This window comes from Coregonus lavaretus, assembly GCF_964263955.1.
Source record: "Coregonus lavaretus genome assembly, chromosome: 29".
NCBI classification, from domain to species: Eukaryota; Metazoa; Chordata; class Actinopteri; order Salmoniformes; family Salmonidae; genus Coregonus; species Coregonus lavaretus.
In genome coordinates this window covers 35,109,873-35,181,961 of record NC_140016.1, presented here as the reverse complement: position 1 = coordinate 35,181,961, position 72,089 = coordinate 35,109,873, and the positions used below count along the sequence as shown (strand labels likewise).

At 42.5% G+C, this 72,089-nt stretch overlaps 3 long non-coding RNA genes across 6 annotated transcripts; 1 reads left to right on the top strand and 2 right to left on the bottom strand.

The window, feature by feature from the left end:
• Positions 1-37,660: 37,660 nt before the first annotated feature.
• On the top strand, positions 37,661-39,277 carry LOC311105082. The gene is made up of 3 exons (XR_014610206.1): positions 37,661-38,387; positions 38,633-38,851; positions 38,946-39,277. It is a non-coding gene; the product is annotated as an uncharacterized lncRNA (long non-coding RNA).
• Positions 39,278-39,786: 509 nt separating this feature from the next.
• LOC311105084 lies at positions 39,787-42,941 on the bottom strand. Of its 4 annotated transcripts, XR_014610208.1 has the most exons (4): positions 42,912-42,941; positions 42,708-42,797; positions 41,605-41,741; positions 39,787-40,430 (listed from the first exon to the last, which is right to left on the bottom strand). It is a non-coding gene; the product is annotated as an uncharacterized lncRNA (long non-coding RNA). The 4 variants fall into 4 exon arrangements; XR_014610209.1 differs by lacking the exons at positions 42,708-42,797; positions 42,912-42,941 and adding an exon at positions 42,296-42,309 and having other exon boundaries at positions 41,605-42,149; XR_014610210.1 differs by lacking the exons at positions 42,708-42,797; positions 42,912-42,941 and having other exon boundaries at positions 39,787-40,142; positions 40,218-40,430; positions 41,605-42,281.
• A 1-nt stretch (position 42,942) lies between these two features.
• Positions 42,943-45,160, bottom strand: LOC311105083. The gene is made up of 6 exons (XR_014610207.1): positions 45,089-45,160; positions 44,668-44,974; positions 44,501-44,580; positions 44,174-44,226; positions 43,058-43,094; positions 42,943-42,979 (listed from the first exon to the last, which is right to left on the bottom strand). It is a non-coding gene; the product is annotated as an uncharacterized lncRNA (long non-coding RNA).
• Between the last annotated feature and the right edge of the window lie 26,929 nt (positions 45,161-72,089).

Genomic DNA, 72,089 nt, shown 5'->3' with positions numbered 1-72,089 from the left:
CATGAGCACCCTCCTTGACTCCGCGGTAGATGTGGACGTGGAAGGTCAGGTCTAACTTAAATATTGGCATGATGTGTATGTGAGGCGCTCAAGCATATTGTGACAGAAAGACATATGGCTGTGCGTGTCTGTTCAGGGTTGGAGTATAGTATTACCCTAGCTTAGAGGTTGCGGCCCAAATGGCACCCTTTTCACTATATAGTGCATTACTTTTGACCAAGGCCCATGGGGCTCTGGTCAAAATTCTGTGCACTACATAGGCAATTTGGATGCACCTTTTGGCTGGCTGTGGCTGTCACTAGGGTCCTACAGCTCAGGAGTGACCTGTTCCTTTGGTCCTCTGTACTTGTCATTCAGCCATTTAGTCTCCCCCCCACCATCCTCAACCATCCCCTACCTTCTCAAGGGACATCTAGGCCCCGACAGAGTGGCGTCTGTGATGGCGCTCTGATTTCTGTGAAGGCACTGGGAATCGATGGTAAGGAGCGAGTGCTACTGGCTCAGTCCTTTGTGATGATAATGTCATTGATAAATCATGTGTCAACTGGCAATGCTACACTGCTAAATTCTTCATCTGATTGTTGTGAATAATCAAATGTATCAGCAAAGTAAATAAAACCTAAAATATAAAAAGCTATTTAGAGAATAGCAAAAACAAGCAAAAATTACCCCAGCCGTTATCATATTGGTTGCTGTAGCTTCATTTACATCAGTCGATCTACAAACACAGTCTATTATCAAATAAAATCAAATGTTATTGGTTCCGTACACAAATGTCGCAGATGTTATCCCAGCTGCAGCGAAATGCTTATGTTTCTAGCTCCAACAGTGCAGTAATACTTAACAATACAAAACAATAAACACAAATCCCCAAAATATAAAGAAATATCAGAATGAGCATTGTCAGAGTCCGGAATAAATATACAGTATATGTATATGATTTGCCTTGTATCAACATTATGAACAGTATATGAATAGAAAAGGTGTGTACAGCAGTAGTTCTATAGGATGAGCCTTGACTAGAATACAGTATATACATATGAAGTGGGTAAAACAGTATGTAAACATTATTAAAGTGACCAGTGTTCAATGACTATGTACATATTAGCTATACAAGTAGCCTCTACACATTAACTCTCATTAACCCAGGATTAAAACTATAATTTAACACGTACAGAGAGATCTGTTACTAGACTAAGTGCATTAACAAAAGGTGTTGCTAATTTACTGCAATTATACACATTTTGCCATGATGTATGCCATGTTAATATGATATCTGAGAGTGACTAACAAAATGAAATGGGGGCCACCTGGAGCTCAGGGCCCCTGGGCACGTGCCCTGCATGCTCGGTCTGTAATTCAGCCATGATTACCACAAGTTTAGATAGCTGGCTAGACTAATTTACCAATCTATAACAATTGAACTGACATGGGCTAATTGAATGACTGTCAGTGAGTGACATAATAAAACTGCTGATTTACAACCAAATTTCAAAATTGTGTATTCTACTATTCTAACTCTCAATAGTAAGTTGAGACCCTGACGGCGTTCATAAAAAATAAAAAAACAGAACTATATAGCTACGGCCCTGCATTGGTGTTATTCTTTTAGCGTTGGTTATTATTGGAGGATTTGCAGTAACTTTGTTGCTTTAGATACATTACACTTGATACGTTCCCCAGCTAGAAAACCAAAAATTGTTGTTCAAACAGAAAGGGGAACTAACAATGAGTCACTGACAACGACCCAAACAAAACAGGTGGGGTTTTAGGAGGGGTTCTGAAAGACACTCATGGGGATGTCCACTAAAGGTTGTCTAGCAACAACAACTGGGACCTGAAATACACCCAACATGAGTGGCCACAAATTTGCCAAAGATCGGGCAAACAAAATAACAACCCAAACCAAACTTGAAGACAAGAACTAACCAAAAAGTTGAGCAAAATGAAAACAGGAACTCAAACTAGGGAAAGACAATTAAAAGGGGATAACCCTCCACATCTCTCAAGACAACTGGAGCACTGGGCCAGCCACTCTAAAATATCACCTACGCCTGCACAGGTGAAACTCCTTCCGACTAACAAGATGGACAAGCCAGCACATGTAACACATACTGACTAACAGAGGTGACACCAATCGGTGCGCCCAACACGCTAACGTGCTAAAAGTCCAACCTCAAAACAAATGGAAAAACGAAAACCTATAATGTCTCCCCCTTAACACAACAAATATATATTATATTTTTGTTGAACAAATTTGCTCACAACCAACAGAAAATAACTTCCATCTCACAAAATGTGTCGCTACTTACAGTACCAGTCAAAAGTTTGGACACACATACTCATTCAAGGCTTTGTCTTTATTTTTACTATTTTTTACATTGTAGAATAATAGTGAAGACATCAAAACTATGAAATAACACATATGGAATCATGTAGTAACCAAAAAAGTGTTAAACAAATCAAAATACGTTTTAAATTTGAGATTCTTCAAATAGCCAGCTTTGCACACTCTTGGCATTCTCTCAACTAGCTTCACCTGAAATAATTTTCCAACAGTCTTGAAGGAGTTCCCACATATGCTGAGCACTTGGCTGCTTTTCCTTCGTTCTGCCGTCCGACTCATCCCAAACCATCTCAATTGGGTTGAGGTCGGGGGATTGTGGAGGCCAGGTCATCTGATGCAGCACTCCATCTCCTTCTTGGTAAAATAGCCCATACACAGCCTGGAGGTGTGTTGGGTCATTGTCCTGTTGAAAAACAAATGATAGTCCCACTAAGCCCAAACTAGATGGGATGGCATATCTCTGCGGAATGCTGTGGTAGCCATGCTGGTTAAGTGTGCCTTGAATTGTAAATAAATCACAGACAGTGTCACCAGCAAAGCACCGCCACACCATAACACCTCCTCCTTCATGCTTTACGGTGGGAATTACACATGCGTAGCTCATCCGTTCACCCACAACGCGTCTCACAAAGACACGGCGGTTTGAACCAAAAATCTCAAACTTAGACTCCAGACCAAAGGAAACATTTCCACCGGTCTAATGTCAATCACTCGTGTTTCTTGGCGCAAGCAGGTCTCTTATTATTATTGGTGTCCTTTAGTAGTGGTTTCTTTGCAGCAATTAGACCATGAAGGCCTGATTCACACTGTCCCCTCTGAACAGTTGATGTTGAGATGTGTCTGTTACTTGAACTCTGTGAAGCAGTTATTTGGGCTGCTATTTTTTAGGCTGGTAACTTTAATGAACGTATCCTCTGCAGCAGAGGTAAGTCTGGATCTTCCATTGCTTTGGCGGTCTTCATGAGAGCCAGTTTCATCATAGGGCTTTTATTTATTTTTTTGCGACTGCACTTGAAGAAACGTTCAAAGTTCTTGAAATGTTCTGTATTGACTGACCTTCATGTCTTAAAGTAATGATGGACTGTTGTTTCTCTTTGCTTATTTGAGCTGTTCTTGCCAAAATATATACTCAGCCCTTTTTGGTAAAATACCATCTTCTGTATATCCCCCCTACCTTGTCACAACACAACTGATTGGCTCAAATTTCACAAATTAACTTAAGGTACACCTGTTAATTGAAATGCATTCGAAGTGACTACCTCATGAAGCTGGTTGAGAGAATGCCAAGAGTGTGCAAAGCTGTCATCAAGGCAAAGGGTGGCTATTTGAAGAATCTCAAATATATTTTGATTTGTTTAAAAAAGAATGGTTACTACATGATTCCATATGTGTTATTTCATAGTTTTGATGTCTTCACTATTATTCTACAATGTAAAAAATAGTAAAAATAATGAGTAGGTGTGTCCAAACTTTTGACGGGTAGTGTAAATGCGTCGCCTTCTCCAATATAAACATGGTGTATACTGGCTGTCAACAATTATATGCAGAACAACCAACTTTATTTTGTATATATACCCCCCCACCCCATATCTCTTTCCTTCTTTAGTTGCCTAAAACTCACACGTTTTGAGAAACTGGTTAAAATATCCCCCTGGAACGAGCGCAACGAAAACAATACTCATCTCCAACACGGCAAAACGTGCAGTCAAAACTTGTGAGCCAGGGCAACACACTGGCTAAACGCAAAACACAAAACATATTGACTGCCCACCCTTGAAAGAGAAATCATCAACCAAGTTCTTTTACCACGGACATGGTCATACGTCTTGATGACCCCAAGATGGCCTGCCATACTACCATCGTGAGCCAACCTCTTGTCGAAGCATTACTGGAACAACAATATGAGATGCACTGGGCCAATCGTCTTGCCCAGAAGTGGCACGAGAATGCCATTTCCTCATTAGAATACCATCTATCAAAGTAACCCCTATGAACTTCATCAAACTCCTCCTCTGGACGTATCCCAGCAAAAAGAGGGGAGAGGAAAACATCTTCACCCTGTTCAGCAATCAGCTGCATCCTAGACATTGAAGTGTCAACTGTAGGGACCCTCCTTTCCTTCAGTGGTTTTCAAAGGAGAGGTCAACTCAGGAGGTTCACCGAAATCAGGATCACCCATAAACGTCTCAGACAGCTCGACCATGGTGGGATCGTTGACATCCTCCTCAACACTCCCAGCGACTTTCTTAGAGATAACATGTGCAACGGCAAATGCTTGGAACACTCTAGGGTACTTTTCTGAAAACCCATCAGGTTCCTCTACTCTGGGTTCCTTACAAACGACAGGATTTGGCACGACCTTCCCGCCAGCCAAATCATTTCCCAAAATGAATGATACCCCCTTCACTGGTATGCTAGGCCTCACTCCAATGTCAAGGGAACCAGAAATAAGATCAGACTTGAGTTCCACATTATACAAAGGAACTTCCATGCAACCCATCTCCACGCCTTGTGCTAACACACTAACCAGTTGCTGAAGTGTCAGACAAAGGCACAACACCCTCCAAAATGAAGGACTGGGCTGCTCCAGCGTCTCGCAGTATCTTCACTGGCTGCTTAACAGCATCGCTACTCTGCAGAGACACAAACCCGTCTGAAACAAAGGGTTCAAACACATCTGATCCAAAATCTTGTTTAGGAGATACACCAGTCCCAACCAGAGACTTAATGGGCTGGAGTGCTTCCACAAAGCGAAATTGTGTTCTCTCATTTTCCTGTTTCAACTTAGGACACAGAGACAATGTGTCCTTGCTCACAGCAGTAATGACAAACTGGCAGATATGAAAAAAACAGTTTTCGGATCTTTATCTTTGGGCACTGTAGAAAATGACTGAAACCTCACAGTAGGAGGTGACTTCTCTGGATTGCTTTTTGCGTAGGGATAACTACTGGGTGCTTTGTTTATGAAGGTTGTTTTATGTGTCAACACAAACTCATCTCTAAGGACTGCAGCTTTCTCAAGAGTGAGATCCTTGTGCTCATAAATGTAGGAAGCAACCCTTTTGTCAAGGCAATTCTTGAACTGCTTGAGAAGTATGAATGTCTTTAAATCCTCAAGGTCTTTTGAGAACCACACCACCGATCGAAAAAACATGCTTGTTCCCTTGCAAATGCAACATGGCTTTGTGATTCTGTCTTTCGTAATTTACGGAACTGTTGTCTGAATGCTTCTGGGACCAACTCTTAAGCCCAAAGGATAGCAGCTTTAACAGTGTCATAATCTGAACTCTGGTCAAGAGATAAAGTGGCGTACACTTTGGAGGAGCGGTGATCAAATATCTTCCAGCCATTTTAGGGATGTGGCAATCTGCTCAAACTGAGTAAAATATACATCCATCTCCTTTTCGTTGAAAGGCGGCCCAAGCCGGCTGTTCCGACCAAAATCAAACTCTGTTGAGGGTACAGGATGGCCAGACTGGATTCAGAGTACTTCCAGATCTATCTCCCTTTGTCATGCTTCCAGCTCTATCTCTTTCAATGGAATGCACACGTTCTTCTTGTTCTAGTCTGGCTGCATTACATTTACATTTTCGTCATTTAGCAGAGCGACTTACAAATTGGTGCATTCACCTTATGATAGCCAGTGGGACATCCACTTTACACCAAAACATTTTTTGGGGTGTGGTAAGGGGGGGGGGGGGGGGATCAGAGCCTGAAGGTACGGAGGTGCCGTTCCCCTCACAGCTCCGTAGGCAAGTACAATGGTCTTGTAGCAGATGCGAGCTTCAACTGGAAGCCAGTGGAGTGTGCGGAGGAGTGGGGTGATGTGAGAGAACTTGGGAAGGTTGAACACCAGACGGGCTGCGGCGTTCTGGATGAGTTGTAGGGGTTTAATGGCACAGGTAGGGAGCCCAGCCAACAGCGAGTTGCAGTAATCCAGACTGGAGATGACAAGTGCCTGGATTACGACCTGTGCCGCTTCCTGTGTAAGGCAGGGTTGTACTCTCCAAATGTTGTAGAGCATGAACCTACAGGATTAGGTCACCACCTTGATGTTAGCGGAGAACGACAGGGTGTTGTCCAGGGTCACGCCAAGGCTCTTTGCACTCTGGGAGGAGGACACAACAGAGTTGTCAACCGTGATGGCGAGATCATGGAACGGGCAGTCCTTCCCCGGGAGGAAGAGCAGCTCTGTCTTGCCGAGGTTCAGCTTGAGGTGGTGATCCGACATCCACACTGATATGTCTGCCAGACATGCAGAGATGCGATTCGCCACCTGGTTATCAGAAGGGGGAAAGGAGAATATTAATTGTGTGTCGTCTGCGTAGCAATGATAGGAGAGGCCATGTGAGGAAATGACAGAGCCAAGTGACTTGGTGTATAGCGATAATAGGAGAGGGCCTAGAACTGAGCCCTGGGGGACACCAGTGGTGAGAGCACGTGGTGCGGAGACAGATTCTCGCCACGCCACCTGGTAGGAGCGACCTGTCAGGTAGGACGCATTCCAAGAATGAGCCGCGCCGGAGATGCCCAACTCGGAGAGGGTGGAGAGGAGGATCTGATGGTTCACAGTATCAAAGGCAGCAGATGAGCAGAGGAGAGAGATGTAGCTTTAGCAGTGCGGAGAGCCTCCGTGACACAGAGAAGAGCAGTCTCCGTTGAATGACCAGTCTTGAAACCTGACTGGTTTGGATCAAGAAGGTCATTCTGAGAGAGATAGCAAGAGAGTTGGCTAAAGACGGTACGCTCAACAGTTTTGGAGAGAAAAGAAAGAAGGGATACTGGTCTGTAGTTGTTGACAACGGAGGGATCGAGTGTAGGTTATTTGAGAAGGGGTGCAACTCTCGCTCTCTTGAAGATGGAAGGGACATGGCCAGTGGTCAAGGATGAGTTGATGAGCGAGGTGAGGTAAGGGAGAAGGTCTCCGGAAATGGTCTGGAGAAGAGAGGAGCGGATAGGGTCAAGCGGGCAGGTTGTTGGGCGGCCAGCCGTCACAAGTCGCAAGGTTTCATCTGGAGAGAGAGGGGAGAAAGAAGTCAAAGCATAGGGTAGGGCAGTGTGAGCAGGACCAGAGGTGTCATTTGACTTAAAAAACGAGGATCGGATGTCGTCAACCTTCTTTTCAAAATGGTTGACGAAGTCATCCACAGAGAGGGAGGAGGATTCAGCAGGGAGGAGAAGGTGGCAAAGAGCTTCCTAGGGTTAGAGGCAGATGCTTGGAATTTAGAGTGGTAGAAAGTGGCTTTAGAAGCAGAAACAGAGGAAGAAAATTTAGAGAGGAGGGAGTGAAAAGATGCCAGGTCCGCAGGGAGTCTAGTTTTCCTCCATTTCTGCTCGGCTGCCCGTAGCCCTGTTCTGTGAGCTCGCAATGAGTCGTCAAGCCACGGAGCAGGAGGGGAGGACCGAGCCGGCCGGGAGGATAGGGGACATAGAGAGTCAAAGGATGCAGAAAGGGAGGAGAGGAGGGTTGAGGAGGCAGAATCAGGAGATCGGAGGGAGAAGGATTGAGCAGAGGGAAGAGATGATAGGATGGAGCGGGAGAGAGAGAGCGAAGTTTGCGACGGCACATTACCATCTGTGTAGGGGCAGAGTGAGTAGTGTTGGAGGAGAGCGAGAGAGAAAAGGATACAAAGTAGTGGTTGGAGACTTGGAGGGGAGTTGCAGTGAGATTAGAAGAAGAACAGCATCTAGTAAAGATGAGGTCAAGCGTATTGTCTGCCTTGTGAGTAGGGGGGGACGGTGAGAGGGTGAGGTCAAAAGAGGAAAGGAGTGGAAAGAAGGAGGCAGAGAGAAATGAGTCAAAAGTTAGACGTAGGGAGGTTAAAGTCACCCAGAACTGTGAGGGGTGAGCCATCCTCAGGAAAGGAACTTATCAAGGCGTCAAGCTCATTGATGAACTCTCCAAGGGAACCTGGAGGGCGATAAATGATAAGGATGTTGAGCTTGAATGGGCTAGTGACTGTGACAGCATGGAATTCAAATGAGGAGATAAACAGATGGGTCAGGGGAGAAAGAGAGAATGTCCACTTGGGAGAGATGAGGATTCCTGTGCCACCACCCCGCTGACCAGATGCTCTCGGGGTATGCGAGAACACATGGTTAGACGAGGAGAGAGCAGTAGGAGTAGCAGTGTTTTCAGTGGTAATCCATGTTTCCGTCAGCGCCAAGAAGTCGAGGGACTGGAGGGTAGCATAGGCTGAAATTAACCTGCCTTGTTGGCCGCAGAACGGCAGTTACAGAGGTTGCCGGAGACCTGGAACTCCACGTGGGTCGTGCGTGCAGGGACCACCAGGTTAGAGTGGCAGCAGCCATGCGGTGTGAGGCGTTTGTATAGCCTGTGCGGAGAGGAGAGAACAGGGATAGACAGATGCATAGTTGACAGGCTACAGAAAATGGCTACAATAATGCAAAGGAGATCCGAATGAAATGAACTTAACATCTGGGAAAGCGAGAGAGCGGGGCCTCCCTCACTTACGTTTCACTGAAACACTCAAATATAACTCTCCCAACTTCCACTTTAGAAATTATAATTGCTGTAAACTACAGCGGCTGCATGTTCTCTTTCCTTGTTCTCAAGCTCTAATTTTTGTTGCTCCAACTTTGCCTTTAGTTCTAACTCCCTTAGTTGCATGTCTACGTGATGTACTCTACCACCCATAGGACCCTATTCATCAACCTCCCTCTCTGGAAGGGTTTCCTCTTCCACCAAAGCAGTACCGATCAACTCTTTGACTACTGCTTTTGGATAGCCAGATGCCACTTTGATGTCATAACGCTTTGCAATAATGAGCAGTCGCCTTTGTACATTTATCTAATATTTCCCAAGTAGGGTTTTCCACAAATGCTTTCAAATTAAAGTCCACGGTTTTTGTTTTATAAGGCCTTTGTGTTAATGAAACTTTCAAAATCTTATATGAACCAATCTTATAACCCCTCAGGTTGGATTTCAGTGACAGAAACACTACCACAAAAGTGTATTCTGAACACTCAAATATCTGGGTACAGCAGAGCTTCATAGTAGGTGATTAGAGAGACTAGCATACTCATGGGAAACGAAATCCTGGATGAGCCCCCATTTTGTTACGTTCCCCAGCAAGGAAACCAAAAATTATCACTCAAACAGAAAGGGGAATTAACATTGAGTCACTGAACACCAAAACGAAACAGGTGGGGTTTTAGGAAGGGTTCTGAGAGACACTCATGGGAGTGTCCACTGAAAGTTGTCTAGCAACCACAACTGGGACCTAAAAGACACCCACCATGAAGGCACACTAAATTTGCCCAAGAACAGGCAAACAAAATAAAAACCTACACCAAACTTAAAAACCAGAAGTAAACCAAAAGTGGAGCAAAAACAAGGAAATTAAGATAAAGTATTGTTAATCTAGAAATCAAAATATGACATGCCAATTAAAGGTGTTAACCCTCCACATGTCTCAAGACAACTGGAGCACTGGGCCAGCCACTCTTAAATATAACTTGGGCCAGCACAGGTGAAACCCCTTTCGACTAACGAGACGGAAAAGCCAGCACAGGTGTAACACATACTGACTAACGAGGTGACGCCAATTGGTGCGCCCTGCATGCTTCTGTGCTATACGTGCTAAAAGTCCAACCTCAAAACATAAATGGAAAAAACAAAACCTGTAACACACTGTATAGCATTACACTGTTGTGATATACAGTTGAAGTTGGAAGTTTACATACACCTTAGCCAAATACATTTAAACTCAGTTGAACTATTACTGACATTTAATCCTAGTAAAAATTCCTGGTCTTAGGTCCGTTAGGATCACCACTTTATTGTCAGAATAATAGTAGAGAGAATGATTTATTTCAGCTGCTATTTCTTTCATCACATTCCCAGTGGGTCAGAAGTTTACATACACTCAATTAGTATTTGGTAGCGTTGCCTTTAAATTGTTTAACTTGGGTCAAATGTTTTAGGTTGCCTTCCACAAGCTTCCCACAATAAGTTGGGTGAATTTTGGCCCATTCCTCCTGACAAAGCTGGTGTAACTGAGTCAGGTTTGTAGGCCTCCTTGCTTGCACACACTTTTTCAGTTCTGCCCACATATTTTCTATAGGATTGAGGTCAGGGCTTTGTGATGGCCACTCCAATACCTTGACTTTGTTGTCCTTAAGCCATTTTGCCACAACTTTGGAAGTATGCTTGGGGTCATTGTCCATTTGGAAGACCCATTTGCGAACAAGCTTTAACTTCCTGACTAATGTCTTGAGAAGTTGCTTCAATATATCCACAATTTTCCTTCATCATGATGCCATCTATTTTGTGAAGTGCACCAGTCCCTCCTGCAGCAAAGCACCCCCACAGCATGATGCTGCCACCCCCGAGCTTCACGGTTGGGATGGTGTTCTTCGGCTTGCAAGCAGCCCCCTTTTTCCTCCAAACATAACAATGGTCATTATGGCCAAACTGTTATATTTTTGTTTCATCAGACCAGAGGACATTGCTCCAAAATGTACGATCTTTGTCCCCATGTCCAGTTGCAAACCGTAGTCTGGCTTTTTTATGGCGTTTTACTGTAGATATAGATAATTCTGTACCTGTTTCCTCCAGCATCTTCACAAGGTCCTTTGCTGTTGTTCTGGGATTGATTTGCACTTTTCACACCAAAGTACATTCATCTCTAGGAGACAGAATGACGGCTGCGTGGTCCCATGGTGTTTATACTTGCGCACTATTGTTTGTACAGATGAACGTGGTACCTTCAGCCGTTTGGAAATTGCTCCCAAGGATGAACCAGAGGAGGTCTTGGCTGATTTCTTTTGATTTTCCCATGATGTCAAGCAAAGAGGCACTGAGTTTGAAGGTAGGCCTTGAAATACATCCACAGGTACACCTCCAATTGACTCAAATGATGTCAATTAGCCTATCAGAAGCTTCTAAAGCCATGACATTATTTCCTGGAATTTTCCAAGCTGTTTAAAGGCACAGTCAACTTAGTGTATGTAAACTTCTGACCTACTGGAATTGTGATACAGTGAATTATAAGTGAAATAATCTGTCTGTAAACAATTGTTGGGAGAATTACTTGTGTCATGCACAAAGTAGATGTCCTAACCGACTTGCCAAAACTATAGTTTGTTAACAAGAAATTTGTGGAGTGGTTGAAAAACTAGTTTTAATGACTCCAACCTAAGTGTATGTAAACTTCCGACTTTAGATATTATAACATCCCAACGCTTGCTTATATGGATAAATACAATGTCTGTATTTATCCTTAGGGCACTTCCTAGTGAAGACAATTGTGTATCTAAATGTGTTTCTTAAATAAACTACAGATAACTGCCAAAATAATGGAAACACTTCAGTAAATGAGGGATACAAAGCATATTGAAAGCAGGTGCATCCACACAGGTGTGGTTCCTGCGTTAATTAAGCAATTAACATCCCACCAGGCTTTGGGTCATGTATAAAAATGCTGGACAGGCCATTATTTTGGCTACAATGGCGATGCCCCCATCCACAGGGCACAAGAGGTCACGGAATTGTTTGATGAGCATGAAAACGATGTAAACCATATGCCATGTCCGTCTCAGTCACCAGATCTCAAACCAATGGAACAGTTATGGGAGATTCTGGAGTGGCGTTTGAGACATCGTTTAACCCCACCATCAACAAAACACCAAATGATGGAATTTCTCATGAAGAATGGTGTTGCATCCCTCCAATAATTTGTCCTGGGAGATAGACATTGGGTTATTTTACCTGAAATGCATATGGTCCTTTTGTTGCTGGATCTTTGTGTATAATTTTTACCCATTTTGAGTCACACAAAATATTTTGTTCTCTACTCTGAGAATTAATCCACAGATAAAAGGGGAAACCTAGTTAGTTTTAATCTCTCCTCCTTCATTCTTCTTCTGTGGATTTTATATGGCGGTTGGCAACCAACTTTAAGGCGCATTACCGCCACAAACTGAACTGGAGTGTGGACCTCGTTCATCTTCCAATCACACACGTGGGTATATGCTCGTAAAATCCAACGAGTAGATGGGAGAGGCGGGACTTGCAGTGTGTCAAGCATCTAAAAGCTACGGAGACACACGCGAGCAGTTTGGACGAAATTATTAAATAACATGTATGTGTACATTTATTTTTGCAATGCTCGCTCACGCAATGCGGGCAGTCTGGTCAGCATGTGAATACACTTTATATAGGTGTTTCCTTTATTTTGGCAGTTACCTGTATATGCGACTGTTGTCTCAGTATACATTTGTTGATCACATGGTATGAAAAACATTTGATTTCACAAGAACTGACACTAATTCCCAGCTTGGATAAGTAGAGACCGTCTACTTTGAAAACATTTGTAAAAACACATAGTAGAAACACATTAATTATGGCTTTTTGAGTAAATTATCATAAATTATCATAAATTATCATAAATTGTCTTTATTGTTTGTTTATTTATTTATTTGTATATTTTTAGAAAATGTATTCTGATCTATAGGAGAGTAGAGGAGAACAATGTGTTTCTCTTTGGCAATCAACCAATGTCAATTGAGGCGCTGGTGAAGAGCGACATTGTAATTGCGTTGTGGTGTTCTCCACTCAGATTTACTCTCATCAATAAATCAAATGCCATCAGCTTTCGGCTGATTAGTGTGTGCATTATCCTAAAGTAATGAGATTGTGCTTTTAAAGAGACAATGCATGATTTAAATAGAAACATGAATTATAAAATATCCGTTTTTTTTTTTTTTTTTCACCCTAATGCAGGGAGTGATATTTCACCCTCTCATTGCTTGCAGCACTGCTTCTTAAGGCTTAATTACAACACCTGGTACAGTGCCAATTCTAAACAGAGTATGTTTTTTTGTGGCATTACAGTCAAATAAGACTGGAAATGTTTAGGTTTGTGTTATTTTGAAAATGCTTTAGTTTGGGCCAGAGCGGACATATCTTAGAAGCAAAAATGACTTTGTTTCATATGATGTTGTTGTTAGTAGAGGCCTACTGTATACTATCCAGGGACCCCTTTTCGCGCTCTAGTCAAGGTCTTCTAGAACAGTGTTGGGATTCAAGTGCTGTGTTGTGCACTGCAGTACATTTAGTCTTATATTCTAGTCATCAAAATATAATAATGTAATGTCTTTGTAATCTGAAGAAGGTAGATACAATTGAATGTAAAGTAGGTAAAAATTATCCTAAACATAAAATATTTCTGTCAAAAGGCAACCTTGGATACACAAGATTAGCCCTTAAATGCAATAATACATACCCAAACATAAATTATTTAATTTGGTAATATAACAAGCAATTAGACCAACCATTTTTTGTTATGCATTGTCACTGACTAGACCTCGTGTTTTATTGTATAAATCTGTTGAAGGTTGTCACTAAGCCTACTATGTTACTGTACTATTAGATTACAAATGACTATTACAGTGCTGAGCCATATCCACGGTGATGAATATGGACAGATCATGTTATTTGAGGGATCTGAAGAGATGAATTCATACATATGAATTCCAATCTGTTGGGGTCTTAATGAGCTTTTCTGTTTATCAGTATGGAGTGCTTTATAGATGTGCTGTGTTGTGAAAGAAGTGTTCTTCACATTTGCTTTTTAATCATCTTTGTGTGTCAAGCCTCTCCAGTACAACATCTGTCAAATACTCATTAGAGCCCAAGAGCTGAATAGATTGGTGTATTGAACTGTTTTTTATACAGGATATTATGTAAGTTAAGGCTGGGAGTCAAGCGGTATCAATGTTTGTGTGAGCGAGCCACCATGTTGAAAGACCCCAGAACATCAAGACCCTTGTACATTTTCTGAGTGGCCCTAGCTATGCAACAGATATGTGGGGTCCAACATTATTGACACCCATGATAAACTGTGTAAAATGTAAAATACTGAGCTAGATTGTATGCTAAAAAAATGTGGGAAATTATATTATACTAATACAATTGCTCAGAGAAATACATTTTGTTTAACAAGTAATACATGTTTTTCTCAAAGGTAGGGGTCAAAATCATTGACACCCCTAAAGATTCTTATAAAGTGTCAAAAGTTTAGTATATGCTCCCATGTTCGTAGATCATACCCCCAAGACATGCTAACCTCCCCTATTATTGGTAATGGCGAGAGCTTAGCATGTCTTGGGGGTATGATCTTTGACCCTCTAACTTTCTCATTCATCATTATTCACAATTCATTCAGGATTATCCATAACCATGGTAGCATCCACATTAATGTAGAAGTGTTTAGAAACTTGTTATTCTTATTTACAACAAAAGTGTGTGTGATATTTTGACCCCTACCTTAAAAAAAAAATAAAAAAATAAAAACACTTGTTTAACTAAATCTCTTTCTCTGTGCAATTTTATTAGTATACAATAATATAACTTCCCAATTGTTTTGAGCATACAATTTAGCTCATTATTTGAATTATTTGTTTTATACAGTCATTATTGCTCATCTTTATCAAGGGTGTCAATAGTTTCGGACCCCACTGTAGGTACAAAGACAAAACTTAACAGCCTAGTCACTCGAAAGCATCTATTCACTCCAGGATTTCTTTCAAAAAATCTTAGGCCCACCCATTTGTGAGCCAGACCCACCCACTGGTGAGCCAGGCCCAGCCAATCAGAATGAGTTTTTCCCCACAAAAGGGCTTTATTACAGACAGAAATCCTTCTCAGTTTCATCAGCTGTCCGGGTGGCTGGTCTCAGACGATCCCGCAGGTGAAGAAGCCGGATGTGGAGGTCCTGGGCTGGCGTGGTTACACGTGGTCTGCGGTTGTGAGACCGGTTGGACGTACTGCCAAATTCTCTAAAAAGATGTTGGAGGCAGCCTATGGTAGAGAAATTAACATTCAATTCTCTGGCAACAACTCTGGTGGAAATTCCTGCAGTCAGCATGCCAACTGCACACTCCCTCAAAACTTGAGACAGCTGTGGCATTGTGTTGTGTGACAAAACTGCACATTTTAGTGTGGCCTTTTTTTTGTCGCCAGTACAAGGTGCACCTGTGTAATGATCATGCTGTTTAATCAGCTTCTTGCTATGCCACATCTGTCAGGTGGATGGGTTATTATGGCAAAGTAGAAATGCTCACTATATAACGACCCAGATGCAGGTTCGAGTCTCAGATATTTATTAAAATACAAGGGGCAGCCACGAGGCAGGTTGAGGACAGGCAGAAGTTCGTAAACCAGGTCTGAGTCCGAAAGGTACAGGGTGGCAGGCAGGCTCGAGTTCAGAGCAGGCTGAATGGTATGGCAGGCGGGCTCAGAGTCAGGGCAGGCAGAAAAGGTCCGAACCGGGAGGACTAGAAAAAAACCAGGACTACGGAACAACACGCTGTTAGGCTTGACGAGACAAGACAAACTGGCAGCAGGCAGACAGAAAACAACGGTATAAATACACAGGGTATAATGGGAACAAATGGGAGACACCTGTTTGGAGGTGGAGACAAGCACAAGACAGGTGAAACAGATCAGGATGTGACACACTAACAGGGATGTAAACCAATTGTTGAATAAAATATGAGATAAATACGTTTTTTGTGCGTATGGAACATTTCTGGTATCTTTTATTTCAGCTCATGGAACATGGGAGCAACACTTTACATGTTGCGTTTATATTTTTGTTCAGTATGTTTTGTACAATACAGATATACAGTACTGCAAATGGTACATACTCTGCCAACTATAATTTCCTATTTGGTGTATTTACTCATCATTGATATGGACAAAATGATTATATTTAGTATTTTCATTCTATGACGTATTCTTTCCAGAGCAATCTTTTCATTAGAAAACAAGGGTTTCTTGTGCTTGTAGTGTCCTATCCATTGCACCTGGTTTGGTTCTAAATCAGGCCTTAAAAGTGCAACTGATGGTGTACAGCTTTAACTAACCAACTCATTTAGTATTTATGAAGGACAATTACCTATTAACGACATGCATGTGTCTTTGTCATGGCCATTAGACACCTAGGCAGGATAAGGACCAATAGCTGTGCAGCAAACGCAGAGAACGAGAACTTACTACTGGTTTTCTGTGATATATGCCCACATTTGAGAGGAGTAAAAGGCTCTCAGCAAATGAGATGAGGTGCAACCTAAAATCATAAGAGCATTTAGAAAGAATATGTGCGACTCTCGCACTCAATTAAAATCTTGATGATTTATGTATGTAGATGCAGATGCTTGATTTATCGTATACACTGATTGTACAAAAAATTAGGAACACTTGTTCTTTCCCTGACAGACTGACCAGATGAATCCAGGTGAAAGCTATGATCCCTTAATGATTTTACTTCAATCAGTGTAGATGAAGGGGAGGAGACAGGTTAAAGAAGGATTTTTAAGCATTGAGACAATTGAGACATGGATTGTGTATGTGTGCAATTCAGAGATTGAATGGGCAATACAAAATATTTAAGTGCACGGGATATGGTAGTAGGTACCAGGCGCACCGGTTTGAGTGTGTCAAGAACTGCAACACTGCTGGGTTTTTCAAACTCAACAGTTTCCCCATGTGTATCAAGAATGGTCCACCACGCAAAGGACATCCAGCAAACTTCACACAACTGTGGGAAGCATTGGAGTCAACATGGGCCAGCATCTCTGAGGAACGCTTTCGACACCTTGTAGAGTCCATTCCCTGACAAATGTAGGCTTTTCTGAGGGCAAAAGGGGGTGCAAGTCAATATTGGGAAGGTGTTCCTAATGTTTTGTAGACTCAGTGTATATGCAAAAATGGTAGGTATATATTGAGTCTCTTATAAAGGGGATAGAACCTTTAAATCCTGAAGATCGACTAAACCTGTAGTAACTCCTCATTCATTTTCAAGTTGCCTGCCTACACAGTACATTTCACCTTTTATTACTGAATTTCCACATATTTCCCTCACTCACACTTGAAGTTTAATTTGAATGTTGTCAGTGCATGCAGATTGCATAACCTTCCTCCTTTTGAGAAAGAGGCAGAACATTTTACTTGAAGCACAAACCAAGGTTTTACAAATTTCAGTGTATTTATCCAAAATGAATTGCAAGAGTAACTGAATTACTGTTACCTTGAAGCTTATTTGGCACTCTTAAAGGGTACCGCTACATTGTCCAACCTTGGTGAGCCTTCTTTTTATTCCAAAACGTTTGTACTTAATTACTTAGTTATCACTGCTTATTCATTCAGGTTGCATTTATTTTTATTCACCAGCCATGGCTTTTTCGTGGATCAAGGCTTCAACAGAGGAATATGTCTGTCTGAATATACAGTGTTAGGATTCATAGTGGTTGTTATGGAAGCAATATTCATCCAGACAGTTAAAAGAAGGAACTTGCAAATAAAGAATGAGTTAAAAGAATAAATAGCATATTTAGCAACTAATGTCCACATTTTCATCCATATGTACTCATTAACCTTGAATTTGGGACTTTCTAAATTGAACATGTTGTTAGATGTCCACTCTCTTTAAAACAAATATTTAAAATACTTTTTAAACATACTATACATGCAGTGACTATATTATAGTGGACACCTAAGGCAATTGATTCATGAACGGTTCATGCCTGATAACCCCAACTGCCTTACGCGCCAGCCTCCATACCCTATAACTCTGTTTATTTTTGTATTGTATCATGTACAGTGCCTTGCAAAAGTTTATCCCCCTTGGCGTTTTTCCTATTTTGTTGCGTTACAACCTGTAATTTAAATGGATTTTATTTGGATTTCATGTAATGGACATACACAAAATAGTCCAAATTGGTGAAGTGAAAAAAAGAACTTGTTTCAGAAAATAAATAACGGAAAAGTGGTGCGTGCATATGTATTCACCCCCTTTGCTATAAAGCCCCTAAATAAGAGCTGGTGCAACCAATTACCTTCAGAAGTCACATAATTAGTTAAATAAAGTCCACCTGTGTCACATGATCTGTCACATGATCTCAGTATATATACACCTGTTCTGAAAAGCCCCAGAGTCTGCAACACCACTAAACAAGGGGCACCACCAAGCAAGCAGCACCATGAAGACCAATGAGCTCTCCAAACAGGTCAGGGACAAAGTTGTGGAGAAGTACAAATCAGGGTTGGGTTGTAAAAAAATATCCGAAACTTTGAACATAATAATAATAATAATAATAATAATAATAATATGCCATTTAGCAGACGCTTTTATCCAAAGCGACTTACAGTCGTGCGTGCATACATTTTTTTCTGTGTATGGGTGGTCCCGGGGATCGAACCCACTACCTTGGCGTTACAAGCGCCGTGCTCTACCAGCTGAGCTACATCCCACGGAGCACCCTTAAATCCATTATTAAAACATGGAAAGAATATGGCACCACAACAAACCTGCCAAGAGAGGGCCGCCCACCAAAACTCACAGACCAGGCAAGGAGGGCATTAATCAGAGGCAACAAAGAGACCAAAGATAACCCTGAAGGAGCTGCAAAGCTCCTCAGCGGAGATTGGAGTATCTGTCCATAGGACCACTTTAAGCCGTACACTCCATAGAGCTGGGCTTTACGGAAGAGTGGCTAGAAAAAAGCCATTGCTTAAAGAAAAAAATAAGCAAACACATTTGGTGTTTGCCAAAAGGCATGTGGGAGACTCCCCAAACATATGGAAGAAGGTACTCTGGTCAGATGAGACTAAAATTGAGCTTTCTGTGTCACGATCGTCTGAAGGATGAGACCAAAGCGCAGCGTGTTGAGCGAACATCGTAGACTTTTATTTATTAAAGAAACCACGATAGAAAACAATAAACCAAAATAGACGAAAGTGAAGTTCAATGCTGAATACAACAAACAGCAACACGGAAACAATAACCCACAACACAAAGGAAAAAACACACCGAATATATATGGCTCCCAATCAGAGACAACGAGCCGACAGCTGAGACTCGTTACCTCTGATTGGGAGTCATCGACCAATCACCACAATACACAAACAAAATGAGACTCACCCATTCCCAACACCACCAAATGAAATACACCCAACACAAGAAAATGAACAACCCTGGCTCAAATTAAACGTCCATAGAGCCAGAGTGTTACAGTACCCCCCCCTAAAGGTGCGAACTCCGGGCGCACCAACATCAGGACTAGGGGAGGGTCTGGGTGGGCGTCTGTCCATGGTGGCGGCTCTGGCCCCGGTCGTGATCCCCACCCCACCACAGTCACAACCTGCTTCGGTAGCCTCCTCCCAATGACCACCCTCCACCTAACCCCACCTGGACTAAGGGGCAACCCCGGACTAAGGGGCAGCATCGGCCTAAGGGGCAGCACCGGGATAAGGGGCAGCACCGGACTAAAGGGCAGTACGGGACTAAGGGGCAGCACCGGGCTAAGGGGCAGTACCGGACTACGGGGCAGCACCGGGCTAAGGGGCGGCACCGGACTAAGGGGCAGCACCGGGCTAAAAGGCAGCACCGGACTAAGGGGCAGCACCGGACTAAGGGGCAGCACCGGACTAAGGGGCAGTACCGGACTAAGGGGCGGCACCGGACTCAGGGGCAGCACCGGACTCAGGGGCAGCACCGGACTAAGGGGCAGCACCGGGCTAAAGGGCAGCACCGGGCTAAGGGGCAGCACCTGACTAGATGGCGGATCCTGGCTGGCTGGCTCTGGCGGATCCTGGCGGGACGGCTCTGGCGGATCCTGGCGGGACGGCTCTGGTGGATCCAGGCTGGACGGCTCTGGCGGATCCTGGCGGGACGGCTCTGGCGGATCCTGGCTGGACGGCTCTGGCGGATCCAGGCTGGACGGCTCTGGCGGATCCTGGCGGGACGGCTCTGGCGGATCCGGGCTGACCGGCTCTGGCGGATCCTGGCTGGACGGCTCTGGCGGATCCTGGCTGGACGGCTCTGGCGGATCCTGGCGGGACGGCTCTGGCGGATCCGGGCTGACCGGCTCTGGCGGATCCTGGCTGGCCGGCTCTGGCTGATCCTGGCTGGACGGCTCTGGCGGATCCAGGCTGGACGGCTCTGGCGGATCCAGGCTGGACGGCTCTGGCGGATCCTGGCGGGACGGCTCTGGCGGATCCGGGCTGACCGGCTCTGGCGGATCCTGGCTGGCTGACAGATCTGGCTGCTCATGGCTGGCTGACGGGTCTGGCTGCTCATGGCTGGCTGACGGATCTGGCTGCTCATGGCTGGCTGACGGATCTGGCTGCTCATGGCTGGCTGACGGATCTGGCTGCTCATGGCTGGCTGACGGATCTGGCTGCTCATGGCTGGCTGACGGATCTGGCTGCTCATGGCTGGCTGACGGGTCTGGCTGCTCATGGCTGGCTGACGGGTCTGGCTGCTCATGGCTGGCTGACGGATCTGGCTGCTCATGGCTGGCTGACGGATCTGGCTGCTCATGGCTGGCTGACGGATCTGGCTGCTCATGGCTGGCTGACGGATCTGGCTGCTCATGGCTGGCTGACGGATCTGGCTGCTCATGGCTGGCTGACGGGTCTGGCTGCTCATGGCTGGCTGACGGGTCTGGCTGCTCATGGCTGGCTGACGGATCTGGCTGCTCATGGCTGGCTGACGGGTCTGGCTGCTCATGGCTGGCTGATGGTGCTGGCTGGGAGGCTGGCGGTGGAGGCGGACCCCAGCCTCGGATAGCAGTCATCACCTCCAGCAGGGCGGCTCCCATCTGCAGGATCTGCTCTTTCTGGTTCCGAACCTGAGCTTCCAGTCTAGTATGGGCTGCGTCGGCTCCTGCTGATTCCATAGCAGGTGTCTGATTCTGTCTGGCGGACGGCTCTGCAGGCTCATGGCAGACGGATGGCTTTGCAGGCTCAGTACAGACGGGCGGCTTATGCAGCGCTTGGCAGACGGGCAGTTCAGACGCCCTAGGACAGACGGCAGACTCTGGCCGGCTGGCGACGCACATCGTGGACCTGGTGCGTGGAGTAGGAACAGACCGGCCCGTACCGGGAACACCCACCACTGGCCTTAACTGGGGATCAAGAACGGACCGGACCAGACTGGGAACACACTTCCGTCTCTCATGCCGTGCCACAACAACTTCCCCCCTTCCACTCGCCAATGGCTCCCGTAATCCGAATGCCTTCTCTCCAGCTCTACCTGTGGCAGCCTCCTGCTGCCCAGGCGCCCAAGCCATGTGCCCCCCCCCAAAAAATTTTTGGGGAGTAACCACGGGCTTCCAGCCTCGACTCCGCGCTGCCTCCTCGTACCACCTCCTCTCGGCTGCAGCCGCCTCCAGCTCTTCACGAGGGCGGTGATATTCCTCCATTTGTGGCCAAGGACTCTTTCCAGCCCGTATCTCCTCCCATGTCCATGACTCCGTTGGAGGTAGGTCCTGTTGCCGCTTGTTACGCTGCTTGGTCCTCTTTTGGTGGGTTATTCTGTCACGATCGTCTGAAGGATGAGACCAAAGCGCAGCGTGTTGAGCGAACATCGTAGACTTTTATTTATTAAAGAAACCACGATAGAAAACAATAAACCAAAATAGACGAAAGTGAAGTTCAATGCTGAATACAACAAACAGCAACACGGAAACAATAACCCACAACACAAAGGAAAAAACACACCGAATATATATGGCTCCCAATCAGAGACAACGAGCCGACAGCTGAGACTCGTTACCTCTGATTGGGAGTCATCGACCAATCACCACAATACACAAACAAAATGAGACTCACCCATTCCCAACACCACCAAATGAAATACACCCAACACAAGAAAATGAACAACCCTGGCTCAAATTAAACGTCCATAGAGCCAGAGTGTTACATTCTGGCTATCAAGGAAAATGCTATGTCTAACGTAAACCCAACACCTCTCATCACCCCGAGAACACCATCCCCACAGTGAAGCATGGTGGTGGCATCATCATGCTGTGGGGATGTTTACACACCTTTCAGAACAGGTGTATGTATACTGAGATCATGTGACAGATCATGTGACACTTAGATTGCACACAGGTGGACTTTATTTAACTAATTATGTGACTTCTGAAGGTAATTGGTTGCACCAGATCTTATTTAGGGGCTTCATAGCAAAGGGGGTGAATACATATGCACGCACCAGTTTCCGTTATTTATTTTTTAGAATTCTTTGAAACAAGTTATTTTTTTCATTTCACTTCACCAACTTTGACTATTTTGTGTATGTCCATTACATGAAATCCAAATAAAAATCAATTTAAATTACAGGTTGTAATGCAACAAAATATAAGAAAATCACCAAGGGGGATGAGTATTTTTTCAAGGCACTGTGTCTGTGACCAACAAATGCATTCCTGTATTCCCAGTCATGTGAAATCCATAGATTAGGGCCTAATGAGTTTATTTCAATTGACTGATTTCCTTATATGAACTGTAACTCAGCAAAATCTTTGAAATTGTTGCATGTTGCATTTCTATTTTTGGTCAGTATATAAAACTTAGGAAAACCACATTTTTGACTACTGGGCCTTTACGCCAAGTGGGTTCGTAACCCCAGCACCAAAAACAAGTATAGTTGGCATACAAATCTCAGTTAGCCGTGTCTGATTAGCATACTGTATATTCAGATCATACACAGTGAGAATCATTGGTCGGTAGAGGAAAAATAATACAGAGTGAGTTTCATACCTTTGGCGTATTAGCATTAGCACACAGGGAACGCTAGCAAACAATATCATTATATGTACTCAACACTTCCTTTCATCTCAAAGGCCATGATAGCATATCAAACAGGCGAGGCGTAAGGGCAACTATATGCATTTGCCAGCACACCACACACAAAGGCAAGCTCAGTGGATTATAAGTAATGTTGGAGGCGAATTTGCGATGATCAAAGGTTTGGAGGAGCTTTTTTACTGAGCACAATTTCATTTCCTACCAATCTGTCGGCAAGATTAAGTGCACACATCACAAATGAGTGTCATTCGTTTTGATGTCAGAGAGAATGCAGGCATTTTTCCACTGTGGCGCAATATTGTGGCAACAAGAACGGCACAGGAAGGCAATATAGATATCGTAGCGTGTGGCAGTGGTTGTGGAGAAATGTGGCTTGTGCTGGAGTTGTAGTGAATAGGATCTCACAGTAGCATTTCTGAAGAGGACCAGACAAACAGATCCAATTGCTGCAGTTTCATTGGTTGTGAGGGTTAAAACAATATATAGTGATGCATGTTTCCCAGTAAACAGTGTTATTTACCAGGAGGAGCACTGCTGCTGGCAAGCGACCACCAGTTTCTCACAATCATTGATGGGATTTAGGGGACGAGGGGGAGCCCACATTAATAATCAGGCAGCCTTGCACCTCAGCTATGAATCATGAAAGACTATCGATTCATAAGAGCCATATTTTTCTACCGAGTTCAAATGAGAATGCAGCGCCAATTGATCCATCAATCTGTCATTTGTTGCATACTAAGCAACTAATGCTGTTAAGGACGCAAGCAATGGAAGCGAAGGGACACAGTGTGCCCACGCAAAGCCCCAGCAAAGTCTTTGTGGCTTGCAGGGAGATGGAGTTGACATCAGCCTGAGGCTCTAGCCTCGTTTATACCTGGTGCTCACATGCGTCATTTGTCCTGATCTTATCCACATTCTGATTGCATCTACATGGTAGTAAAATGTATATTTTCCATCCACTGTGTGCATTGTGACCAGATATGCATTGTGTCCCTCCCTGTATGCAAGTTATTCGACAGATATTCTTTCAAAATAATGATTTATTTTAAGACACATATTGATGCCATAATAAGTCAATAGCATCACCTGTCAACTGTTTTAGAGATATTCAGACAAAACATATCCAGACAAACTGGTTTCACTGTCCAGATCCGTCTACACTTGTAAGATATCCAGACAGAATGTGTGTTTGACTACCTCCGAAGGTGTTCCGGAAGATCTGATCACAGTCAGCTCACAATGCATCTTTTAATCGTCTAAAAATGTGGGCTCAATCAGAATGTGGACAAGTTCAGGAACAAAGGATGCAAGTTAGAACCAGGTATAAACTGGGCTTCTATGGTAAATGACTGTGTCAACATGGCTTTTAAAGAACTGCTATGTGAAGTCAGCGAAAGGACACTGAGATGTAGGTTTATCACTACCGCACCATGTCATGACTTGTGGCTTATAATAGTAAAGGCTCATACATGCTTATAATTAAGTAGTAACGCATTATACTGGCAGGCTTTAAGTAAAATGTAAGCAAACATTTTAATTAACAAATGATCAAACGCAGACATAACGTTTTCATCTGAGATAACGTTGAAATGTTCCGTAGTCTGAGAAAATATGTGTATCCTATTTTTGCAAAACATGTACAGATATGCTTCCACTTGTATTGTATTTAAGTAAGGCTGTTGAATAATGAATTATTGTTAAATTATGTTCATTCATTTTAAAAGGTTATTAGATTCAAAAGCAATGATCTGGAAAATGGATACTTCATTTATATTAATATTGCAACATAAAAATAACAAAAATGGTAAAGGACATAAAAAAATCCACTACACGTTTCATAACATAATTCATGTGTCTCCTGAGTGGCGCAGTGGTCTAAGGCGCCGCATCGCAGTGCTAACTGTGCCACTAGAGATCCTGGTTCGAATCCAGGCTCTGTCGCAGCCGGCCGCGACCGGGAGACTCATGGGCGGCGCACAATTGGCCCAGCGTCGTCCAGGCTAGGGGAGGGAATGGCCGGCAGGGATGTAGCTCAGTTGATAGAGCAAGGCGTTTGCAACGCCAGGGTTGCGGGTTCGATTCCCACGGGGGGCCAGTATAAAAAATATATATATATGTATTCACTAACTGTAAGTCGCTCTGGATAAGAGCGTCTGGTATCTGTCACATCAATGATCTCAATAACCCACCCCCCCCCCCCCCCCCACCCCCACCCCCTGAATTGTGTGTCCCCACACGCAGTCTTCTATAACTGACCTTGTAGGGACACACAATTCAGTCCCATTCAAAATCCTATTTTCCCTAACCCTAACCCCTAACCTTAACCAAAAAACCTAACCTTAACAATAACCCTAAACCTAACCCTAAAACTAATCTTAGCTCCTAAACCTAATTCTAACCCTAACATTAATTATAACCTTAACCCTAAACCCCCTAGAAATAGCATTTGACCTTGTGGGGACAAACAAAATGTCCCCAGTTGGTAAAATTTTTGTTCGTTTACTATTCTTGTGGGGACTTCTGGTCCCCACAAGTATAGTTAAACACACACACTCTGGTACTCTGGTCCAGACACTGAGTGTCCCTCAGAGCAGAGCAAGCCATCGCCATTTGAAAGTAAAAATGTCCCTGTAGAGCTCAACAGAAGCAGGTTGTGTGTGTGTGTGTGTGTGTTTGTGTACACGTGAGAGATTAGGGGAGTGAGGAGGGGGTCCTGGAGAGAGAGAATGTGATTAGAGTATTAAGTATGCATCAGAGCCCCTCCACGCTGTCTCTGCATTGGTGGGGCGTCAAGATAAATAGCTTTAATATCCCAGCGTGTTGTGACGATAGGGGGGGTGACAGACAGACACTGGCCTTTAGAAAGTAGTCTGACTCTTTCCCCCCCTCCCCCCGTACACTCTCAGCTCAACATATGACAATGAAATTAAATGGCGTAATACAATGTACATTTTGCCACATGCTGCTTCATGTTCAGTGTTAATACATTTAGCAAAACGTTTTAATCAACTTCACTAACAATCATTGGCTCTCTAGTTTAAGAATAAATTACTTCTTTAAAGGCCTATTTACATCTGTTGGGTAGCTGCAATGTTGTTCGCACCATTGAATGATTAATGAATGAACCAGCCGAGATGGGCCTGATCATTTAAAAATAGATACTGTTGCAGCGGTGAGAGAGAGGTGAGCGAAAAACTAAATACAGCAATTACAGAGGAAATCAGTACTTGCGTTGAGGCATTACGTTGATGATTAGAGTCCTTTGCAGTGACGCGGTTTCCATTTAGCTGTTAGACTCTAGAGTAGGGTTGTAAAGGGAGGGTATTAAACTTTCAAAGTTTACCAGTAAACTACCAGAATTTGGGTATCTTTCAAGGATTTTTTAAAATCGATCACAAGACATCTAGCGGCACTTTTGGGTACTTCAGATTGTCACAGCTATCTGTAATTATCTCTGGCCCTCTGTGTGGCCATATCACATGTAAATGATTTGAAGTAATTCAATAAGATGATTTTAAAATAGAATGACAAAGCTGTAAAACATTATCCTACATTTAAACCATCAACTTCGTGAATACCATTGGTGTTTAACATGAGGGTTTAATCATAAAATATGCTTTATTTTTTAACATGCTTTTATATTTTTTTATGTATTTGTTGTCAATGTTTTGGCATCAAACTGGTGGCAGTTGTGAAAAAAGTAAATAGTTGGAAAAGTTGCATAGTTAATTGAAAATAATGCCATTGTTGATTAGATGCTTTTTAAAATTAATTATGCTATTTTCTCTTTAACCATATGGTCTATCTATTAGAAACTCCTGGACAATATGGCCACAGATATAAAAAAAATATACTATATATATCAATAAAACATTTAAAAGTTATTCAAATATAAATTACCAAAGTTATGATAGCTTAACATCAATTTTCTGTTAATTACCGAAATTACTGAAGATCCAAGTAACTTTGGTAAATTACCAGTAGCTTTGCAACCCTAGTCTAGAGCCTTACTGCAAGTATATATGTTTGTGAAATTGAAAAGCACAGAAAACAGCATAGTAATAATTGTGCGCACAGATAATGCCTGTAAGAGGCAATAGTATTTCAAGATTCGCTCAACACTCCCTTTGTGTTGATGTTTGTGATTTTTTTTTTATTGCTCTTCTAAGAGAAAGCAAAACATAAAGAGTTCCATCTCCAGTTTAAATCTTCAGGCAGTTGCCATCCAGAAATTGACACTTACAAAAAGGCACAAAGCAATCTGGAGTCATCATCATCCCACTTTTCTTTCTTTCTTTCTTTCTTTCTTTCTTTCTTACTAAAGACAGCGGTATAACTTGACTGATGGCCATCTTAGGAAATTAAATATTTGCTGAAACTCTATCCTTGAAAATGTATTTATGAGAACATAGGACAAGGGTTCCCAAACTATTTTGGCCCTAGACCCCATTTTGATATCTGAAAATTCTCGCGACCTCAACCATGTGAGATAAAAAATGAATAAAAATGAACAGTCAATGTTTCATTTTGTATTTGGGGCTATGGCAGTCAATTAAAAAACATTCTAACAGTACTTCTGATTGTCTTCTCAACTCACCATCACATACTTTTAATGTGGAGCTATGACAGTCAATTGCAAATTAGTCTGACATAATGTCTCTTACCTCCCCACCACTAATGAGATGGGTGTGCTTGATGCATGTCGCGTCAGAGATTCTCAAAGTCATGGGGCGTGGTCGACAGTGCGCACCTCATCTCTGCTGTCACATCCAACCTGGATCGATATTTGGTTTTAATGCAGACGAGAACACTGAATCCAGCTTCACACCATATGAGCTGGCGAAGAATAGCCTTCCATTAGTTTTATGGTGCTGGGAACTTGCACCATAATGTCAGTGATATTTAGGTCGGAAAGGCAGACCTCTAGAAAGAGGCCTGAGTTCCCGAGTTGGAATTCCGAGTTGGTTGACTGTTCAAAACTTTTTTTCCCCAGTCGCAGCTTATTTCTTTCCAAGTTCCCAGTTGTCTTGAATGCACTGAAGTCGGAAGTCAGAGATTTCCGACTTCCCAGTTGTTTTGAACACGGCATTAATGCACAGATGGAGACGGCAGGGTATATATTCCCTTTGAGTCAGGAACCAAAACTCCTCTGTAGTGACCCGTGACTGCGTTCATTGTCTACAGTCAAACGGATTGGGAAGTAGGTCCCAAAGTGCTCTTCCAAGCGTCGGAGGTGAGCAGTCATCACTCATGTGGGACACTTACTGATGCTGTTTTCTGTTATTTTAATTACACAGAAAGTCAACCAAGTCAGTTTTTTTTTTACATCAATTTTGAATGACAGCAGTTCCTCTCTCAATGTGAAATGTCTTTCCAACACTCCCCCTCGATAACCACCAAGCCTCGGTGTGAAATAGAACATTGTCATGCTCTGATCCCATATCGCCACATAGTTTTGCGTACAGGCATGTGGCAAAATCTTTCCTTCTTAATGCGTTTGAGCCAATCAGTTGTGCTGTGACAAGGTAGGGTTGGTATACAGAAGATAGCCCTATTTGGTAAAAGTCCATATTATGGCAAGAACAGCTCAAATAAGCAAAGAGAAACGACAGTCCATCATGTCTTTAAGTCAATACGGAACAATCGCAAAAACCGTCAAGCACTATGATGAAACTGGCTCTCATGAGGACCGCCACAGAAATGGAAGACCCAGAGTTACCTCTGCTGCGGGCAATAAGTTCATTAGAGTTACCAGCCTCAGAAATTGCAGCCCAAATAAATGCTTCACAGAGTTGAAGTAACAGACACATCTCAACATCAACCTTCAGAGGAGACAGTGTGAATCAGGCCTTCATGGTCGAATTGCTGCAAAGAAACCACTGCTAAAGGACACCAATAAGAAGAAGAGACTTGTTTGGGCCAAGATACACGAGCAATGGACATTAGACCGGTGGAAATTTGTCCTTTGGTCTGGTGTCCAAATTTTTGGTTCCAACCGCGTGAGACACGGTGTGGGTGAACGGATGATCTCTGCATGTGTAGTTCCCACCGTAAAGCATGGAGGAGGTGTTATGGTGTGGGGGTGCTTTGCTGGTGACACTGTCTGTGATTTATTTAGAATTCAAGGCACACTTAACCAGCATGGCTACCATAGCATTCTGTAGCAATATGCCATCACATCTGGTTTCGGCTTAGTGGGACAATCATTTGTTTTTCAACAGGACAATGACCCAACACACCTCCAGGCTTTGTAAGGGCTATTTTACCAAGAAGCAGAGTGATGGAGTGCTACATTAGATTACCTGGCCTCCACAATCCCACGACCTCAACCCAAATGAGATGGTTTGGGAGGAGTCGGACCGCAGAGTGAAGGAAAAGCAGCCAACAAGTGCTAAGAATATATGGGAACTCCTTCAAGACTGTTGGAAAAGCATTCCAGGTGAAGCTGGTTGAGAGAATGCCAAGAGTGTGCAAAGCTGTCATCAAGGCAAAGGGTGGCGATTTGAAGAATCTCAAATATAAAATATTTATTTGACACTTTTTTGGTTAATAAAGATTCCATATGTGTTATTTCATAGTTTTAATTTCTCCACTATTATTCTACAATGTAAAAATAAAGAAAAACCCTTGAATGAGTAGGTGTGTCCAAGCTTTTGACTGGTAGTGTATACATATTTAGTTTTTTTTTTTTGGGGGGGGGGTTTAGGAAATTCTGCCGTGACCCCATTTTCATATCAGCCGACCCCAGATAGGGTCGCGTCCACTAGTTTGGGAACCTCTGACATAGGAGGTATGGCATGAACTGTGAGGGGAAGCGTTAAAGGGATTTCTACTCTGACTGCTGTTGACCATCTTCCTGTTGCTCCTTTAGCTTTGGACTGCCTTTCAAATGACTACGGTATGACTATAGTATGCTGTCAAAGCAACAAGTGGCATTATCACTATAATTTCTAAACCATGAGTAATGGTTTAAAGTGTAACGATTTAAGTAAAATCATTCCTATTTAGTCCCATTTCACATCAAACTGTTTCTTTCAGGTGCTTAACAACGAAAATCACCCGAAATTCAAAGGAATAACTATGCACATTCTTTTCGACCCTTTGGCCACTTACATGCAAACATTTTTGCAAATCAATCAAAATGCATTACTCTCCATGAGTCTGACTGAGGCATTTTGAAGACATTACGCTCCATAAGTCTAACTGGGACATTTTGAAGACATGGCATATCATAGATCAGGATTCCCCAACTGGTGGCCTGCGGTTCGAATTTGGCCCGCAGGTGGTTATATTTGGCCCCCCAAGTTATCTGAGCAAAAAAACAATGTAATAAGAAAGACTGTAAAAACACCAGGAAATCAGCTCCAAGTGATTTTAATTTTGGAAATCAAATCTGTTCCCAAGTATTCCTACACTTAATAGAGAGACGTGATCATATACAAATGCCACTTTGTGGCGCAGTGGTCTAAAGCACTGCATCGCAGTGCTAGCTGTGCCACTAGAGATCCTGGTTCGAATCCAGGCTCTGTCGTAGCCGGCCGCGACCGGGAGACCCATGGGGCGGCGCACAATTGGCCCAGGGTAGGGGAGGGAATGGCCGGCAGGGATGTAGCTCAGTTGGTAGTTTATGGCGTTTGCAACGCCAGGGTTGTGGGTTCGATTCCCATGGGGGGGCAGTATAAAAATAAAAAAAAGATCATTGTATGCACTCACTAACTGTAAGGCGCTCTGGATAAGAGCGTCTGCTAAATGACTAAAATGTAAATGAAAGCAAGGTGATTATGTTTTAGTCAAACATTGTATCTCTTTGGGCTTCTTGTGGTTAATTTGCAATCTACAAATTATTTGTTATTATTTTCCGGCCCCCGAAAATCCACTCAAGAAAAAGAAAATCAGCCCGCTGCTGAATCTAGTTGATGATCCCTGTGGTAGAAGAACAAAATGTTGTGTTTTTCCAGCTACTGTAGGCCTTCCAATGTTATTTTGACCAGTTATGTGAACCAAGTTTAATATGACCTTGATGTCCTGGTATTCTACTTTCCCAGATGTCCTGATAATAGACATTCCTCTGCCGATGCTTTGATTCCAGGGACAGTCGGACACTCTGTCAGGCTATGACATCATGTGTCATCTGTACTGGACATTCACTTTGATCCGATTGCAGCAATGTGAGGTGTCAAGCCAACCTGTGGCCATGATGAAATCATCCCGGCCTTAGCCCACTCCCTTTCCCCCAAGAAACCAATTTTACATGGCTGTCGCCTTAGATTGTTAGTATAGAACTGATGGAGAAAGTGAAAGAAAAACAATGAAGCTGCCTTGGTCGTAGTTGCCGTAAGTTATGTGGACGAGTGACCTCACGTTAGGTCAACAATGGTTAATTTGGAGCCAACCAAGAGGAAAATAATTGATATGGTTGTAAATAAATATTACTTCGCCCATTTTATAACATCCTCCACACCCCGCATTATAACAAAGTGTGGGAAGGAATCGCCGGTATGCAGACAATCAATGTCCCCGAGTGTGCAGCTGAACATTGTATGCTGGAAAACACTTGGTTTGTTATTTTTTATTAAAACAAAAACGCTATTCATAAATACGAATACAGAACTTGTTTTTACGTGGATTCCACGACGCGGTTAGCTTTTAACAGCTAGGACCGCAATTTTTTGTCCTGGAAATCCCACTTAAGAGACCCTGGATTGTAAACTGTCATCGTCAAAATATATTGATACAACAGTAGCTAACATGGGGAGAAGTATGTCCATAATAAAGCGTTGCTCTATCTTCTTAAAGGCACTATCAACAAGGCAGGTCCTACAGGCCCTAGTTTTGTCACACCTGGACTACTGTTCAGTCGTGTGGTCAGGTGGCACAAAAAAGGACTTAGGAAAATTGCAATTGGCTCAGAACAGGGCAGCACGGCTGGCCCTTGGATGTACACAGAGAGCTAATATTAATAATATGCATGTCGATCTCTCCTGGCTCAAAGTGGAGGAGAGATTGACTTCTTCACTACTTGTGTTCATGAGAGGTGTTGACATGTTGGGTGCACTGAGCTGTCTGTTTGAGCTACTGGTGCACAGCTCAGTCACCCATGCATACCCCACAAGACATGCCACCAGAGGTCTCTTCACAGTCCCCAAGTCCAGAACAGACTATGGGAGGCGCACAGTACTACATAGATCATGACTACATGGAACTATATTCCACATCAAGTAACTGATGCAAGCAGTAAAATTAGATTTAAAAAAACTGATAAAAATACACCTTATGGAACAGCGGGGACTGTGAAGCAACACAAACATAGGTGCAGACACATGCATACACACGTTAACATAGATTTCTGTACTGTAGATATGTGGTAGTGGTGGAGTAGAGGCCTGAGGGCACACAGTGTGTTGTGAAATCTGTGAATGTATTGTAATGTTTTTAAAATTGTATGAACTGCCTCAATTTTGATGGACCCCAGGACATTTATTATGTGGATCCATAATAAATACAAATACAAATACTTGGCGCTAAATTTGTATGACATTATTCGGAATCCTTGAAGAAAAGGAGAATCAGTGATTATCTCAAGAGAATTGAGTGGTGGACAGTCTGAGGATTGGATTTGGCTACAAGTGTTTCACGTTCAAGACCTTAGACATGTATTCGACTCTCCAGACAGCCAATTGTATATCACACACGAGTAATTGGCCATAGATGTCAATATTATGTCTCAATATTCACTTTGTTTACACTTCTTCCCCCCCTTTTGAGGAGCAGTAGACACTACAACCATTAAGTCTTCTCGGCAGTAATTGCCGGACGTTAGGGCGAGGGCAAGGCACTCTTCGAGGCACACGGGCGACAGCGAGGTGACCGCTGTCTCGGCAGTTTGATGCATGCTCCATTTGAAAGGGAGGTCGACCTGGACAAGGCAGGAAACTCCACTCGCCTTGCGGGAAGCAGCTCTGTCTGTCCAGACTCCCACTTAATGGCAAATTGTCACTGTGGAACACACCTCGTCCGTAGGGAGATGGCTTGAGGACGGCGGGGAGAATGACCTCGGTGAGGTTGGAGACCCACTGCCAAGGGGGGGTAGAAAGACCCTACAGAGCTCCTAGAACAGGGTTCGTCACCTAGGTTTGGCCTCGGGCCAAATTTTCTGTTAGCTAGTAGTAGGCGGGCCAGAACATAATTAACATATAATTTTAGCACAATGAATAGGCCTAAACAACATTTTTAATACATCTGATTAGTACATAATAAATTCAGTGACAACAACATAATAATTTCGATCTGATTTAAGCTCATAAAATCACCAATGTCTCTATTCAATTATAATTTGTTGTCTTTCTCTGTGCGTTGATTGGTGGGGAAAAACAGGTCTACGTAGCCTACTGTAGTCTAGACTACCTTTTTTAATGTCAACATTCGTTCAGAACAATTAGCTTCACAGCAAGAGAAAATGTTGCTCTCAAAAAGTATCAAAAGAAAGGTGGATAATGAAAATCGGCGTCGCAGGGAAGAATAGACAGAGATATGTGTTCATTTTACCATATTTCTCCAAGACCAAGCCAGTGTGTCTTATTTGCAATGAAAATGTCGCTGTTTGCAATGAATTCAATCTCAGACGGCATTTTGAATCTAAGCATGGTACTTTCAAAGTGGCCTTCCCACCCCAGACAGGCCCGATGGAGAAAAATTGAAGCATTAACTGCAAGCTACACACACGGAACACCAACAGAAGGTCACAAGTGCCTGGGTTCTAACCAAACACAACATGCCCTTCACAGACGCGGAGGTATTTAAAAAGTGCATGGTGACAGTTTGAGGAGTTGGTTACCGACAAGTCTACGGAGAGCATAATTGCGTCTGTCAAACAGGTACCCCTATCTGCGTCAACAGCCAGCCGCCGCGTCCATGCACTGGCAGATGATGTGCATAGGATTGTTCTGGAGGGGCTCATTCAGGTGGAGTATTTTTCCCTGGGTTTTGATGAGAGGACTGACAACACTGATGTAGCACAGTTGTGTGTATTTGTCCGTTATTTTAATGGAAATGACTTTAAAGAAGAGCTACTGGCACTGATTCCCCTCGAAGGACACATCACCGGGGACATCATATTCACAAAGCCGGAAGAATTCTTTACGCAGCATGGCCTGTCATTCGAAAAAGTCAACTTTATGGTCAACGACGGGTCTGCTGCTATGGTGGGCAGACACAGGGGCCTGGTCAGCAGGTTGAACGAAATCTCCCAGCAAATGAATGGCTTGCATTGTCCCATCCATCAGAGTGTGCTGTGTGCCAGAATAAACGGTGAGCTAAAAGATGTGATGGATAAAGTAATGTGCATAATCGATTTTGTCAGGGGAACATCAAGAACCCAACACCATCTTTTCCGCAAGCTTGTGACAGAATCAGAGGAGGCCACCCACGATGATCTCCTGCTTCACAATGACGTGCTCCGGCTGAGTAAAGGACGATCTCTAGAGTGATTCTGTGAGCTGCATGACCAGGTTGTGGATTTTCTCAGAAAAAGCTAAATGAGGGCAGCAGCTGACCACCTTCGTATTCTGGAAATTGAGGAATTCCTCTCTAATGTTGCTTTTTTGGCTGACATATTCTGTCACTTAAACGGGTTAAATCTGCAGTTACAAGGAAGAGGGACAACAGTCGTGGACATGGTGGAAAAACATGAGGCCTTTACTAGGAAGCTTGAGTTGTTTGATTTGGATTTGTCATCTGGAAGTCTACTGCCTTTCAGCACACTGAAGAAACAACAGGCAGAGGGACCAGGCCGCAGCATTGTCACATAAGTGATGGAAGATTTCATCAAGCAGCTGAGAGACAACTTCTCCAACCGATTTGAAGACTACAACATGCCCAAGGATATCATTGCGTTTGTACGTGATCTTTTCACAGTCCGCCCAGGTGGAGAATTCTCCTCTCTTGCTAAGAAACCGATACCCTCGCTGGATGAGGCCGCAATTCAAACTGAGCTGATTGAATTCCAGACATCAAGCCAAATCAGGGATGCGCTCAGGAGTGCCGAGTCCTTGTGTGCGTTTTGGGTGGCATGTTCAGAGGAATCCAAAACAGTAAAGAAACATGCATTTTATGTGCTAACAATGTTTGGATCGACTTACACCTGCGAGTCCTCCTTTTCCTCTATGAACGCAATCAAGACTCACGACAGGAATCGGCTTTCACATAAGTCAATCGAGGACTGCCTGCGCATCAAAATCACATCCCTCTCACCCGACATCCACAAGATTGTGTCCGAGGGGAAATGCAACTTTTCCCATTAAGTAAGTACCTTAGTATTGAATAAATAGTCATATAGGCTACTAACATTATTATTATTATTATTATTGCTTATCCAGGGCTATTTTAGGTCTCATGCTGACAGTATTTTCTGTTTGTTTTGTCGTTACAGGAGCAGGTTATCCCGAGACTCCCGATACAGACATTCAGACATCGCCTTTTTTTCTTGAAATGATTGTTTTATGTAGGATGCTACCTTTTTGGCCAGTTGCAATTGTAAATGGGCCTAGTAAAAACAAAAATCCCACTTCTATTAGGCCATTTTTTTCTTCTTGAGAAAGATGCTGTTAAGACACATAACTGGCTGAGTTATTTTATATGGGCCAACTCCAATTAGGCCCTCTTGTTGTTTGTAAAGTCAAAATAAATGAAGATTATTGTTGAAATGAATTACTCGACTGGTGTAGTTTTTCTCCATCTGTTGCTGGGCGCCACTTGCATAACAAGTTAGCTATATTTTTAGCACCATGCACCTCCTATTGATTGGGTTGCAGCGTTACGTTTCAGCACTACAAAAGGTCCGCTGCCTGCTTTATTAGTTGACTGTCTCCTGCATTCTCACTCCTCATTAATTAAAAATGTAACTTTTGCATTATTTAGATAGGGTCAGTTCCTTATTGGGACATTGCATTTGGGACTTTTTGCATCTCAAGTCCAAGATTATTTATTTTTATGAGAAACAAAAATCCAGATTTGGGCCGCCAGTTGGGGAACCCTGTCCTAGAACAACCAGGCCATGGATTTAAAAGGATTAGACTCCTATGATTAGCATTTATTGTTTTATTAGGATCCCCATTCGCTGTTGCTGAAGCACAAATGAACTGGATTAGACTCTTTATCATATAAAGAAGCGACAAATAGGGAACCCGAATGCCCGCCTCAGCTAACACATCAGCTGAGATTGCACCAATTAGATGTTAGTAATAATCATGCCTACCTTATTTGGTGGTTTATTTAAGCCAGGGTTTCCCAAACTCGGTCCTCTGTACCATAAGGGGTGCACGTTTTGGTTTTTTCCCTAGCACTACACAGCTGATTCAAATAACCAACCAATCATCAAGCTTTGATTTGAATCAGCTGTGTAGTGTACCGAGTTTGGGAAACGCTGAATTAAGCTGACCGGTTCTGCTCACACGTCACGCTGATCATCCAATCAAATCAGATCTGATGTGAAAATATCTGATGTGACTGGTCAAAAGACCAATTAGTGGAAAAAAGATCAGAATTGGGCTGCCTGGCTAAATGCAACCATGCTGATATAGCCGCATCACTGATCCAGGATAACCCATTCTACTACGTAAGCGAGGTAATCACAATGCAGCACCTTCCATGCTATTTCTCTCTGATCACATGGACTGTGCCCTGAATGCGAAGTACTATCCCGGCGAGGCTCATCACCCAGCCGTTCCCAGGTGGCAGTACTTTCTCTGTAATTAGGGCCTATTGCATGTGGCGGCGCTCATTTTTTGGAAAGTACACTAGTTTAATTGCAGCATAACTGATGGGAGTGTCTGGTCTGTCTGGTGCTACAGTCGGCTGAAAAAAATTGCTTGCTAATTTGTGCTAGTAATTTTTGCATATCATGGCCGTCTGATGATAACCTAATCTCCAAAACATACATTTTTTTTCCCATTAACAAACCAAAGCTATTTTGAATCCATTTTCTTGGTCCTAGAATCATGAAATGTTCAGAGTACAATCAAGAAATGTAAAAAAAAAGTAATTAATCAGACAGCAACGATATATCGCTTCCACCAAAGTGTGTTCCCAAAGTACCCACCTACTCATGACGAAACGGTTTGTCTTCAACTTAATGTTGACATTAGCTTCAGACTTACGATATGTATAGAAGGTCAGCCTCTGCGCTAGGGAATGTACTATTAAACTAAACAGTAGGGTCGACTTAAAATAGGATTTATGAAGGTTTGATTATCCCTTCAGGTATTTTTCTAAGCACTGCATCAAAACATGCCAAGGCCCTATCGTAGTTCAATGTGTAGCTGCGTTGTGTTGCAATTGCCGCCTTTCAACTATCTAACCTTTCTCCAAAATGAATAAAACTATGGTGGCCGGGAAGTGCAAAGCAACATTACAAAGAATGAAACACTTTTACTAAGCTCGAGACAAATTTACATTTTGGAAAACAAATTTACATTTTGGAAAACAAATTTACATTTTAGAAAACAAATTTACATTTTAGAAAACAAATTTACATTTTAGAAAACAAATTTACATTTTAGAAAACAAATTAACAAGACGCAAAACACTTTTACCAGTCCCGAAACAAATTTACAAATGACAGATTCGTCACCGAAAGGGAATGTACCACAAATCGGAAGTGACACGGAAGTGATGAGCATGGTCTTTTCGTGGAGTTTATGGCGTCAAAGAAGTTTATGGTGACCGCCCGAACATGGACTGCGGCCGAGGGATGTTTTGCCCGTTTTGTGGCAAACACATGAACAGCTTAACGCGGTTTTGCTTTACGTGTGGTCGGTGTTTGGAGTTTTTAAAGGACGCGGACCAGACATACTGCATCATTGCGTTCAATATTTTAACGAGGGTCACTCGTACGCTGTAATCGTGGACATGATGTCAAGTCTACACGGTGTAAACATCAGCTTGAGGACTCTTAAAAGTAAACTGAACGAAGCCGGGTTGTACCGCAGAAAGGATTATTCCTCGCCAAACGCCGTGAGTAACGCCATCAGATTTGAACTTCGTGGACCTGGACAACTACTCAATGGGACCTAACTATATGTGGCACGCAGATGGTTATGACAAACTTAAGCCATTCGGTTTGGCCATTTCGGGATGCATAGATGGATTTTCACGTAAAGTATTGTGGCTTCAATGTGGACCAACAAATAATAACCCAACAGTGATTGCTCACTATTTCATGTCATGTGTGCGAAACCTCGGTGTCATCCCCATGAGACTGAGGACTGATTGCGGCACTGAGAACGGCATAATGGCTGCAATTCAATGTACCCTACGCCACCATCACAGTGACTACTACTCTGGAGCTTCCAGCCACATGTACGGCTCATCTATAAATAACCAGCGTATTGAGTCCTGGTGGTCTATATTTAGAAAGGGAAGGTGAGTTGTCTTCATAAAGGGTCATTGCATCTTTTGGTCATTCGATTTTCTTCTCAGGAACGATTAATGAAAAACGAGCACAATAATTATCAATACAAATTTGTAAAGCAAATCCTGCCCGTCAGGAAAAGTAGCTGTTCCTGAAAAGAAAATCGAATGACCAAAAGATGCACAGACCATACATTTCATTATAACTAACCTTTATTATTTATAGTATAACTAAACATTTGTATCCATTTCTATAGGTCTCAGTTCTGGATGGAGTTATTTGCCGACCTTAGAGATGCCGGATACTTCAACGGGAGTCATGAGCATCAATGCCTATTGAGATATTGCTTTGGTGATGTTATTCAGAAGGACTTGGATGAGTGTGTGAGACTGTGGAACAGCCACAGGATTCACCCTTCCAGAACAGCAGCATGTCCAGGAGGAGTGCCCAATGAACTCTACTACTTACCACACAGGTGATACATTGGTGATAATAAACAGATAAAAGCATTAATGTAACGTTTTAGCTTAAATGAAAATAAATGCAATTATGTATTCTATTTAACATAGGTTTGGCTCCAGAGACTGCGGATTTCAAAGTGAACAAGCTGAACTGGATGCCCTTCCTGAGGCTAGCCTGTCAATGACTCCTTGTGGGGACCCAAACATGCAGGAGTACTTGGACTTTGCCATGGAACACAATCAGTTACAGAAGCCAGACAACTGGGAGTCTGCATCCGAACTGTACATGAAACTAAAAGAAATGGCTCAGCTATGAAATGATCAAAAAGGGAGGGTTTTTTGTAGTGGTGGAATACTGCTGTCTGTCTGAACACAATATTTATGAATCTGTCACCCAAAGCTTAATTGTTTTTAAGTGTGAAGTAAATTAATCAAAAATAGTAATCAGTATTTATTACACTTTTGTAGTATTGAGAGTAATGGATCTAAAACATTTTCAAAATGTTTACTGTGAGAAAAGAACATGCTCACATACAGTAACATTATAAAAACAACTTTAGCAACTGCACTTTAAAAGTGCACCTTTAATAGGGTTGGGCATCAAGAACCAATTCCTACTTGGAATAGTTTTAAAAAATACGATTCCATCGGAATTGTTTCTTTATTGGAATCGTTTTGGAGGATTGGGTTTCAAATCTGATCATGGGTTCCAAATTTAACATGCGCAAGTTTTGGTTTCTGTAGCGGCCAGGTGCTTGTTGTGTTGCAGCCATGGAGCACAGTAAGCGGTGCTCTAGTGTGGCTTTATTTTACATTGAAAAAGCCCCGTCAAACTGCAACCCACCTTTGAATCAAAATAAAACTTTCCTCTTATTTGTGAAATAAGCATGTGACCCGTTTCAACTCCACCACTCAAAGAATCGGAATCGAGAATCGATAACAACCGGAATCAAAAGGAAGAATCGGAATTGGAATCAGAATTGTTAAAATCTAAATGATGCCCAACCCTAACCTTTAACAACAACAACTTTTTCAGAGTCTTAACTCTAGGGGTCATCCATCATATAGCTTAGAAACAGCCAAATCCTGGACTATTTTGAATTCCAAAGTCCATTTGTGACTTAAACAAAGTGTATGAGTCTAGGAGTGGTAATCTCAAGGAGTTTGAACATGTATTTGCCATTGGGAACGCAGAGTCCTCCAGGAACTCTATTTGTGGCAGTGGTTCCAAGCCAGATGGGGGAAGTGAAGACAGCCCAGTAGCAAACATCAAAACATCTTCCACAGACACAGCAGCCTGGCCTTCTGCAAAGAAAAACAATTCAGATACATCACTGCCATGTGTTTTCTTAACTAGTTATAAAAAACAAACTAACAAACCTTCACAATCAAGGAGATAGTCTGCCCAGTAGGCCATGGTTTGACTTTCTTTAAGTCTTTGATTACTCCCCGAAGGACTGAGGTCAGGTTTGAAGAGTCTCAAGTTCAAAAGTAGTGAGTCGCCTTTCAGAGTGGCACATGACAGGGGCCAGCAAAGTAGGGTGTTGCTGTAGTGCAGTCAAAAACTCCAGGGTTGAAAGACCATCTCTGAATCTACAGAGTGAACACAAACATTGTTTCACTGCTGTGTAGTGCCAATTGAATTTAAAATTATCTAAAGAAAACTATTAAATATTCTCTTCTCTACAATTACTATCCACCTTAACATTGTTGAAAATTGATTTCAAAAACCCTATTTTTGCATTGCACATTAAACGTTAATTGTTACAAACTGTAAGTATAACACACAGAAACAAAAGACTGGAATGACACAGACGGATGGGTGGCTTGAGCACTCACACGATGCCTTCAGAAAGTCTACACACCCATTGCACTTTTTCACAACTTTGTTTCGTTATAGATTCAATTTAAAATAGTAATATTAATATTTTCCCTCATCAGCCTACACACAATACATCATAATGACAAAGCAAAAACAAGTTTTTAGAAATTGTAGCAAATTTAATAAAAATTAAAAACTGGAATATCACATTCGCACAAGTTAATTAACCATTTTCTCAGTACACTGTTGAAGCACCTTTGGAAGTAATTCCAGCCTGGATTCCTCGTGTATGAAGCTACAGGCTTTACACACAACATCACCACACTCTTTATATCTGATTTTCAGGTACATTTACAAGAGATACTAAAACCTCTCTGCATGTCAGGATCTCTATGAGAACTGAGGGCAGAAATAGATCCATATGTAAATGACACTGCTACAGTATGGAGCAGGTGGTTGGATAAACAGCAGCAAGTCATCAAGGGTTTGATGGGTAAAGTGAGCCTCAAACCATCACTCTGCTGCCAGATGTGCAGCAGAGGTGGATGGATCACTTTAAGGGGTAACTGGACTGATTTTCCTCTATGGAAGAGTTAGTCAGGAGGAGAAACCTAAGATCTAATTTCTGTTTTTGCTTTGTCATTATGATGTATTGTGTGTAGATTGATGAGGAAAAGGATTTAAATATATTTTAAATTGAATCTATAAAGGTGTGCAGACTTAATGAAGGCACTGTAGTTTGACACAGAATATCCGTTGAAATATACTAAGGTACAAATTCTGATTAAGGACAAATTGATAACAGATATACATACTTGCATAAACCAAAGATGGGGACCATGAGGCATTTCAAACAAAAAATTCATACATAAATAAATAAAAATCTCATCACTACAAATATCATCTTACCTGTCAATTACAGATGAGTTGCGGTCAATGATATACCATTGGAGGTAGTCTGACACGATTTCTTTCTTTTCTTCCACAGTAGCCACATGTCTCAGACAACCTGCTGTCTGTAACATTGTGCTGTGTCTCATCATACATTCTTGCAGAGCATCCAATGAAGCAGCATTCTCAATCTGAAAGACATGAAAATGGGCAAAAACACCCCAGTCAATAACTGTATGCACTGTATCTCCTTGCCTATTTTTTTAATAACGTACATAGCAAGGTGTAATCTTACACTATCAAAAACTAATAAATAAATTAAATATATTCCGCACGTGATATAGGAAGTAAACATTGTCTCAAAAACACTGCAGTAAGTATGAAAAACTCTGCCCTACCATACCCTTATGCTATTCTCACCTCTTGCAAAGCTTTCCCTATTTCTTCATCAGTTATTAAATTATTTGTTGCTTTGAATGAAGGCTGGCCTGCAAGATAATGTACAAGATCTTCTGACAGGAAATGGGGTCCTGGACCTCCATGCACAACTGACACAGCAATCATCTTTCCTGCCAAGTAGTATTCATCCTCCCTAACAGCTGTGAATGAATTCATATTGCAAAATTAAAACAATGCATTACTGTATATACTGTAATATGCAAGCATATGTCATGTGATATATATGGTCAATGAGCATTAACCAACCATTAGTAGCCTATAGTACACATCCAACCAATATGCATACCCTTTGCATTGTAGAACAAGAACCGATGTCCTTCTGGTCCATCAAAAATGGGCCGGTCTTTTAGGTGTTTCATCAGTAGAGTTAAAAACTCTCGTCTTGGACCACCAGTGTCAATTCCCTCTTCCAGAACACCAGTATCATCATTAAATTTCACCAGCATGTCACAGGTTTCAGAATATGTTGTACGCTTGAAACCTCTGACTGCCCCATCCCAAACATTAGCCCTTGAGATGTTAAACCGGCTGACTTTTTATGATCAATAGGAAGAGACAGGTTTGCTACGATGTCAGGTAATGGAATGTCCGTCTCCTCCCTGTAATGACAAAAAGTTAATTCATTTGTGGATATTCCAGATATACAAGAACTATTGTACAGTGAAAAAACTGGAGTGCTATAGTCAAAAGCATATTACATTGCTGTGTGTTGGAAATTCTTCACATTGACAGCAACCGGCTCTTCGTCCTCCTGCTCAACATTTGGTGAATACAGGTCTGTGTATTTACTGTTGGGAAATTGCCATTTCCATGTTAAAACATCTTACAAACAAAAATGTCTTCCCCATGTAATCAGTTCAATACATTTAAATTATGTCAGTCATTATCTTTTTTTTACTTACCTGTAGCAAGACATTTTTTCTGGATTTGCTGCCGGTGGATCCAGATCCTCAGCATCAGATATTACTATCTGAAAAAAAGATTAAAATGTCTGAAACAACAACACTGAAAGCAAGAAATGTCATGCTGCCACAGTCTGCCTTATTACCTGTCCTGGCTGAATTGTTGATTGTCCTGGTGCATCTCTGAAACATGATAAAACATATTAAAATGATTAGCTCCATGATAAAGGCTATAATGTAGCTTTGAGTAGCATGTAGTAGTAGAGGGAACAGAAAGATGTATTAAAAAAAATAGATTATTTTGAGAACATGTGGATAGGAGCGCTTCCTGGACTCAAATCTGAGTTAGTTTGAGTTTCTTTTTTAATGGAAAAGGTATAAAATAAAAGAAAGCTCAAACTACTATTTTTTAACTATTAAAATGCTTGTATTGCAAGTGGCCAAGCCATACAGAACCAATTTAAAAGAACTTTAATGCGTTTTTGCATCTAGCCTTCGTCAGCGAGTCAAACAGATGAAATGAGAGACAATGGGTCTTTTCTAGTGTCCAAGGTGTTCTGGGCTAGAGTAGGTGTTGTAGACATCTTAAAACCAGTAGGTGTCCTTCAGGCCTACAATAGTCAAATCATGTAAACATTATGTATATGGATGTGTCCCATGTTTCCTATTGGTGGATTACCACTAGAAAAAACCCAGTGTCTCTCATTACATCTATTTGACTCCCTGACAAAGGCTAGATGCCGAAACGTGTTGGAGTTCTTTAAGTTGGTTCTGGATGACCGTGCCACTTCAGTAAAGGCCTATAGTACCTATGCAGGATCGACAGTGATGTGGGACATATGAATGGACAGTGGATACCCCCCACTTCATTCTCACGTGTTTTTTTTTAATGGTTTGGTTAATTTTTGTTTATTCAACTGCAAGAGCAACTGTATTTCAGTGGGTTTATTCTGTAAAGCGCTGCTCACACAGGCAGCTGTGGGTCCTTTAGGTAGGGAGCGAGGGTGCACCGCAGTCAGTTACAGAAACAGCTGATAGCATGTAGCAACGTTGAGCTTATGTGCAGCAATATAAATGTATGTATAATGTGTATGTGAATAAGTAGTGAAATATCTGCTAGTAGTTTCATCAGTTTTGTGAGTTAAATTTAAAAAAAGGTGAAATTGCACTTTACCTGGTAGTGAAAGCACTGTAGCCCAACAAAATATGAATTATTATTGCACGTGTGAAAATTCCTTTGTGTCCAAGTGTGCAACACCTACCTTTCATCGTCCAGCTTGTGTTTGGGAGTACTTCGATTTTGTGGTTCAAAAACCTGAGAGGAAACGGATAAAATGATCAACAACTTTCAACAGGTTCCATTATTTTTCCATTACCACATACAGTATATATCAATGCTGAATGGTTGTCTGTGTTACTGTATAATAGTTACTGCAAAATAATCAAAACAAGCCTTTTTCCACTAAAATATAGACCAGGACATTGATTTTATGCTTAAAATCCAATGTACACCTAATTAATAAATTATATGAAAATGAATAAATACAAACATACATAAATATTTTTAAAAAGAGAAATAACTGATGTACCAAAGTGTCAGCACGATTGAGTTCAGCTGTGCTCCTTGTTGTGATGACAATTTCAGAATCAGAGTCTGAGGTATCATCCACTGAAAAAAATTATTCAAACAACCATTATCTATCCTCCAGCAGAGTATCTAAATATGTAAAAATATTGAATCATGAGATCCACTAACCTCTTTTATAGTGTTTTTCTAGGCAAATGAAAAAAGTGATCCTGGAATATGCCTTTCCTATTTCCTTTTTATATTCTGCCAATTTGAATGGCCTTTCTGACCCAGGCACATGAACCACCTCTGAGCAGTCTGGATACAAAAGGACATAAGGTCCTTCGTGCATGTCCTTGTTAAATGTTGTCATTTTCTGGACAGCTTGTTTCAGTAGATCAGGTGCTGCTACCTCTGGGTCTGTAAATAACGGTAGTGTTTTCCCTCTTAGAGGTTTTAAATCAGTTCCACTTGGCACCATCAATCCTACGTTTATCTAGTAAAATAACAAAGGTATAATTAATGTATACATAGGTAAAATAAATATACACAAACACACAAATACATATAGAGCATTGCAAAATTGTATAGGACGGTCAGTACACCTTACCTGGACGTGTTTTCTTTCTTTAGGCCTATATCTTCCTTTTGGCCCATAGTTAAAAGACTGTCGTTCTTTTGACTTCGAGCTTCTGTACTCCATGAACTGTTTGTATGATGGGCATGGTTGTTCTGCAGAAATGGACAGAGTTCCGAAACAGAAAGTTAGAAGCCGCTCAAAAAATCATTAGCGTTACTGTCCTTAGATAGCTAGCGTTTTGGTTTTGCTAAACTTACTTTGCATAGCACTGTCCGGCTGTCGAGACGTCCCCTGTGTTTCCAATGTTTCCGTCTTGTCCGCGTCCTTTAAAAACTCCAAACACCGACCACACGTAAAGCAAAACCGCGTTAAGCTGTTCATGTGTTTGCCACAAAACGGGCAAAACATCCCTCGGCCGCAGTCCATGTTCGGGCGGTCACCATAAACTTCTTTGACGCCATAAACTCCACAACAACTCCACGAAAAGACCACGCTCATCACTTGTGGTACATTCCCTTTCCGTGACGAATCTGTCATTTGTAAATTTGTTTCGGGACTGGTAAAAGTGTTTTGCGTCTTGTTAATTTGTTTTCTAAAATGTAAATTTGTTTTCTAAAATGTAAATTTGTTTTCTAAAATGTTAATTTGTTTTATAAAATGTAAATTTGTTTTCCAAAATGTAAATTTGTCTCGAGCTTTGTAAAAGTGTTTCATTCTTTGTAATGTTGCTTTGCACTTCCCGGCCACCGTATAAAACACTTCATATGACAGCGAGCGTAGATATAAACACGCATAAATGAAAGCGAAGCTTCAGAGGCACGTGGCATTATTTTCTCGTTATACACACACTCCTCTTGGTCGGTTGCTCACTAAAGAGCTCGAGGTAATCTATCAATAGGCTTATACATGTATTTATTATTTTATTAACAGAAGGCCATAGGATTTTGAATTGAGCCCAACTCAATGAATAACATTGCTATGGCGTGTAGCCGTGCTCTATAAAGTCTAGTGACCCGGTGAGCTCTGAATAAGGTTGCAAAGGAAACTTTCAAAGTTACCCAAATTCTGGTAGTTTACTGGTTATCTTTCAATGATTTTATGTAATCTAACACAAGACATCTAGTGGCCCTTGTGGGTACTTCAGATTGTCACTGGTGTCTGTAATTATCTCTGGCCCTCTGTGGCCTCATCTTATGCCAAATATATGAAATAATTAAATAAGATGATTTTGAAATAGAAAATAGAATGCTGTAAAATGTTACCCTAAATATAAACCATCAACTTAGTGAATACAATTCGTTGGTGTTTAATATGAGGGTTTCAGCATGAAATATAATTTCCATAAAACATTTTTCATATGCATTTGTTGTCAATGTTTTGGTGTCAAACTGGTGTCAGTTGTGAAAAAAGTTGGAAGAATTGCATAGTTAATTGAAAATAATGTCATTGCATTGTTGATTAGATGCTTTTTTCATTAATTAGACTTTTCTCTTGAACCATATGGTCTATCTACTAGAAACTCATGGACAATATGGACACATATCAAAAAATGTATACTATACATTAAAGTTATTCAGGCATAAATTACCAAAGTTACGATAGACTGCCATAGATTCTGTTAATTACTGTAATTACTGAAGAGTCTGGTAACGTTGGTAAATTATCGGTAGCTTTGCAAGCCTAGCTCAATGCAGTAAGGCACAGTGACTTGATTGAGTCAGGGAGGAAGGGTGAGGGAGAGTGAGGGAGGCCACTCACACACTGAGGGTAGGGAGCATTGACTAACGTCCTTGTTGAGTAGGCCGCACTCGGTTAGCCAGGACCTGAGAGGTCTCTCACTGGAGAGGATTTCATTACTCTGAGGTTTGGTAAACACTTTCATCCGAGAGCTGCCCGGTGATCACAAACACTCCGGAGAATCATCTGTCTCTTTAAATTGTGTGAAGCTTTTAGTGCCCTGCCTGCACATACCGGTACTCCACACTCAGTCAGTCACTCACTCACACACACACCTCTACATTCACTTCCTCTTCACTCTCTCCCTCAGCATGTGTTCATCTCATTTCACTCTTAATTTCATTTTCAAAACTCATTTGAGGCATATTCATAATTACTTGGATCCAACCTCATATTCATATTGATAAATCTCGTGACTTAAAATGAAAGGAGTTTATTAGTTAGTTCATTACGTATCTATTTAATATATTTAATCTATTTAATGATCGGAAATAATTTCTCACTGTGACTAGTGTTAGCAATATACTGTAGTTCAATAAGGTTTGAGTAGTTATTATATTTTGTTGGTGACAGGACATCTTGGCAATCTTTTGGAATGACAGTAGTAGGAAAGATATTTTCTAATTCAAGCAATGCACACACTACCTGTTCTGTCAGGTCATTGCTTCTTTAGCTCCTTGATACTTGGATCAGTGGAAGTTCTGTTCTGTGTGGGCTTCTCAAAGTGCTGCAAGGTAACACGGTCATTAGCATCTCCTTGGCATAAGTGACCTAGGATACTGTGCTATGAGCGGAACACTTCCTGTGACATTCCTCTATTTCATTCTCTGCAGTAACCTTGGCAATCGGCTCAATAACAGCCAATTAATTCCAGTCATGGCCCTCGTTGTATCGGCCAATGCATTGTACTACCCGCCCCTGATGCACCCTGAATACCAGCCAAGCCACAATGATTCCCAGGTCCCCAGACCCCCCATCGGCGCCTGCTTGCTCTCTCCATCTCAAACTGGGCCACTTCTTTGTCTGCCCACCGGTTTTAGCTGCCAGATCACGAAGACTGGGTCCCGTGTGGCTCAGTTGGTAGAGCATGGCGCTTGCAACGCTAGGGTTGTGTGTTTGATTCCCACGGGGGACCAGTACGAAAATGAATGCACTCACTACTGCTAGTCGCTCTGGTTAACAGTGACAGCTAAAATACTAAAATGTAAATACCACCAGACTCTTTATATCCAGCCAGCCGCCGATTATGTTGAGAAAAAAGGGGTTTTCGCCAAATCGGATCGTGAGAGCATTCTGTCAGTCAGTCCCTATGCATGAGCATGTGATCATGCCTTAGTGACTGTGCATGCATGTCTGTCTGCGTGCATATATGCATGAGCTTGTGCGTCTGCGGCTTGCCGACACTCAAGGATCTCAGGTCACTACACCAGAGGCTTGTTGTACATTCATGCCACAGTGCGCGCACAAAGGCGGCCCACTCAGTGTGTTGAATACAGCCTCAGCACTAAGAGCAAGCTTCCCCTTTTAAAGGCCTTGTTTTCAGGACCTCCAATAAAGTAGCTGCTTTGATGCCAGGCAGGTAGCCCTCTCTGCCGCTGTGTCTTTGTAATGGACAATTAATGAGCCATCACAGACAACAGCCAGTCTAGGCATTCTGCTTTCAATAGTGCAGAGATGTAAGAGACAAAGGGATGGATTGGGTAGTGGTTGGATAGGAGGAAATGTGACTGTTCTAAGAGAAATGGGTTATTCTGATTTCTTATGACTCTCTAATCTGTATTTTTGTATGCTCCATCATAATATATTTGTATTGCTCTGCCGTCTACTCTATTTTTGGTGTATTGACATTTATTACCTGTGTTTTTTCACTTTGCTGTTTCAGTTGTTCATTTGGCTGTGTAGTACCAGAAATTTTAAGGTTGAATATAAGAAATTCAGGTGAGGAATCGTCTCTGAAGGCAACATGTTGTAAGAAAAAGGCATTGTCTTTCACATGCATCTTTAATAAAAATTCTGACTGTTTAATTTACCCACATTGCATGACACATGACTTACAATGTGGTATTCCAAAGGGCACAAGAGGAGCATGTGGAATGTGGTTGGTCTCTATAATTTCTCTATACATTTTATTCTTCTTCTGTGCAACATTTTGAAGCCTTTTGCTCATACATCTCAGTCAGTCATAAAAACTGTAATATTTTGTCCATTTGCTCAAGGTCTCCTTTTGTTGAGCTCCACATTGTTCGCGCTAGAACAGCAGATGCCCCACATCTTCATTCACAATAACTGCAATACTACTGGATGGCATCAGACAATTTCACCTTGGAAAACGGCAATTACTTTCCACTGTTGTTAAAAACTGTATATCCCATTCGTAGCTAAATGCAATGCTGGTGTGTTTACGGACATATTCAATCTCTCCCTATCACAGTCTGCTGTCCCCACATGCTTCAAGATGGCCACCATTGTCCCTTTTCCCAAGAAAGCAAAGGTAACTGAACTAAATGACTATCGCCTAGTAGCACTCACTTCTGTCATCATGAAGTGCTTTGAAAGACTAGTCAAGGATCATATCACCTCTACCTTACCTGTCACCCTAGACCCACTTCAATTTGCTTTCCGCCCCAATAGATCCACAGACGACGCAATCGCCATCACACTGCACACTGCCCTATCCCATCTGGACAAGAAGAATACCTATGTAAGAATGCTGTTCATTGACTATAGCTCAGCATTCAACACCATAGTACCCTCCAAGCTCATCATTAAGCTTGAGGCCCTGGATGTGAACCCTGCCCTGTGCGACTGGTTCCTGGACTTCCTGACGGGCCGCCCTCAGGTGGTGAAGGTAGGAAACAACACCTCCACTTCGCTGATCCTCAACACTGGGGCCCCACAAAGGTGCGTGCGCAGCCCCCTCCTGTACTCCCTGTTCACAAATGACGCACACCTCCAACTCAATCATCAAGTTTGCAGACGACACAACAGTAGTAGGCTTGATTACCAACAATGACGAGGCTGAAGAAATATGGTTTGGCACCTAAAACCCTTACAGATGCACAATTGAGAGCATCCTGTCGGGCTGTATCACCGCATGGTATGGCAACCGCGCCGCCCACAACCGCAGGGCTGTCCAGAGGGTGGTGCGGTCTGCCCAACGCATCACCGGGGGCAAACTACCAGCCCTCCAGGACACCAAAGATAATCTAGGACAACAACCACACGAGCCACTGCCTGTTCACCCCGCTATCATCCAGAAGGCCACTCTTCTGTAAAGCCCAGCTCTGTGGAGTGTACGGTTTAAAGTGGTCCTATGGACAGATACTCCAATCTCCGCTGTGGAGCTTTGCAGCTCCTTCATGGTTATTTTTGGTCTCTTTTGTTGCCTCTCTGATTAATGCCCTCCTTGCCTGGTCCGTGAGTTTTGGTGGGCGGCCCTCTCTTGGCAGGTTTGTTGTGGTGCCATATTCTTTCAACTTTTTTGTAATGGATTTAATGGTGCTCCGTGGGATGTTCAAAGTTTCAGATTTTTTTTTATAACCCAACTTTGATCTGTACTTCTCCACAACTTTGTCACTGACCTGTTTGGAGTGCTCCTTGGTCTTCATGGTGCTGCTTGCTTGGTGGTGCCCTTTGCTTAGTGGTGTTGCAGACTTTCAGAACAGGTGTGTATATATACTGAGATCATGTGACACTTAGATTACACACAGGTGGACTTTATTTAACTAATTATGTGACTTCTGAAGGTAATTGGTTGCACCAGATCTTATTTAGGGGCTTCATAGCAAAGGGTGTGAATACATATGCACGCACCACTTTTCCGTTATTTATTTTTTCACTTCACCAATTTGGACTATTTTGTGTATGTCCATTACATGAAATCCAAATAAAAATCCATTTAAATTACAGGTTGTAATGCAACAAAATACGAAAAACGCCAAGGGGAATAAAAACTTTTGCAAGGCACTGTATGTTGTGAAATTGTTAGATATTACTTTTAGATATTACTGCACTGTTGGAGCTAGAAACACAAGCATTTTGCTACACCCACAATAACATCTGCTAAACACGTGTATGTGACCAATATAATTTGATCTGATTTATCGAAGTGAAGGGCACTGCAGTCGGAAGCAAATACCAACATGCTATAATTTCAAATTCAAGTAAAAGGCACTACAATGGGCGACAAATTTGGAAATTAGTGGATATTTTGAAAGTCCCTCTGCTGTCTTTGTCTACCCTTTCAATCGGGTGTTATTTCAAAAAATGCATTTGGACCAAGCTGACTGGATTCATTTGCTACCTTTTGTGGCAATAAGCTGGCCCCCTTGAGGCTGATTGCTGATGCATTAGACACTCTCTCTTTAGGGATCTATCAAGCCGTGTTTAGTGGAGGCCAGTGATGCAGCCCTGACCACAACCCGCCGGGGTTCTGTTTGCCCACTGATAATGAGTCAACTGAAAATAAATGAGTTGTCATTGTGTTGCATATGAAAAAGAAACCAGGCAATAAAACAGAGGCCTAGAATTGCCTTGGTTGGTTGTAGTGGACAAACAGATTGAAATTGCAGCACTCGAGGGGGGCAACTATAGCAATTTGTTGGGTGTACGGCAGACATGCATTAGATTCACACTTCTGAGTTGGTCTATCTATGCCTATTCCATAATGGTTGAACTTTGAGATATACACAGACACATGCATATGCTTACAGTATAGATTTTATCAGCCGGAAATTATGTATGGATACTGGTTGAGGAGGGATGGGAATTAGGATGGAGGGATGGAGGGGGGTGGATGAATCTACGGTGGGAGGTTGTGGTGGACTGAAGACATCTGTCTGGGAGTGGCTGTAATTGACTGCCGTTTGGTGCCGTCTCATCAGTATGGAGCCTAGGGGAAGGAGACCGCCAACTTCCTCCCCTGTGTCGGACTGTTTGACTGCGTTTCCATTGATGCTAAACGCCGCACATCCGGGGAGCCCCATGCCTGTTGCTGCTTTGCCGCCTTGCAGCCTTGCTTCTTTAACAACCAAAAAAAGGAATATTAATGCCACAATGACTGGAAGCTGTGTTAAACAGAGGGGGGGTCGTCAGTCAGCTCAGTCCTGGCCTGTTACTGAGCTTTCCGGGTCATGCTTGCAGGGGTCCAATTGACGGATGCTCCAATCCGGCAGTTTCTACTTGGGCTCTATCAACATGCAATGCGACGTGAGGAGGGTTGCATCCCTAATTCGCCTGTCTGGAGAGTCTCTGGTTGTTAAGATGGAGCACAGAACCAGACCTTGGTTTAAGCACACACCAAGGGGGCAGAGAAGAGAGATGGGCATCCATGAATGCTTGATGAGGGATTAAAAGTACCTCAAAATACTTTGGGTATGTATAATATATTATATGCCTATAGTTATACCAGACCTGGGCTAAAAGGTATTTGATGTGTACTTCACTGAGTTTTCACTTTTGGGACTATTCCTCAAGCGTAGCTCAAGTATTTGATATACATATTGTTCATTTGGCATATTGTAATACGGTGTGTACTGTATTCTATCTAATGGACACTCCGACAAGTGCTAGAGAGCACATCCTGAATACTTGCTGCCTATCAGATCTGCACTAGGACCATTCAACTTTCTCCTGCAGGAAGGCCCAATCGGCAAGCTCTTCTCAGTAGCCATTACTGTTACTTTAACTTTACTTTACCGGTTGTGTTGTCCCAATAATGAAAATGTGTTTCACAAAGGCTTGCAAATTAGGCAAATAATTCCTCCATTATATTACATACTGTAATTTAAATTGGCCTTCTTCCAAACATAAGTTTACTTAAGAACTTCTTGCCATATCTACAATCCTCAGTCCTTTGGAAAGAAGAAGTAGTTTTGATTAGTACATGATTATTTTAGTACATGACAAAATGAAAATCAAAAGAACAAAAGTCAAAACTTTTGAAATAAATGAATGTTTTCATAGAGTAAGACATTTATGATTTCTTTATATTTTCTAGCAATAAGAATGAAGAAGAAACACTTTACATAAGCAGACAACAAACACAGTCATCCCATATTTTTCTGACTCATGCTATATAAGAAATTCTGTAAGTCTAGCAATCAATTATGAAAGCCTTTACATTTTAATGTGGTATTTGTCTTTTTCCTGGGTAATGGTGAAGAGGATTGACACCATAATCAATATCTGAGTGCCTGAATACAATGTTATGATATAGATAATAATGAAAAATGTATGTGAGTAACCATCAAGCTCAATTAAAGATTGTGGCGATAAATGCAGATAGAGTGAGAATGTAGTCATTTTGATGAGAACGCTGCATTTTAAGTTACAATAACAAAAATGATGGCATAAAAATATCGCTGGAGCGGTTAATATACATGCAATAGAAGAAGAATCTGGTTGTGTTACATAATCCGACGTGAACACCTCATTAGGATTGAGAAGGAGGAAGTGCTCCAACTAAAACTGTGTCACTTCCACTCTGTTTTACCCAACGCTAGACATCAGTTAAACATGAATTATTCAATATAAAATACGTCGGAATACACTGGAATTCCCACAGGAGTGCTTCCCTGTATCCACGGAGAAGAATCACGCATGGAAGGCACAGGTCAAATTAAATAGGTTTCAACAGGATCTATTTCATGATAAAGACAGGGAAAATACCCATCATTGGTTTAAAATATTATTAAAACATTGAAATGTGAAGGTCCCATATGAGCCCCACGGTCAAATTAGCATTTCTCTCAATTGACTTGAGCAAAGTTAATAAGTCTTCAATTAACCATCAGGGGTCCAATCCTGGCCCATCTTCCTCTGATACAGTGTCATGACTTTCCCTCATGGGTTGAGGATCAAACAAGCCGGCTAGGCAAAGGTTTGAACACCCCCTTTCCTGGGGGCCAGTTCTATGACCGGTCGTAAATACCGTGCAGACCTTCTCTTCCTTGCCATGAAGTATTGGGAGAAAGGACCCCTTTGTTAACAAAGGAAGTCTTCCCGCCAAGACCCCTACATCCAAAAGTGTATAATGAAACAATATTCCTAATTAGAAGAATGTGGAAAATGGTTAGTGGGGATCTAAAGAATAATCGTGTCATATTGTTTATTATTTTGTGATGTCATTAAGGATGGTATTTAGTGATAACTGTAACTCGGAAAGTGTACATATTCTATCTATCAAGTTTACATCTAAATCTTGTATAAAATATATGATTAAGTATGAGAGTATATTGGTGAAGATAGGAATGTGATTTTAGTCTTCTAATGAGATAATAGTTTTTCATATAAACTATGCACAGTGACTAGGCATCAGAGATCGTGTCATCACGATGGAATGCCCCTTTTACCCAGAGGGCATAAAAAGCTGTGAAAAACAAATCAACCTTTAGACCAGCTTACGTGAAGCGTAAGCTAAACGTTGCAAATGGTTGAATTTTTACCAGACCAGGAAGCCCATGACTTAAAATGGTTGACACTCTACAAGACCAGCAGACGTGAAGCGTGAGCTAAATGTTGCAAATGGTTGAATTTCTACAAGATCAGAAAACGTGAGACGTTAGTCCACATGTTTGAAAAAGAGAAACTCTCAACCTCTACACGAAAGGAAGAAGAAGAAGACAATGCACTAGACCTTATCATTTCAGTCTGCAGCTAGCATGTACAGTCGTCTAGAGAACTTCCATTAAAGACACGAAATGGGAAGGACAATCCCACTCAGACAACCGATGTTACATCTTAAGTATCCATTCTAACCACCACTATAACCAGAAACTCTACCGAGTACATTGGGATCTCTGGTGGGCAAACCAGAGTCCTACATCATCAACTTGTGGTCCTCTGTAGCTCAGCTGGTAGAGCACGGCGCTTGTAACCCCAAGGTAGTGGGTTCGATCCCCGGGACCACCCATACACAAAATGTATGCACGCATGACTAAGTCGCTTTGGATAAAAGCGTCTGCTAAATGGCATATTATTATTATTATTATTATTAACTCAACTATTGAGGACAGCTACACGTAAATACATGTTGCATTTCTAATCCGAATGAGCGTTTAGTGGGGTTTTAAGAATTTGTATTTCCGTGTAGCGTAGTTTCCAAAGTAACCGCGATAGTTTGAATCTCTGTCTCTCCCTTCCATTCTGACCCCTCCACTACCCAAGCATTCATGCTAATGTTAGTCTGCTAGGGACCTGTTTTCATTGTATTACGTTAGTAATCAATAACCAGTGTGTGTTAGTATTGTGATATTATTTAGTTAGTTAATTAATTAATAATTAAGCCAATTTGTGTAATGCTGATTCATCAATAAGGTTAGGGTTCTTGCAGGTTCAAGGATTAAGCGACGTTCAGAATGAGACTGATAAGAGATCATTATTTAATAAGTGAATGTTATTGATATATATATAACATATCTTCTAAGAGTTTAATTCGGGACATGGCAACTCATAAACAACTTCTTCCGTGGTGCCCCAAATGACTAATTAGTTAATTGTCACATGATTAATTTATTAGATTGACAATTAAACATAGTTAGGTGATTTGATAAATAACAGTCATTATTTAAAGTAAGTCACGTCACGACATATTGGTGCCCCGTGTGAGGCATCTAAGATAGAATGAGGCCTTACTGTTGAATTCAGTCTATATGAATTGTGCAGCACATTACGTTATACAACCAGGTTACGTTATACACCAGTAGAGCTGTAGGCAGGATTTGTTGAGGTATGTGTGTTTCCATTTGAACAAGATACTAGAGGTTGCCTCCGGTGTTGTATATCTGACGAAAAGTCAGTGTGTAGGGTGAATTACTGAATGCTACGAGCCAGGACATATTGGGACGGCCGATTTTTAAGTATTCTCAGATATAGTCTCTTTGGGCCAAACGTTGACCGGGCCGGAGTTATTATCTATCTGCCTATCGCGCTTCGGTAGCGTGAGTAGGCCACAGGCGTATTTCTTATGTTACCACGCGTTCTGGTAATATTTTGCTAGCATAAAGAATGCCAAATGGGTTTGAAAGTGAGACGTCACTAGTAAACCCCTTCCTGTAGTGAATGGGATCCTGTTGTGTGCTTTAAACAAGTATAAGAAAGGTTAGCTGTGCACTAGATGCTAAGCTAACAAAGGGAAAGCAGCCATTTTGTTTTTCCTGAGCCACGTTGAAATCCCTATCTTGGCCGACGAAAGTCCCACACCTCTGTACTCCCATTTGAGTTCAACTTTCTGCAATCAGTGACCCCTAGTAGTGAAGAATCGCAAGTAACATTTTAAAAAATGTTTTAATGTATTCTATGTGAGGGCAAAACGTGTTCTTATAGTGTGTAACTACGGGCTGCATTTATGATATCCAGCCAATCTCAACTGATTAGATATCGTTGTCTCATTCAATTTAATAAGTTAAATTGCCGAACATACCTTTTCAGGTTCTTCCAACTAATGAGACATTTTAAACTTTTCCATATTAACCTAGATAAAGCAATACCTTTCAGGGTAATTAAAGGTTAATTTCAGATAGCCTATACAGGTATGATTAATCATTAACATTGATTAATCAATTCAATTTGCTTTTTCAAGCTCATTGGAGCCAACCCCCACAGTACTGAACCAGTATTGTTGGAAGTCCCGCATTCACGGGAATCCCACGTGGCTTCAGCCTTAGGGATAACTGACCCTGGTGGTAAATGTACACTCACATTTGAACTACTGGTTACATTTATGATAATTCAACCAATCTCAACTGACTGGATATCATTGTCTCATTCAATTTAATAAGTTAAATTGCCAAGCATACCTTTTCAAATTGATCATTTGAATGAGATCAAAATTATTTGGTTCAACAAAGGAGACATTTTAAACTTGTCCATATTAACCTAGATAAAGCAACACTTTTCAGGTTAATTAAAGTTTAATTCCCAGATAGCATACACAGGTATGATGAATCATTCTCATTGATTGATCAACTCAATTTCCTTTTGCAAATTCATTCACGTCCTACTCCCAGTAAGGATGATTCATTAACGTCTATAAATAGATTAAAATCATTTTGGCAGCTTCCAACAACTCAAAACCCAAACTTAAATGTAAAAAAATTAATAAACGTTTTTAAATAATGTGCAAGCTATCAGAGGGGGTGGTCCCCACTCCCCCGCTAAGTAGTGAACTCTCACCCATAAAAGGATTGATCGCTGAACTCAGCAGCGATACCAACCCTAACTATGCCATTAGCGGGAAAAACAGCAGAAATTGCGGCAAACGCTCTCCAAAATCAACCATGGTCCTCTGTAGCTCAATTGGTAGAGCATGGCGATTGTAGCGCCAGGGTAGTAGGTTCAATCCCCGGGACCACCCATACGTAAAAATGTATGCACACATGACTGTAAGTCACTTTGGATAAAAGCGTCTGCTAAATGGCATATTATTATATTATTATCGGGCGCAGGCCTTGTAAAGGTTCTCTCCAGTTTAGCCCTGATGTCTTGCCATCCAAGATTTGCATCAGTCCAATACCACAGTGCACAGCTAAAGCACGAGCAAGAAACGGTAGACATGAAGGGACAGGTGGAGAGAACCTTGAAACTAATGACAAAAGCAGAAAAGGGAAAAATACTGCTAGCTGTGGAACTGTGTTTGAAAACGGATTTAGCAAAAACTAAGTACGACGAAGTCCACACCAAACTAGATAAATCTGACAAGTTATCTACAAACAGGAGCGCGCAACTTGATAACATGCATGCAGTTTTGATGAACGTTACTCAAAGCAATAATGTTCTAGTCCAAATGCTGCACACCAAAGATGATCAGTTCATGAACACCATGACCATGTTGGATGACAAATCAGCAAAACTCATTGAAGTCGCTGACCAAATGAATGATGTGAGAACTCAGGTGATGAAGATATTGATTTCTAAGCAAGCTGAGGAAATCTCATCACTGAATCTCTCGCTCCGTACTCAAGCCCTCTACCTGCAAACCATGTCAGATAAGTATGAGGCCGAACGGAGCAAGTGCGACACTCACGTGTCTGAAATAAGTACTCTAAGCACCCAAGTGGGCTCTGCCATGCAGCAGAATACCACACTTAGGTACCATCTGGAGGAATCCCAGAACAGTCACGCGCTACAGCATGATTACCCAGTCAATCAACCAAGCTCGCAACCGGAGCTCCGTACAGAAAGGAGTGAAGACGACAGAAGGTTTCAGACTTTGCCTCTCGCATATGTCCCTCCGTCTTCCCCTCTTGGACATTCGGCACAGGGTAATATGGCGCCTCCTCGCCAACAAAGTCAAAGCTTCGCTTCTCCTCTTGGCCTTTCGGCCCACAATTCCCCACAGGATGAAGCCAATCCTCCCCGCGCACTTGGCACGGAACGCCTTGACAAACTCGTCAAAAACATCTGCACCTTTGACCCTGTTCCAGGTAAGCCAAACGACACTGAGACGTTCCTAGCAGACATAGAGGACGCCTTGGATGGCTACCCAAACGCTACGGGTGCTGACAGACTTTACTTGTTGAAGCGAACGTCGAATAAACACGTGACAAGGTCCATTAGTCTCCAACAACAACACGTGCAAAACGACTACGCTAAACATGCCACAGCTTTGAAAATAGAATTCAGTGGTTCTGCGACTTGCAAACACGACAGCTCGCTGGCTAACACTGTCAAGCAAGCTAGGAATTAACACCCACAAGCTTACTATCATAGGCGTCGTTCCGCTTATTTGGCATACTCACTGAAACCGGAATGGAAGAGCTATTACCATTCAAATAAATGTTTCTGTCGAACATGTATCCCACGTTCATTACCTACTTGGGTCCTACAGCCCACGTTGGTTTGCCAATCTCAGAACTCGAGAGCCTGCGAGCACAGTTTTTGAGGCATCAAAAGTGCGCAGCGCTAAGAGCCCTGACATCTTAATTTTGGAGTTTGAACAGGAGCACTCACTTCAGTCAGAGGGTGCATTATCAGGTATTGAAGCGTCAAGCGATGACGTACAAACAACGGTTTCTACCACGAAACCACGATACCAATACCCACCACGGTAGAAATAACTGTAAAGTACGTCGCCAGCGAAACGACTACCGCTACAATCGACCGGATCACTACGTTCCTGCACCCAATCCAACCAACATGTCAGAGCACAAGGGTAACAAGGGGGGGAAAGGGTTCAATGACGACAGAAGCATACGCCAATACTCGCTAAAAGCTCTGCTAAGTGAAACAACGAACCGGAAAGAATTTGATTTACAGGAAAAAGACAAGTCACTATGACTAGACGTGGAATTGCCGGACAACAGGTCCGCCAGAATTAACACCCTTAGCAAGGATGTTAACAATCAAATTACTCCCGCTCTTACTCGAGACCCTATCCAGGGCCCGCTCGATCAAGACACAAGCCCACAAGCTTTGTCTATAGTCTCTGATACAAATGTTGCGAAGAAAAAAGTAAAACACATTGCAAGAGCCAATTCCACTCGAAACCCGATAAGTCCATTTGTTTCTGTGGTAAAATTATTAGTTCAATAATATCTCTCAGAAACCAGAGCTTCTCCTTCTATTTTAAACATGTTCAGTACCTCTTTTTCTCTTTCTCGTTTGGCCTTTCTTTCCTGTTTCATTTGTTTTATAGTTTTTTATTAGTGTTTCCATTTCCTCACACACCGAGACATCAAACGCTCCTCCTTCTGGCCATTTGGTGCCCATCTTTCTGGTGTGTCATTCCTATTTTTTAGATGTTTTTATTATTTCTTCCTTGCATAGGGAATACCTAGCACTCAGGATTTCTACCGCCGTTTTGCTCATTTCTATAGCCTGTATTCTTGGACTTCCTACTGCCAGTCCCAAGTTCACCACCCTTTTGGCTTCTTGTAATATCCGTACTATTCTTTGTCCCCTAGTTCCTTTTTACCTTGTTATTCACTTTTTCCTATTGGTAATTTGTCCACACTCTTAATCCTCCTAGCCAGAACTCAGATATTTTAAATGTGTGTGTTTGTTTTTCTCTTATTAAACTTATGTCTCCTGATGTCCACCTTCGTGTGCAAAATCTCATAAATCTCATTTTGTTAATTCTTATTTTTCAAATTTCCAAACTGCTTGACAGCATGCATCTTTAAACTCTTAGTACTTCAATGGGCATTCGCGCACCATTCACTCTTCCTCTCCCAGTGCGAGATTGGGTGAGTCCTCTCTGCCAGGTTAAACTTAAGCAACAGTCCAGGAGAGGTGCGCAGCCCCCTCCCCACCCAGGACAAGAAATTATTTCACACTTCTCACCTTCAGTATTTTAATCATACACTTATTCATGCTCTTCCTTTCTAGTGTAGACTGGGTGCGTCCTCTCTGCCAGGTCACTTTTATGTGACGATCCAGGAGAGATGTGCAACCCCTTCTCCACCAGAGACAGAAGCTTTCACACTTCTTACTTTATGTTTTTCCTCAACACAGAAAAAGTGGTATTGTACAGGATTTCTGCCTGTCTAAGCAGCCCTTTATTGATTCACTTCCTCAACACAATAAGCAGTATCTACAGGACTTTTGCCTACCTATGCAGCCCCCTAGTGATACACTTCCTCAACACACTAGAGCGATATCAGCAGGACCTTTTGCCTACCTATGCAGCCCTCCAGCGATACACTTCCTCAACACGCTAGAGCGGTATCCGCAGGACTTTTTATTTATTTTCTGCTCACCCAAACAGATGGGCAGTCACTCGTGCTGGAATGAATCGAATAGAATGATCAGCAGGGTGAACATATGAATCAGACGAATTGAACAAATCCACCAGATGAACAACTGAGTGACCCCGATGAATTCAATGCCCGAATTGAGTCAGACCGGTTGACCAAGATGAACAGATTAATTTCGCAAACCCGAACGGGTGGAATAAAACCAGTCTTGTACAAAACAAATCAGACAAAATAATTGTATAATTCAGATTGATCAAAATGAGCAACCTGAATGAGACAGGTGAGCAATTCAACTTAACCGAACTGAATTAAACAAAACCACCCAAGCAAACCATCCACCTGCTCGGGCTGAGCAGATCTAATTCTGCCTTCTTTTTTTTCTACCTCTTTTTCTACGTATCGCAACCCTTGAGGCTTTTTGTTCCTTTATTATTTTGCATGAATTTTGAATTAAAAAGCTCCCAGTTTCTGTTTTTCTAGTTCTTACATTTGGAGAGACCTACTTGGTGTCCTGCTGCTGAGGCTGGGCCCTGGAGCGTACCACACAAACTTTATACTATTAAGCAAGAACTTTGCTTACCTTTTTAGTGGCCACTTGTTTGTGTAGTTCATCCAAGCGTCCACAGTCACTGTTTGCCATTTATTTGGTAGAAATATTAGTTCAATAATATCTCTAAGAATCCGGAGTTTGTGAAATCAGTATAGACTTTATTACAAAGTAACAAGCTGAGCTGGTCCATGGAGCATCTGTCTGTCCTGACTCAGAGCTCTCCTTTTATATAGTTTCATGCTTACATAACATGCATAGTCATGCTTATATAACATTCATAGTTACTCCTCTTTATGTAAATGGTTAACGTCTTTTAGTGCCACGCCACTATTTGCTTCTGAAGTCCAAGTGTTATCTCTCTAGGCAGGGCCTTTGCCTCTTATCACATTCTATTGGTGGCGTGACCAGGACACTTTACCAAAAAATAATATACATACATACGTTGAAGGATAAGTACATAGTGTGTTGACTATAGTTACTATCCAGGCATGCATCTGGATTACAAAGTGTCAATCATGCTTATTCTGTTTTATCATTTTATAACATATATACTGGAAAATTACCCATACCTCGAAACAGTCCAGGAGGACTGCTTAACCTGTCATGCGCTAATTGATTTGGGCTCGACAATATCGCTCATCTATCAAACATTGTTCAATGATCTCAAAAGAGCTTTGAACCCAGCTAAACGTTTGTTGAAAACTGATACTTCACTTCGGGTTTTCAACCAGACCACCTCGCCTCTCACAATGTGACTCATGCTGAAACTACACTTCCAAGACGTATCGCTTGTTCACCCTTTGTAAGCTAACAGCCTCAAAAGTGAACCCCTGCTAAACGGAGTAGACTTGATGGATCGGTTGATAGCACTAATGGATTGGAAGACCAACCAAGTGTGGTCACAGGCAACCGTGCCGTGTCAACTGACCATATTGTCGTCTCCTACTGCTGACTGCGATACAGTCATCGACAAAGAGCATCTATCAAAATAACCACTTTCGAAAACGATGTCTCGACACTTCTCTGTGAAGCATCTGACCCAAGGAGATATTACGATATCTCGTTACATTCAATCAGCAAACTTGATTGATCAGTCCTTTGATGATTTCAAGCCAGCAGTCTCTGTGAATGAGCCACTTCCCTTCTCCTTGGAATCATGCGATACTGTAGCTGAGATTAACTTATCTTTTCCTACGGACACTTCCGCAAGCACTGTGCTGTCTCAGGAATAAAAGCATCAGTGTGCAGAGTGTACTCTGCTTCCAATGTTACATTTTCCGCTTCGAGGGAGACTGAAACCCCTTGCAATGAAACTAATGGTGTCAGTCCCACAACAGACCCGATGATTCCCACTGGTGAAATACTGTGCCATATCACAGAAAGATATCCTCGTCTCAGTTCGCAGGTACTGGAATGGTTGCCCCACGCGGACGCTGTGGTGACTGACAGGCCAAGATAGCCACTGAGCGTTGTCAAGCACAAACACCAGGAGATTTGGTTGAATGGTTACAACCAATCTACTAATTACGCAGCTGCTGACAACTCGTACAAAGGGTCCAAGCTTTTCGTTTGTGCCTCGGACACCAACACCCACCGCTGGTGTGGGGGTCCCAAGATACAAGGGGGGAATGCAAGGCCAGACCCATGATCAGCCTCGTCAAGGCCGGTGGGGGGATTGAGACTACATGCAACACTGTTCGAGACCGCCAGAGCAGGAAACAAATTTAGTTGTAAACTTCCCCATGAGAACATAGAAGAACGGACAACCCCCTCGACGGGGGTAACCTTAGAACACATCTGAGATATCACTGAGGTTTACCACACTGGTCGTAAAATAACTCCAGTGGACTTTCCACCTCCAAAACAAATGGTAACAATAATCATTCCATGCCATGTGTAGTTTCAACTACAATACAACTAGTAAAATGCTCTAATCATATATTCCGGGAGGATAACATTTCAGAATAAATCAGTAGGATAGCTGGTCCCCTTGAGTTCCAGTACCAATGCCAGCAACGGTCAGTCCAGCCACAATCAGTAAGAAGGTTAGAGCGCTAACAAGTCAAATGGCCCTTGAAAACAGCAACAGAGGAGTTAGTAGTCACTCAGATTGCAACACGTGGAATGGAATCTCCCAAAACACCCTTCTGATGGTTAACACACATGCCACTAATAAATAGAACCCACCATTAAGGAGGAAAGTTATTAGAAGTCATGAACCATGATCACACTGCGTACAACTTGTTCAGTGCTTATAGAGTCCTTCCGTCGTGAGGTTAGCTCCTCCGGGGATAACATACATATGAAATAGACTCAAACCTATCGCCACTACAATGGTGTAAGACACTGTGACCTGTAGTAAAACCACTACAGGTTCCCTCGACACCAATCCTTACTGACCTCCAGGCATTGACATGAAAATTATCTGATTATGTCAGACTCATTCCGAACAGGTTGCAGCCTACCAGGATACTTGGTTTTCTTTCCCTTGGCATGCACGCTTGTGTAAGCATAAGCGCACATGTACAACACACCACTAAGTTGTTAAACAAGTTCCCAACCATCAGTTAGTGCCACAATGCCGTTCATTTGGGAAAGAAACGTAATGATGTATTTTGTGAGTGTGTGTGTGTTAACATCTGCCTAAGTTACTGCCCAGATCTACCAGCCTGGACGACCGGACGACAGGTCCAGAACCGCGATGCCCAACCAGTACGCCCGCTGTCCATTCTTGTGGTGGACTGCTCCGTTGGAAGAAAGCCTACCAGGGTAAAAAACCAGAGGGGGGCCGCAACGGCGATCCCCAGCCAGGATATCCCCTGGCCATTCTTGTGGTGGCCTGCAGCTTGCAGAGATCCTCCCAAGGTAAACCACCAGAGGGGGACCGCAACGATGATTCACAACCAGGACATCCCGTGGTCATTTTTATGGTGGGTTGCAACTTGAAAAATAAGACCAAGATTGAACCACCAGAGGGGGACTGTCATGACTTGTCCTCATGGGTTGAGGATCTAACATGCCGGCTAGTCAAAGGTTTGAACACCGCCTTTCCTGGGGGCCAGTTTTATGACCGGTCGTAAATACCGTGCAGACTTTCTCTTCCTTGCCATGAAGTATTGGGAGAAAGGACCCCTTTGTTCACAAAGGAAGTCTTCCTGCCAAGACCCCAAATTCCAAAAGTGGATAATGAAACAATATTCCTAATTAAAAGATTGCGGACAATGGTTAGTGGGGAATAATCATGTCATATTGTTTATTATTTTGTGATGTCATTAAGGACGGTATTTAGTAATAACTGTAACTCGGAAAGTGTACATATTCTATCTATCAAGTTTACATCTAAATGTTGTATAAAATATATGATTTAAGTATGAGAGTATTTTGGTGAAGATAGGAATGTGATTTTAGTCTTCTAATGAGATAATAGTTTTTCATATAAACTATGCACAGTGACTAGCCACGCCCCGAGTGGCATCAGAGATCGTGTCATCACGATGGAACGCCCCTTTTACCCAGAGGGCATAAAAAGCCTTGAAAAACAAATCAACCTTTAGACCAGCAGACGTGGAGTGTGAGCTAAACGTTGCAAATGGTAGAATTTCTACAAGACCAGAAAACGTGAGACGTTAGTCCACACGTTTGAAATGGAGAAACTCTTAAACTCTCAACCTCTACACAAGGTGAATAAGAAGACAATGCACTAGACCTTATCATTTCAGTCTGCAGCTGGCATGTATAGTCGTCTAGAGAACTTTCACTAAAGACACAAAGTGGGAAGGACAATCCCTCTCAGACAAGCCCTGTAACATCTGAAGTATCCATTCTAACCACTACTACCACCAGAAACTCTACCTGGTACATTGGGATCTCTGGTGGGAAAACCAGAGTCCTACATCATCAACTCAACTATCGAGGACAGCTATCTCTGTCTCTCCCTTCCATTCTGACCCCTGCACTACCCAAGCATTCATGCTATTGTTAGTCCAGTCCACTAGGGACCTGTTTTCATTGTATTACGTTAGTAATCAATAACCTATGTGTGTTTGTATTGTGTTACTATTTAGTTAGTTAGTAAATAAATAATTAAGCCAATTTGTGTATTGCTGAATCATCAATAAGGTTAGGGTTCTTGCAGGTTCAAGGATTATGCAAAGTTCAGAATGAGACTGATAAGAGGTAATTATTTAATAAGTTACTTTTATCTATATAATTTATTTAACATCTTCTTAGAGTTTAATTCGGGAGACGGTAACTCATTATACAACTTCTTCTGTGGTGCTCCAAATTCCTAATGAGTTAATTGTTCCATGATTAATTTAATCAAGTGACAATTAAATATAGGTGATTCGATAAATAACAGTCATACATTAAAGTAAGTCACGTCACGACAACAGGTTATGCTGAAATCAGTAGGCGGTACCTGGAAGCAGTGATGTAGTCAAGTCACTTAAACCTCGAGCCCAAGTCAAGTTCCAAGTCCCTAGTGTTTTATACCCGAGTCCGAGTTGGGTCACGAGTCCTGGATTCGAGTACTCAAGTACTATGAATGTAGTACTTTTATTAATTATTCAGGTGTGATAAAAAGTAAATAGCTATATTTGAAGTAGTTACAGTATTTGCTGCTGCCTTGTTGGTGATAAAGGCAGTCAATGTACTGAAAAAAAGTATCTTCATGTAAAGTATGACCAGCCATATTAGTAACAACATGTTTTGCATTACATAGACTATTGATGGACTAGAACGGTGGTTGTTTTTTCAGAAGTGGAATAAATAGGCACTGTTCCTATTTCTGTTTGTGTAACAACAAACGCTCAACTCCATGACTTTGTTATAGCGAAGCAAACAAATTGCTTTGTAACATGTTAATACAATGTTATTGCCAGGGTAATGACAATGTTACTACAAACGTTCATAGCCAAAGTGTTACTAAATTATTACTTACAGTAAATTACCAGGCCTTGCTCTTTGACACAATGTTTCCCATGGTAAACTATACTCCACACGCTCTCTCCATCCCTGAAATGCCCCCCTTGAACTCCCCAAGCGGCTGGCAGAAACGCTATAAACGGCCACCATAATGGAGACCTGATGATGTCACCTTGGTTAATGGGATCTGACCCCCAGATGTTAAAATTATTCAGTCCCTTTTAAAGGAGAAACCGGACAAGCAATTTAATTGATACAAAATCCAGAGTGAAAGGGACCTGCGGCTGCTTGCGCTTTGTGAAGCTTTGTAACGATGTTTGGGCCCAATGCCCATTGTTCTCTTCCTGCAAATTGGAGCTTTTAATGAGCGACCACCATGTCTCCCACTATTGTCTTCGGCACAATCAGCCACAGCTGGACTGAAGGGGCTGAAAGATGTTTCCCTGACTTAAATGAGATGAGCTGTAACGTTTAATTGTTACAGCCCTTTGGTTGACACGCAAACTTTTGCGAAACTGTCTTTAGTTCATGTTGCTGTAACTCTCTCCTCTCTTTGCTGTGTTTCTGTTCTTTTTTTGTTTTCCTGTCAGTCTTTCTTTCTTTTACTATTGTTTACAAAGTCTGCCTTGTTGTATTATAACTTAAACTACATTTGAGCCGTAAATCAAAAAACATTTGTGCACATTTAGACATGTAGGGTCGCTATTTCTTTTAACAAAGAAAGGAGCATACAATATAGGTCCTCTGCTTGGGAAATTGGTCCAATCGTCAAGTCCACACCCCAGAATCAACCTGATAGCAATGAGGGAAATACTTTTTCTTCACAAGAAGATATACATTTTGTTTTCCTCAAACCTGATGCTATTAATTATACTCTCCCTCTCCCTCAGGGGCTTTGGGCTTATCTGATCTTTTCACATTGAGGACTATTTTTGGTTTCAGTGATTTTGCACTGTGAAGAGAGGCATGCTAAGCTCTGAGTACAACATAATTGATGAACTCCATGGTGCATTTGTAGCAACATAATAGCATAATTGCAAAAAAAATTGTGGGCCCAATTGCTCTGATACCATACCTCAAAATATAGCATGGACTGAAACGTTTATAAATTGACTTGGCTGTCAGCTCTTCTGAGCTGTTTTTCTGGTTTGATGGGCAGATCATTCAAGGAGAGGTGTAAAACCTACAGCCAATGTCTATTTTAGCAGTAGTTGTAGGTAGATATTAGAAACAATACCTGGAGAAAATATTATTAGTTATAATATAATGTCTATCAACACTTAAGAAGGCAGATCTTCAATGTGGTAGCCACTGGGGTTAGAAACATTTAATAGCACACTTTTTCTACTCAGAGTTGGATAGCTTGGCCCAAAGCCTGTTATAGCATGGACAGCGCAGTTGACAGATTTCACAATTTTGAAGTAGTCAGCTGGGTGGTACTTCGGACACTAATACATTTCTATGTACTACTAGTAAATTCTGATTTGTGTATAGCAGGCATATTCAGTAGCACAGTACTTTGTTACTGCAGTCTGATTGGCTATGTTAATTCTAAATGCCATGTAATCACTCTGACAGACATAATGCACTGATAAGTCAACATCTGGACCCCAGAGGTTATATCAAGTTATTCTCTTTCATGTTCCTTTGTGTCAATGATCTGTTCCAAAAGTAGGCACTGTCTCTTTTTAAGTGAAATGTTTGATACTTTGTAATGGTGCAGTTATAGTAGGAACTTCAAGGTTAGGTATAGGTTAGGTATGTTTCAGGAGGAGGTTGTCGGGTGAGGTCGTCGGGTAAGCTTGGCTTTATACATAGTTTGGGCTTTGTCGAGTAATGCTTAAACTATGTATTTAGATTGTAGTTAGGTATTGTAGGTAGTTATCGTGGGTTGTTGTATGTAATTATTGTAGGTTAGTATTGTATTCGGCTGAGCCCGGTGAAGCACGAAGCTAGCTAGCTAACCCACTACCTGGACTAGCTGGCGGGTAGCTACTGGCAACTATTAGCAACGGTATAGTTGTTTCACGCCTGAGAGTGCCTGTAATTACGCCAGCTGGCTGCCTACAATAATTACATACAATAATTGCCTACCATTCAGCTGTTTTCTAACCTCATTGTCTGAACCGTTAACGTTAGGTAGTAAGTGGCTACTGTGCTTGAAATTTAGCTAGCTTGTTGCTACCTGGATAGCAAATAGTAAACAATAGCTGGAACGACCTAGCGAACAGAACTGGCTGAGTTAATTCAGTGGCTAGCTTTGCACTTGGCTAGCTAACAGTAGCTGCTAGGGGTAAGTCATAACCTACATTTGTGTTTTGTTTTTACATATTGGTAGCCAGAGTCGTTCAAGGAATTCGGGACATGGGTGACTAGTTAACGTTAGCTTGGCTCTCTCTGTCTGTTCGTGCCGTGAAAGGAGGGGTTTCTACATTGTCTGAAAGCAATGGCTAGCTAGTATGCTAACTATTCTAGCTAACTAACTGGCTGAATAAGTTGACGACGGACTCGCTCAAGCTGTCGGGACTAACCCACAACGTTAGACACGGACACGAACGATCTGCTTGGCGTGTTGACACACTGGTGGTTTGTTGTGGCCGAGTATTGGTGCTAAACCGTGTTGTTGGAGTCCGGCATGCTAGCTGGCTGTGGCGTCTTATGACTAGGTGCCCTGGACGATTTTCACGGAAGAATACTGTACCTAGTTAGCTAGCTGAATAAACTAAGTTAGTCTATTCCTAGAAAACATTGAACCGCTGTAGTTTACAACAATTATAGTTTCTGAGGTGGAAGTTGGGAGAGTTATATTTGGGTGTTGTGGTGAGGGAGGCCCCGCTCTCTCCTTTCCCAGATGTTTAGTTCATTTCATTCCGATCTCCTTTGCATTATTGTAGCCATTTTCTGCAGCCTGTCAACTATGCCTCTGTCTATCCCTGTTCTCTCCTCTCCGCACAGGCTATACAAACGCCTCACACCGCGTGGCTGCTGCCTCTCTAACCTGGTGGTTCCTGCACACACCACCCACGTGGAGCTCCAGGTCTCAGGCAGCCTCTGGAACTGCCGTTCTGCTGCCAACCAGGCAGAGTTCATCTCAGCCTATGCTACCCTCCAGTCCCTCGACTTCTTGGCGCTGACGGAAACATGGATTACCACTGAAAACACTGCTACTCCTACTGCTCTCTCCTCGTCTGACCATGTGTTCTCGCATACCCCGAGAGCATCTGGTCAGCGGGGTGGTGGCACAGGAATCCTCATCTCTCCCAAGTGGACATTCTCTATTGTGGACATTCTCTATTGAGGAGATAGACCCATCTGTCTATCTCCTCATTTGAATTCCATGCTGTCACAGTCACTAGCCCATTTAAGCTTAATATCCTTGTCATTTATCGCCCTCCAGGTTCCCTTGGAGAGTTCATCTATGAGCTTGACGCCTTGATAAGTTCCTTTCCTGAGGATGGCTCACCCCTCACAGTTCTGGGGGACTTCAACCTCCCTACGTCTACCTTTGACTCATTTCTCTCTGCCTCCTTCTTTCCACTCCTCTCCTCTTTTGACCTCACCCTCTCATGGAGGAAAACTAGACTCCCTGTGGACCTGGCATCTTTTCACTCCCTCCTCTCTACATTTTTTTTATCTGTTTCTGCTGCTAAGGCCACTTTCTACCACTCTAAATTCCAAGCATCTGCCTCTAACCGTAGGAAGCTCTTTGCCACCTTCTCCTCCCTGCTGAATCCTCCTCCCCCTCCCCCCCTCCTCCCTCTCTGCGGATGACTTCGTCAATCATTTTGAAAAGAAGGTTGACGACATCCGATCCTCGTTTGTTAAGTCAAATGACACTGCTGGTCCTGCTCACACTGCCCTACCCTATGCTTTGACTTCTTTCTCCCCTCTCTCTCCAGATAAAATCTTGCGATTTATGCCGGCCGGCCGCCCAACAACCTGCCCGCTTGACCCTATCCCCTCCTCTCTTCTCCAGACCATCTCCGATGACCTTCTCCCTTACCTCACCTCGCTGATCAACTAATCCTTGACCGTTGGCTATGTCCCTTCCGTCTTCAAGAGAGCGAGAGTTGCACCCCTTCTCAAAAAACCAACACTCGATCCCTCTGATGTCAACAACTACAGACCAGTATCCCTTCTTTCTTTTCTATCCAAAACTATTGAGCGTGCCGTCTTTAGCCAACTCTCTTGCTATCTCTCTCAGAATGACCTTCTTGATCCAAACCAGTCAGGTTTCAAGACTGGTCATTCAACTGAGACTGCTCTTCTCTGTGTCATGGAGGCTCTCCGCACTGCTAAAGCTAACTCTCTCTCCTCTGCTCTTGTCCTTCTAGACCTGTCTGCTGCCTTTGATACTGTGAACCATCAGATCCTCCTCTCCACCCACTCCGAGCTGGGCATCTCCTGCGCGGCTCACTCTTGGATTGCGTCCTACCTGACCGGTCGCTCCTACCAAGTGGCTGTCTCCGCACCATGTGCTCTCACCACTGGTGTCCCCCAGGGCTCAGTTCTAGGCCCTCTCCTATTCTCGCTATACACCAAGTCACTTGGCTCTGTCATATCCTCACATGGCATCTCCTATCATTACTACGCAGACGACACACAACTAATCTTCTCTTTTCCCCCTTCTGATAACCAGGTGGCGAATCACATCTCTGCAAGTCTGGCAGACATATCAGTATGGATGACGGATCACCACCTCAAGCTGAACCTTGGCAAGACGGAGCTGCTCTTCCTCCCGGGGAAGGACTGCCCGTTCCATGATCTCGCCATCACTGTTGACAACTCCGTTGTGTCCTCCTCCCAGAGTGCAAAGAGCCTTGGCGTGATCCTGGACAACACCCTGTCATTCTCCGCTAACATCAAGGCGGTGACCCGATCCTGTAGGTTCATGCTCTACAACATTCAGAGAGTACGACCCTGCCTTACACAGGAAGCGGCACAGGTCCTAATCCAGGCACTTGTCATCTCCCGTCTGGATTACTGCAACTCGCTGTTGGCTGGGCTCCCTGCCTGTGCCATTAAACCCCTACAACTCATCCAGAATGCCGCAGCCCGTCTGGTGTTCAACCTTCCCAAGTTCTCTCACGTCACCCCGCTCCTCCGCACACTCCACTGGCTTCCAGTTGAAGCTCGCATCTGCTACAAGACCATGGTGCTTGCATACGGAGCTGTGAGGGGAACGGCACCTCCATACCTTCAGGCTCTGATCAGTCCCTACACCCAAACGAGGGCATTGCGTTCATCCCCCTCTGGCCTGCTGGCTCCCCTACCTCTGCGGAAGCACAGTTCCCGCTCAGCCCAGTCAAAACTGTTCGCTGCTCTGGCACCCCAATGGTGGAACAAGCTCCCTCACGACGCCAGGACAGCTGAGTCACTCACCACCTTCCGGAGACATTTGAAACCCCACCTCTTAAGGAATACCTGGGATAGGATAAAGTAATCCTTCTACCACCCCCCCCCCCCCCCCCACCCCCCCCCCCAAAGGCTATAAGGTGAATGCACCAATTTGTAAGTCGCTCTGGATAAGAGCGTCTGCTAAATGACATAAATGTAAATGTAAATGTATGAAATGAAGGGAAACATATTTTGACCTTGAGTAAAGTGACAGTAAACTAATCAAGATCAAGCCAGCAGAGTTTATGAATACAGATGGGTTTTTTTGCCGACGGCAGGGCCCGGCACGGACACAAATGCTCTGACATCCTCCACAGAGCTGAATACTTTCACACAATGAATGTGGCGGTGATAAACCCTGACTAAAGTTATCAGAAAACCGTGATCAGGTATGGCCGCTGACCTGTGTGCCACTGATGAATGCGCCCTGCTTATTAATCTCCTGAGTCCTGGAAGAGCTTCGCTGTGTGGGGAAAAAATGGATGTCGCAATCATTCATTCAGGCTGGGTTTTACATTTGCGGCAGAAATGTGTGTGCGTGCGTATGTGTGTGACCCGATCGGTTTGATTGACAAGATGGGGATTGTGGATGTTTAAATGCAGGGTTCAGGCAAATTAAACGGAGGTCGTAGAATAGGAGATAGGTGTGAGTCACACAAATATCAAACAAATGAAATGTCAAAGATGATACCCCGCACAAATAAAATGTCAGGGATGATACCTCTGT